General features: G+C 41.7%; 3 protein-coding genes, 1 long non-coding RNA gene and 1 pseudogene across 4 annotated transcripts; 1 reads left to right on the forward strand and 4 right to left on the reverse strand.

The window, feature by feature from the left end:
- Window positions 1-391: 391 nt before the first annotated feature.
- LOC119790492 (galactose-specific lectin nattectin-like) lies at window positions 392-9,037 on the reverse strand. The gene is made up of 8 exons (XM_038296036.1): window positions 8,928-9,037; window positions 8,760-8,816; window positions 6,419-6,541; window positions 6,217-6,291; window positions 4,070-4,126; window positions 859-1,010; window positions 645-766; window positions 392-575 (listed from the first exon to the last, which is right to left on the reverse strand). Exons 2-8 carry the CDS (start codon window positions 8,785-8,787, stop codon window positions 392-394), a joined length of 741 nt encoding a protein of 246 aa, XP_038151964.1. The 5' UTR covers window positions 8,788-8,816; window positions 8,928-9,037.
- Window positions 8,357-8,458, forward strand: LOC119790513 (annotated as a pseudogene).
- Window positions 9,038-28,310: 19,273 nt separating the features above from the next.
- LOC119790493 (C-type lectin domain family 4 member E-like) lies at window positions 28,311-29,175 on the reverse strand. Its single transcript, XM_038296037.1, has 4 exons — window positions 29,154-29,175; window positions 28,820-28,971; window positions 28,581-28,705; window positions 28,311-28,482 (listed from the first exon to the last, which is right to left on the reverse strand). Exons 1-4 carry the CDS (start codon window positions 29,173-29,175, stop codon window positions 28,311-28,313), a joined length of 471 nt encoding a protein of 156 aa, XP_038151965.1.
- Window positions 29,176-31,582: 2,407 nt separating this feature from the next.
- On the reverse strand, window positions 31,583-39,518 carry LOC119790482. Its single transcript, XR_005281723.1, has 4 exons — window positions 39,430-39,518; window positions 35,441-35,504; window positions 35,284-35,346; window positions 31,583-31,684 (listed from the first exon to the last, which is right to left on the reverse strand). It is a non-coding gene; the product is annotated as an uncharacterized LOC119790482 (long non-coding RNA).
- Window positions 39,519-41,228: 1,710 nt separating this feature from the next.
- On the reverse strand, window positions 41,229-50,329 carry LOC119790494 (CD209 antigen-like protein D). Its single transcript, XM_038296038.1, has 7 exons — window positions 50,293-50,329; window positions 46,223-46,753; window positions 43,753-43,875; window positions 43,513-43,590; window positions 42,158-42,309; window positions 41,949-42,073; window positions 41,229-41,867 (listed from the first exon to the last, which is right to left on the reverse strand). The coding sequence occupies exons 1-7, from the start codon at window positions 50,327-50,329 to the stop codon at window positions 41,654-41,656; spliced, it is 1,260 nt and encodes a 419-aa protein (XP_038151966.1). The 3' UTR covers window positions 41,229-41,653.
- Window positions 50,330-69,409: the final 19,080 nt, after the last annotated feature.

Here is a 69,409-nt window from a genome sequence, read left to right on the forward strand (position 1 = left end):
TGTGTACTGAAATGTAAATATTTTGGGACAATTTCGTAGTTAAAAAAAATGCTCTGAAGTGAAGTAATTGGATGAGACAGAATTTTATGTGAGTTCAAACAAACTTGTGAGAAATAATGTGGACAGTGGCTTAAAGACGTGACCCTGAAAGGCCTGTTTTGGAAGGACAGACGCTGAACTGACTGAAATATTTAAAAAGGGCCTTAGTTAGCCCTCTCAGTAGGACACAAGGGTGTTTCCTTTTATTTATAATTTGTAGGTCGATGTGTATAGTTGTAAAAAATGACACTGAAATATGGTTTCCAAATAAAAATAAAATTATGAAAAAAAGAACCAGTATTTCTAAGGCTTCTGAAGTGGACCGAGACCATTTTCTAAACCGGAATGAACTTCACTCATTCACAAACATGTGTTTAGTTTTAGCTGCTTTCTCACAGATACTCTTCTGAGGATGTTTACAGGATGTAAAAAACCAGGACATCAGATCACCAGATCCTCCTTTCTCCCCCATCCTCACACAGTCTTCACCAACGCTACATTTGTTGCGCATGCTATCCGACCAAAATGTAAGAGATCTGTAGAAAGAGAAAACCAAATTAACACCAAAGTAGTTTTGTTCTACCAGCCTTTTTAATCAGTCAAACCTTTCATTTAATGTAGATCCATCCACCCAGAACCATGTGTGTTTTTCAGCTTTTGTCAGTCCAATCCAGAACTTGTCTGATTCATCCACAATCAAGTTGTTCAGTCTTCCTATCAGAAACATCTGAACAAGTGAAGATTTGAAAAAGATGATGACATGTGATGGTGATGATGATCAAATCTGTGAGAACATGAACCTGCAGCAGTGTTTCATACCTGCTCCTCTCTGCTGTCGATCTTCACTAGGTCTCCCCCCTGACCTCTGCAGGAATCTCTGCTCTCAGTCCAGGAGGACTTATAGTTGGAGAAATAATAACAGTTTCCTCCATGTAGCTCCCAGCCTGCTTCACACTCAGGAGGTCTCAGCACTTCAAACAGATCAGAACAAAGACTTCACTTAGTCAGGAGGAATATGTCTGTAGATGTTTGTGTGATTTGGGGGCAGCAGGAGGCCTCCAGTTACGATCTAACTTCCTGTATCTGTCGGTCTATTAGTATGTATAGCATGGCTGGACTTTGAGATTTTTTCAGGCTGAGATCACTGATTTCTTAGGTAGTAAAATAAAATAAGGCTGGGATCTGTTTTGCTTTCTGATGACCCAACTGATGAATTAAACAAGCTTTTATCAACCAAAAAGTAGTTTTTTATCAAATGTTTGAGTTCACCTTCAGCTACGACACTGAGTTATCGGAGCTCATCAAAGCGGCTCAGGTGTTTTAAAACTAATTAAGTCAGCCTGACTATAATTTATAGTATATATAAATCTGACTGCATTTTGTTCCCAATTCATCAAGTTTAAATGAGATTATAAGGTAGTTAATCAGAGGAGCTGCAGATATACAAATACAGGTTCATAAAAGGATTTTATTCTGTATTTATTTAGATTTCTTACTAACTTCAAGGCAATATACTTATCTTTTTTTTTTTTTTTTTGTTTAAGATGAAAAATATAAATGTATAAAATTTAATTCTCAAATTAAAAATTAAGTAAAATGTTCTTTATTTTAGTTATTATACATCCACACTTCTGGACAATCATCCATACTTTTGACTTAAGGGTGATTTATACTTCGAAACCAGGTCGTCTGCGTAGATGTCGCGGGGAACAGAGAGATGCCCCCATCCTCTCAGCAGACAGTCTGCTGCACCTCCCATCATTGTAGGTGACAGCAGACAGTGTCGCAGACAGGCGGCCTCTGATTTGTCAAATCTACATCCGCTCTATGCGTATTTTATATTGTTTAGTATCTTACCGGCTTGTTTTGTTTGTATGACCACCATTGTGGATAACGACTCGTGAAGTTGGAGCAGCTAGAAGAGCGAGATGCGTGAGAACGCTGGGTCCCTTTTTCCACCTGGATCCCTGCTCTTTTTTGCCCTCATGTCCATCCATTTCCTCACCGCCTCGGCCGTATTTAGATCAAGAGCTAGTTTCCCCTTTTGCGTTGTGGCGTGGAATAAACATTGCGCAGGCCACGCTTCAATATTGAGTACAAATCAGAAATGTCTGCGTCATACCTGCAACAAGCTCACTGCGACACTGCTGCGGGAACCTGCCCTTGAGAGGGGGGCTCATGGTACGAAAAATTGCCCAAAGCGGAACACAAGTAAAAAATGGTTGGGAAACACGGATGTATTGTTATGGTGCTCCCCTTTTGGGACTTTTAGTTTTCATTTATTAGTTATTTGGTTTTGTTCTTTGGTTTATTTTTCCATTATCTTCAAGCAGTCTTTAGTTACTCCCTGTTGCCCCCTTGTGCTTGTTTTCTTTCCCCTTGGCTTCCTTCCAGTGAGTTCCACTCACACATATATACACTGTTAGGATTATTCAATGATGAATAATCCTAACAGTATTATATGTGTGTGCATATGAAACATTGAAGTCCTGCTTCCAGCCAGTTAGACATTACACAGTCATTTCACTTTATGACCTGCCTTCAGCCAGTTGGTCATAAAGCAGGGTCATGCTGTTTTATGGCCTGCATCCAGCTAGATAATCATTGCAGGGTCTTCTGGCCTAAGACCCACCCATTTGCCTGTGTTCTGTTAACAAAAGACTCTGCTGTTTTGGTGGGGGGCAGAAAGGTGCTGAAATGTCAGCAGGCAGCCTTTCTCCTCCTGCAGGAAGCTGTGTTTGAAAATCCCTTTGTGTGTCAGATTCATTTTTGTCCTACATGAACTCACAATTTACAAATCTAACATACACCACCTTGAAATCACTCACTGCTGGTTCCTTGTTGATTGTTAGTTGCTTCCTCATCTCTGGCTTTTTTTTTTGTTCCCAGTATTTTTGTGTTTTGGATGTTTGCCTCAGTTTGCATTAAATCTAAGGCCCCGTCCACACGAAGCCGAACCCTGGCCTAAACGCACACATTTTTCACCAAACCAGCCTCTCATCCATACGAAGCCGGCGTTTCGGGGGTCTGTAAACGATCTTTTTTTTATTCAGCCTTCAGAGTGGGAAGATTTTGAAACGCCGTTTTCGCGTTTCCATCTTTAAGCTCTAACCGCATTTTTTTTTTTTACACGCATGCGTCATAGCGTCGCCTCTAAACACGCATGCGCGACACAGTATCACAACAATAATGGCGCCGTACTGTGTTGAATGGTTGCTGCTCATGCTACTCACCCTGCTGTCGGGCTTACAACAGAATCTTCTTCTTCTGGAATATCTCCAGGAAGAACAGAGCAATATCGACCACATAGTTCAGCACCTGAATTTGACTGAACCACGAAAATGGACCCGCAGGGCAACCATGTATAAATATTAGTGCGCATGCCCAACATTTCGTCGCCTATTTTTGCTTTGGCACGACAGCGCCACTTACAGGCCTGGCATACATTTTGCAGCGTTTTCATGCATTCGTGTGGACGATCACATTTATTTTACGTCTCCGTCTTTACGACAAACGTTCTGGAAAATATTAGCATTTCGTGTTCGTTTTGACTTTGTGTGGACGGGGCCTAAAACTCATCTCTGCCTCACTGCAACCTCACCCACCCTTGTTGACATCTATAGGACCTACTCTAATTGATAATGTTGGAATATACTGTAACTTTACTGCTGCAATTGCGATAGTACTAAGATAATAACGATTTTACATAATAATTAGTACCAAGGCTAGAGCTATACATAGTCATATCATGTCATATCATGCCTCAATGGCCAGTCATCATACCGGGGATAGGAGTAATGAACCCCTGCAGTAAATCCAAAGTTGGAATACACAAACTTTCATGTTTGATCTGGGATATGTAACTGCAAATCAGCAGCTGACAGAACAATTTCACAACACAATCACTTAATAGAATAATGCTGTAGTGCCAGTATTACAGCTGAGAGCCATTTATGTAAAATGGTAGTGTTTGGTGGTGTTTATGTCACTTAATGCATCTTGTTGCTCTACTGTATAAATGGTTCCATACCTTCTTCCAGATTCTCTCCTTCTCCTGAAGCACCAGCAAGACTGATGTCATCACCACCTTTGAATAGCAAACATATGATAACAGTGTTCTTCCAGTTTTAAATTTAAACACAAATAAAACGTGGTGCGTGATATTTTTTTTATAATTTACTCCTCACTTGCACCACTGGCTAGCAACACACATCACAGCAGCCGGCACCAGACATACAACACACACCCCTTCCTCCACACGTTGCTGTCTGTGTGGTTGATACGGACTGTTGGGGCGGGTGTCAGTTGAAATAAACCAATCGTCTCTCCCACCTCACATGCTACAGGCCTAAATGGCCTGGCCTGTCTATCTCCAGTGTTGCCAGATACGGTCGAGGTTTTCCAGCCCGAACAGCTGTTAAAAACCACATCGCACATCCACCTGACCAAATAATATATTGTTATATTTACTGTTTCAACATGAACACCCTTCAGTACAACTTAATTAAACACCACATGTCAAAATGCTACAACATCCAGCAAAATCTGCCCAGAGTAGTTCTCCATAAACAACTCTGACCCATCCACCACAGCGATGTCAGATCCTGTAAGTGTCATGTGACAAATCACATACAGGTGTCAGGAATCCATTCTTTGTGGGTTGTTTCTGTTTTTCCTTTTTTCCTCCACCAGGTGGTGCCCCATCCTCATTGGGCCTCCCTGCACACCTGCAGCTCGTTGCCTCATTACCTGTGGAGTGCTCTTAAGCTGCTGTCTGCCACTACCTCATCGCCAGCGTGTTTGCCAGTTTGGGGAAGTCATCCTGCAAACTGGACGTTTCGGCCCTTCTCTCCCTGGAAGGATCGACTGATCCTCAAACTGAGCTGGGGATTCAAACTGGAGGTGTGGATCCACTTTCCTCCAAGGTATCGTTTGAGCTTCACACTGAGCAAGGGATTCATCTGCACCACAGTCCGTTCAAGTACCGCGGGAAATCTGAGTGGCAGTCAGTTTCTCCGTTCTTCTACAAACAACCGCATTCTGGGTAAACCCTGTCTGCCCTCCACCGAATGAGACAAACACTGGAACACCCCACACCGACTGGAGTCAAAGAGTCAACCACTTTTCTGGAAACTTCCAGTTGAGCAGTGTTCAGAGCAAAACTGGAATTTCCAAAAGCTTCTCAATAAACCTGTTAAACTTTTTCCCTGGTCTGTCTGTATTGGTTTCTCTGCATTTGGGTCTGATCTTTAGTTAAATCATGACAACAGGTATTAATGGGTTTGCAGATGGATTCATAACCACGTAGACTACTCCTCTAATTACATTTAGAAGACAAACTATGATCACTGCGCACACACAAATGTGCTACGCTTATTTTTACATAACAAATAATTGCAGTTATTCTGGTTGATTTTGAATTCTTATCTTTAATGCTTATTAGATTGTTGGCTGGAATGTTGAACATCTGAACCCTGAATTTTTACTCCAATGAACTATAATACAATCCATTGTGATTTATGATCAGTACATGGTTGAATGAAATCTCCCTAATAACTGTCTTGGAGGACGGAATGTTGCTGATGTCCATCCATTCTGTGTTAGTCCAGTTCGCACATCCATCAAACTTGACAGGAACGGCAGGCCCTTGCAATTTCTGGATTCATCTTTAAGCAGAGCAACTTGTGAAAAAGCTACTACTCTAGTTCTCTGTTGTAAACACCCTGGCAGATGACATTAGCCAATCAGTGATGGAGAAAGGTCAGGAAGGCTTTGCTATGAACCAGTAATGATGAATGATTAGTGGACATGTGTTTTAATGGGTTACCTCAAAAACTGCAGATCTGACTCCGAACAAGCGAAAATTATCTCCACCCGCCCAAAGAAATGTTTACCCTCAAAATCCAAATGAAAAACGCCCAATCTGGCAACATAGCACCGCTGCTATACCGGCAGACTTAAAAAAAAAAAGAGAGACAGAGAGACGCAGGCCAACAGCCCAATCCCAGGCTGGCGCTTCAGAAATACTCCCGGGTCTCCCTGTGGTCTGTCCGGGAATGACTACCAGAATGAAAGCAGTAATAGTACAATTAAAATCCTGAGGTTACTCTCTGAATATATGAAATATAAAGTTGATAACCTTTTCTGGGTGCGGCTTTCAAACCCTCCCAATCTCACCTGAGAAAAAAGTGCTCAGATCTTCATTCTCCTCTTTCAGGGTCTGAACATCTCGATTGCTCATCCAAACAACAGCTGATTCCAGAAAGACAAAGGTAATTTTATTTTCACTTAAATTGAACCCTGGTTTGCCATCACAAAATATGAACTTTACATTTGAGAAACTTGATTTGAAAGAGAGATGAAACCGATCTAAACTCACAGAGTCTGTAGATGATGATGAGAGCAGCAGCCAGCAGAGAGCCCAGAACCAGCAGGACGACTCTCACTGATGGCAGCCTGGAGGTTCTGGTTGGGTTTTCATGTTGAGAGGCAGGAGCTTCAGCTGAGGAGCATTTAGAGGAGAACCAAATCAGAACCTGGAGACAGACTCACAGCAAACAACCAACATCTGGGACCTCACGTATAAACCATGAATACACACAAAGACCCTTGTGATGCAGAGATCATACACAATTCGGGATTTAAAGAAGGAAGATATTTAAAGCTTGCAATAATCCAAGAAACCTTTATCCTTGTCATGAAAATGTGCAGCCACCTTCCCAACAAAAAACTAAACTAATGTCATGACTCAGAACAGAGGGGCTCAATATTCAGGGCAAGACAAAACATGGGATAACTCAAAAAGCGTTTATTTAAAACCAGCGGATTGGAGTTGCAGCAGCTAGGACATCTAAGGCAGGAATCTCTGCAGGAGAGAAACACAGGTTAGTGACCATGATAATCTGACCGGCATGATTATCCATGTGAGTCACTAACCTGGTTTACAAGTTCAGTCTATGCCCAGAGAATGAGGTAGGATCTAGCCGGTGGGCTGCCAACAAGATGTGGATGCCGCCCAGAGTGTCCCAGATGTTGCAGCCCCAGATAACATGCAGGAGACCAAAGCCAGGTCAGGCAAACAGATCAGAATAGGAACACGCAAGCTAAGAGCTCCAGGGGTCCGAAGCCAGGTCAGGCAAACAGATCAGATAGGAATAGGCAGGCTTAGTGTTCAGAGGCAGAACAGGTCAGGATCAGGTAATCAGAAACACACAGGTAAGCTAAAAACACTCACATCACTGAGATCAGACAGGAAAAGGCAAGCTAAGTGGTTTAGAGGCAAAACAGGTCAGGATCAGTACAACACTAATTTACGCTAAAAACAGCCTCACCACTGGCACAAGAGAACAAAATAATCTGATAACTGGATGCACATGTAGAATAAAATGTACTTTGGGTCTAAGGAGGATAAATATAGATTCAGTCTGTGTAACGATATCATATATTTCTGCTAAATATTTTTGTTTTAACCAAAGATATGAAATCAGCTTCTGCTTTGGTGAAAATAGTTTCATATATCTGTCTTTTATCGTGTGCCGCCACTAAATGTTAGTAAGAAACAAACACTCTCTTATGTATGAAGTACCTAATCTGATATCTACTCTCAGTCAAACACACTGAACAGCTTCCTCACTGATGTGTTTTTATGTAGTATCCTCTTTATGAACAGGAAATCACTTCATGCTTTATGATCATGTTGTGTTTCCATGGTGACCTGCTCAGCTTGTTTCTGTTTTACCCTCAACATTACTAAAGGTTGTTTTATTTTATTTTTTAACTGTTTTTATATGCCTGTCATCATAAAGATTTGGAGCCCAGCTAATTTTAATCTGGAAGACTCAAGTCTTAACTGCACATCCTGATTGCCAAATCAATCACTCTGATCCACCTCTGCCAGTCTTTTCTTTTTCTACAAGCTTCCTTAACAACAGATGGCATCATAGACTCCTTTATAAACTTCCTCATTAGGGTTAAGTTCCTGCCTGCAACCAGCTGCAATCCACATCTGCCCCCTTCACCGCTCTGGTTTACCTTCTACTCAGTTCACTTCCATACATCCTCCAGTATATCAGCAGGTAGGACATTTCCATTCACATTACATGTACCCATAGTATGATAGTAAAGCAATGCACAGCTGATTTGAGGGCCAAAATATCATAAGAATTGATTTCAAAATCTTTAATTGCCTGCCTTTAGTTTGAAATGTATTTCTCACTTGTTGTAAACAGCTTCCTCATTATTTTCTGCAGTGACATAGTTTTATCTTATTGCTAAATATGAATGTTTATAGATCATAAACTGTCATTCAAATGTCAGGTTACCTTCTCAGGCTTTCTGCTAAGATCATGTGGTATATCTATTCCTATCAGTTTAACCTCTGATACTTCCTGTATATGAGGACTGCCTTGGAGGAAGTATTCAGTTCAAATCGCACAGTTTGCCACTGTGGGTTCCTGAGAAAGACCCTTAGCCCAAAATAGATCCTCAGGCACTTCAACCTACCCACTGCTCCCTAAGAGATCAGTTAAATGCAGGGGTAAAATGACATTGTAATGTCACCAATAAAATGTTTTATCCTTAGAAAAACATTGAGTTTCCATCCAAGCATATCTGATCTAATCTATAAATAAAGCATTACATTTCAGTCCGGTTTGTCTGATGACTACAACTCAGCCTCTGACTGCTTTTTCTTGATGTTACCTAATCTATATGTTTCTTACCTTCCTCACAGCCCTCCGGATGTCTCATGATGAGGACACTTTCCACAGATGACAATTCTATGTCAAAGAAAGAGACGTCTTAGATTTTCTGCTGAAGCTAAACAACAATTAAACTTTAAGAATTAAATCTTCTTGTCTGAAAGCGGACATTATAATCAAAGTTTTCACCTGGTGTAATATTAAAGGCGTTAGATTGTCTTTTAGTATTTTTTAGCCAAAAATATATGTTGAGCTCTCCTTTATTGCGTCCGTTTATAAAGATGATCTTCGCCTTGTCTCTTCACAGCGTTTTCTTAAAAAGACTTCCCGTTTAAGGCTTAGGCTACTCTTTTCCTTCCCCTTTCCTCTTTCATTTAAATGTCTTAAGCATTTTGCTCTTAGTTTTTTTTTTACAAATACAAATTTAATATAATTCTAGTAATAGTGAAGCTAGTTTCTTCCCAAAGTTCCCAAAGTAAAATTTCCATCATGTCACAGACTTGTAGCATTTGCTCCACAAGGATGAATATCTAGCAAAGGCAAACAGCTGTATGCATTCTTATAATGACAACGGAAAGAAAAACTCCCCAGCAACATTTTCAAACATCCAGCAGAACCAAATCCTGGCACAGCGAACAATCTTCTGTTACAATAGGTTGCTTTGAAAAGACCCAGCAGACAAAAACTAACACAGCAGCAATGATCCAGGAGTACTTCCTACTTATTTAAGATAAACTAGTGAGTTAATGGCAGTATTAGCTTCTATAGAAGCTTGGTGGAGAAACCTAAATAAATAGATAAAGTAAAAGTCAGTTTATAGTTTATATAATAAAGTTGGTGAGTAGAGTTATTAGCTGCAGCAGCTCCGCAAATGCCTCCCATTGGAGGTAGACTAGGTTAAACAGATGAAGAAGAGGTCAAATGTGCTGCAGCATTAGCTCAGCGTTGTGTCAGAAAGTCGACCCTAATCCATACATAGAGCACTATATAGCGGTTACACCATTTTAAATCAGTGTCCGAACGCCTAGTGGATTAAAAACAGTGATGGGACTAACGGCTTTGAAAGTAATGGCGTTACTAACACCGTTTCCTTGTTTTAGTAACGAGTAATCTAACTAATTACTTTGACTGTAACTATAACGCAGTTACCATTGCAGACACCCCATTACTGCGCGTTACTCAGGTCGCACAATGAACCTTTTTTCATGATAGGACTCGTGCACAGCTGCGTGAAGCTGACACCCCACCCACGTCAAAAAACTCTGCAAATAGACTGAATGGGTAGTGCAACGTTAGTGCAGATTTGTGCAGAAAAAAAATATTGTTTGTGCTACTTTTGTTTAAGAGATATTAAAGATTATTTTTTAGGTCATCCAGAGGTGCGCATCTTGTCATGAGAGAGGGGAGGATGAGAATGGCTAATGTATAGTGAGATTCCGTCTGTCAGTTGGGTAGGTGGGTGTTTCTGCTGGTGGGTGTTAACGTACAGCACACACAGAGAGATGGAGAGTGAGGAGGATCCAGCAACAAAACAGCGTTTTCCTGATGGAAATACCGGTGTTACCTCGAGCTGCGTTTCCCCATCACATACAGTTTCCTCTGCATCTCCGCACAGCGCAGGCGGCAAGAGTCACCGCGCAAGCGACAGGAAACGCGCATGCTCGCTAAAGGCGCGCAACAGTCGCCCTGTGCTCGCGCCACAGGAGAACGATGGAGAGCGTGAACGATTAAATGAAAGGGAGAAATCTGGATGGATGGATAGATGGATGGATGGATACTCTGCCTTTTCTACCTACTGTATTTTTTATTTTAAACATTATTTGATGGCCTTTGTGGCAGGAATGGAGATCCATATTTTATGTCACACGCAGAGTATACATCTAGATAGATAGATGGATAGATAGATGTTGCAGTATCTATAACAACCCAAACACACAGGATTTCAGAATTAGACATCCCCAGTTATTAATTTCATATACTCACCGGATCTGAATGTCCTGTTAAAAACCTTCCCATGGCGTTCCCCCCTGATGTCATTTACGTTGAGTTGCAATAAATGCTAAACTCTCTGCAGGTTCTTGTCTTTGTCGTCCGCTCTATTCAGCTGGCTTTGGAAACACACCGCGAGAAGGTGGGGGCTGGGTGGTGAGGTTTACGGGGCGAGAAACGCAAAAGTAACGCAATTGTTACTTTTACTAGTAACTAGTTACTTTTATTGTGGAGTAACTCAGTTAGTAACTCAGTTACTTTTTGGGAGAAGTAACTAGTAACTATAACTAATTACTTTTTCAAAGTAACGTGCCCAACACTGATTAAAAAGTAATGGACTTGAAATTTTGCACGTGTTGACCATCCATGGTCAAAACTTATTATTAAGTGTTGTAAATAACATAATGATCAACTGCAACAGTAGGATACATGCAAGCTGGCAGTTTATGACTGTGTTCAACTTTTGATTAGTAACTAGAAACAATTCCTCAATTGGCAGCAATGGCAGCTGAGAGGACAGATGATCTGCAAACCCAAAACCAGAAAAGTTGTCACGTTATGTAAATCGCAAATAAAAACAATACAAGGACTTGCAAATCTTTTTCAACCCATATTCAGCTGAATACAATGCAAAGACAATATATTTAATGTTTGAACTGAGAAACTTAATTTTGTTTTGCAAATAACCATTAACTGTCACGGTTTGTTTGGAGGTTTTTATGAGGACCCAAATGCAGAGGCTGACAGGCAGGGGTGAGTTCTTAAAAGGTTTAATGGAGATCAGGAAGTAAAAACAGGAATTCAAAAATTCAACTTAAGGTAGGACTAATGAGCTGATAAGGAGCAGGTGTGAGCAGAACTGGTGAGGAAGCCAAGGGAAAAGAACACAAGGGGGCAACAGAGGACAGACAAAAAAACCTAAGCAACTTAAATGAATCCAGACACCAATAAAGCAAGAAAACAAGGAAAAACCTGGATGAACTTGAAACTGAAAACTTAGAGAAAAACAACAGAACCAAGATCGTTACATTAACTCAGAATTTAATGGCAGCAACACATCACAAAAAAGTTGGCACTGGGGCATTTTTACCACTGTGTTACATCGCCTTTCCTTTGAACAACACTCAGTAAACGGTTGGGAACTGAGGAGACCAATTTTTGAAGCTTTTAAGGTGGAATTATTCCCCATTGTTGCTTGATGTACAGCATAAGTTGTTCAACAGTCCGCGGTCTCCATTGTCATATTTTACGTTTCATAATGCGCCACACATTTTCAATGGGGGACAGGTCTGGACTGCGGGCAGGCCAGGGGAGTATCCACACTCTTTTGCTATGAAGCCACCCGGCAGTATCACGTGCAGAATGTGGCAAAGCTTTGTCTTGCTGAAATAAGCTGGGAGGTCCATGAAAAAGACGTCGCTTGGATGGCAGCATATGTTGCTCCAAAACCTGTATGTACCTTTCAGTATTAATGGTGCCTTTACAGATGTGTAAGTTACCCATGCCTTGGGCACTAATGCACCCCCATACCATCACAGATGCTGGGTTTGAACGTTGCGCCTATAACAGTCCGGATGGTTCTTGTCCTCTTTGGTACGGAGGACAAGACGTCCACAGTTTCCAAAAACAATTTGAAATGTGGACTCATCAGACCACAGAATACTTTTCCACTTTGCATCAGTCCATCTTAGATGAGCTCGGACCCAGAGTAAAAGTTTAACAGGTTTATTGAAATAATCAATAAGGTTAATCCAGGGTAACTCAGAGAGCTGGAGAACCAGAACTGGAAGTGAGAAGGGAAGTTCAGAGGTTAATTCAGGGTCTGTGGGAACTTTGAACAACGTCTTGCAAACTCAGAGATGAATGGGACTCACGTTAGCAGAAAAAGGTTCTCTTCCCAGAAGAGGGTGGGTTTATCCAGAGATTGGGGGGCTCGTTGGAGGGCGGACAGGTTTTTGGTTTGGTTGGTTCCTTGAGGAGCAATGGGGCGGACTGCCACTTAGATTTCCAGGAAAACTTGAACGGGTCGTGTGGAGATTAATCCCCTGCTCAGTGTGAAGCTCAAAACAATCCTTCCAGGGGGAGAAGGCCAAAAATCAAGTTTGCAGGATGACTTCCTGCCGAAAAGGCAAAGACAAAAACAAGGTTAGAACTCAGAGAGACAAAAACTCAGTTTGACTCAGCTAAACTCAGCTTGGCTAGAGTACCCAAAACTGGCAATCGCTCTGGCAACGAGGTAGTGGCAGTCCACCACTTAAAAGTATAGTACACCCAAAACATGATTAGCCTTCATTTTCTACTCACCCCATGCTGAACAACACCCTGGAGATCTGGGAGGCTTCTTGCTGTCTGCTGACATTCAAATAATGGAGGTCTATGGCGCCCGAGGCAGAAAGGTCCATAAAAGTCCACAAAAAACGTTTCAATATTCCTCCATACTGCTCGTCCAATGTATTCCAAGTGTCCTGAGTGGGTAGCATCCAGAATTTACTCGAAACAAAGTCATTTAGAATGTTTTTAGAGCATAAACAGTAGTGTATAGGATTTCCTGAAAGCGCGTTCACGACGCTACGGAAACCGCGGCAGACCAAACCAGATGAAAGTGCGCATTCAGCTCGGCAAAGAACTCATGCTCTTCCTCAACACTGAAGTCCTCAGACATTTTTCTTTCGTTGTTTCTTTCTCTGCACAGGTAAACAACACATTTCTTCTTCTACGCTTGCATTATTGGCAGAGCAGACGCTGAATGCGCACTTTCATCTGGTTTGGTCTGCCGGCTTCCGTAGCATCGTGAACGCGCAGGTGCGCGCTTTCAGGAAATCCTATACACTACTGTTTATGCTCTAAAAACATTCTATATGACTTAGTTTCGAGTAAATTATGGACGCTACCCACTCAGGACACTTGGAATACATTGGACGAGCAGTATGGAGGAATATTGACACGTTTTTTGTGGACTTTTATGGACCTTTCTGCCTCGGGCGCCGTAGACCTCCATTATTTGAATGTCAGCAGACAGCAAGAAGCCTCCCAGATCTCCAGATGCATTTGAGATATCAAAAAAGTACTCCAGAGTGTTGTTCAGCATGGGGGTGAGTAGAAAATGAAGGCTAATCATGTTTTGGGTGTACTATTCCTTTAAGAGTCCTCAGTAATGAGCACAACCAGCCGCAGGTGTGTGGGAGGACCAACGAGAACAGGGCGCCACGTGGTGGTGGAGGGAGAAAACACAAAAAAAAAACACAACCCACACACACTGGATTCCTAACATTAAGTATGTTGTCTTTGCAGTGTATTCAGTTGAATATAGGTTAAAAATTATTTGTGAGTCATTGTATTCTGTTTTTATTTACGATTTACACAACGTGCCAACTTTTCTGAGGGGAAGGACAAGCTGCAGGTGATGACTTCAGTGCTTGAACTGAACCTGTGCTTCCATGACATCACTGTTCAGCAGGCTGATTGTGGCCACATTTCCTCCTACCTATACACACTATACAACTTCCGTGACTTCTTTAAAGGCTTGTGAACTAACCATATAAGGAGTTATGGTGTTCACTGGACACCATAGGTTTCTAAAAAACCTATAGAACTGTAGATGAGCAAGGTGTCCATTATCTCATCTGTGTTCTCCTGTCTAAAATTATTCCGCCTTAAATCCACATTTAAATACTTAGCTTCATCTCAGCTTATATTTTTTTTTGCATCACTGAGTTATAGCAGCAGACTATAAATATAATTCAGGACTTCCTGGTTTTTTTTGCCCCCTCTGCCATCAGGAAGCTTTAAATTAGACTGCAACATCAGAGTCTTGTAAACTTTTGTTTCAGTCTCAGCAGGAGGATGGCAGAAGGTCAGGTAACGTACGCTGTAGTGAAGTTTAAAAGACATGAAGCCAGAGGTAACTATCTGTCTGTCCATCCATCGATCTGTCTGCCTGTCTGTCTATTTATCTAATATACTTCTTTAATATTTTTTCTGTCGTGCAGGTGATGCTACATCAAATGATGAGACCTATTCTACAGTCAGTGACTCACAAATGAAGAAACCAGGTGGGTAAAAAAAAGGCAACTGTTAGTATTATTATTATCATCATTAGACATACAAACATACTCTTCCGACTCCACATCTTAACTTTTTTTTATGTTTTCCCTGTGATTTTGTTAAATGTTTGTAAGCTACATGCTGCTTCAGAACCATTGACAGCTGCCAAGCAGGCGTATTAAGGCATTTGGAAACACACATCAAACATATTTTAAAAAAGCCTGTATTTCAAAATAGTATAATAGAAAATTCAATGTTAAACATATAAAAAAACAGCATAACACCCTGACTGCTCCTAAGCTGGTTCTGTGCTGTTGTGTTTTTCTTAGACCGTAGGCTCAGGTCAATGCAGAGTTCAGCTGTGTCTTCCCCCTCTTTGCTGGGGTGTAGCATGTCCCTATGGTCCCAGACAGCACCCGTTCATTTCCATGGTACCTGTACATCTGTCCTTCTTGTCTCGCGCTTGCAGAGGGGTCTGTCTTCGGCCTGGAAGACAGAGATGAGTCGTGTTGAGATAAAACCAACCCTATTAGGAGTTAAGCCTGGTTTCTGCTCAGAAACCAGGTCATCTGCGTGTGTGTCGCAGTTAACGCAGATATGCCCCATCCCCCCACAGACACGCTGGTGCACCACCCAAAAAAATTTGTTGGTGACCGCAGACAGTGCCACAGATAGCGTTGCAGGGAGGAGAGAGAGATCTGCTCTAAACTATACGTATTTCGTGTTTGGTACCTAATGGGAGAAACTCTGGCTGCAGTGCCATCCACAATGCCTGGCACACCTCGGACCCTATCCAAGACACCGTACAGGACGCTAATTTTTCAGCTCTGTGTGACGATCTGTTGGTTTGCACCCAAAGCCAAAACACGCTGCACTACGCCCAGTCTTTCGGCAACACTCACGGATGAACTCTGTGTTGTCCAGCGTTGAATGAGGGGTTATAGATGGCGAACAAGCTCGTCAAACCGACACATGGACACCCAACATCCTAGCTAGTTCGGTATTATCCCTCTTGGCATGGAATAATATAGCACAGACCACGCTTCAAACTTGGGCATAAATCAAAACATCTGCATCATACCTAACAGACAATCTAACTGCGACACACTGCTGCGGGAGTATACACAGCCTCAAGGAGGAGGGTTGTGTAGTCTTGCATGGTGCAGACATATACAATTGCGTGCTCGTGTAGCACACAATCAAAAGGTCCTATCATGCCTCCATACCTGGGTTTTGATATGTAAGGAGTGAGGCTACAACCTCTGCAATGACAGATTGCATTCTGTCAATCTGTTAGTGTTCTGCCAACGTTATGTACTATCACTGTCTTTCAAAACTCTCACTGGGTCTTATGAATTTGACATTGAAACATAAGGGGGTGGCGGGCTTTACGCCAGTCTTTTGCAATCTGTAGAATACTTCCTCTTGCTGTTATCTGATACCAGTGTTAGTGAAGAGTAGCCCTGTTAAGCGTAGGAGTACACTCGTATTGAAATGGCATCTTATAATTGAGGTAGTGGGGGCACATCCTTGTGAGGCATTGTCGTTATGAGGGGTGGTGTCTGAATAGTTGGTTGTCAGATTTAAGATATGTCAGAATCAGGCTTGAAACCTGTTAAAGGATGAGAAGCCATTTCCTACATTAATATCAGGTTAAAACATCTGACCTGATTAATGAGTTAACTGATTTTCAATTAATAGAATTTATCTGTTTCTAATCTCAGTCTTTGCCAGGAATCCAGTGGAAGTTCAACAAACTGGACAGAGCAGGAGGTCAAAGGTCACCTCCAAGCGAATTGTTCTGCTGGTCCTCCTTGCTGTCTTGGCCGCTACAGTTATTTTCCTTGCAGTCAGTAAGTTTATGTAGTTTTTCTTTTTAACATTTTTATTCATCCATATTTCTTTCGAGGAAGTGGCGGCCTATTGGTTAGGGAGTAGAGCTTGGAATCCAGAGGTTCTGAGTTTGAGCCCCACTCCCACAGCGTGTCACTCTGGGTCCCTGAGTAAAGACCCTTAACCCCACACTGCTCTTCGGGCACCACACAATGGCAGCCCACTGTTCCCCAAGAGGATGGGTTAAATCAATCAATTTCTTTATTGTCAACTACAATTCACATTTTGATCGAGATTTCAGTTTCAGTACAAACCATTCATCACATACATCACATACATTAGGGTGGGAGGGGCTGAGAGGGAGAAAAATTTATGCCTGCTGCAGAAAGCTGCCTTTGGCGAGTTCTTATGGCTGCCAAGGACCCCAACTCAGAGGCAGATAAAGGCAGTTCCCTATAGAACTGCCTTTATCTATCTGGAAAAATAAGGGCCACATTGGGGAGGGATAGGGGAAAAAGCATATTTCACACTTTATCTTTGACAGGATACAGTTTGAGATATCAAAAAACCTCAGCACAAGAAAAGCACATGTAACACGAGACAAACATTTCAGCAGAAGGAAAACATGGGAGGCTGGAGCCACATGAAAGTCAATCTGACATTTGAGACAATTGATGTGCATGGATAATGAGTGCGTTCAAATTGTCCATGATCGCTGTCCACAGGCCATTGTCCTTGATAAGATGGAAGTTTATCAACCGGCACTACAGTTCTGGGTGCATCCTCTGGTGTTCTCAGCTGGGGGAGGGGGGAGCAGTTCTTCTGTGCCCTTTCGCCATAACATCCAGGAGAGATTTTGATAAGGGGGAGGCCGAATCCAATAACACTCATTGTTTTGAGAGCAGGCTGTACAGGAATTTTCCATCAGCCTTGGAGTCTTTTCTTGCTGGCTCTACGTGGCGAATCCAATATTCCAAATTTGTTGGACTTTTTCGCCTTAAAGCCTGCGTGCACATCCAAGATATTATACCATCCCACCTTTGAGTTCAACCACCGCAAACAGCCTGCGTTCAGTCACACCCAGCATACGGCTCAGTTCCTGGTAGAGACTGACACGGGAGTGGATTTTCACTCATGTCCTTTCCCACTCCCACAGAAAAAAAATGGTGTCCCGTCCCGATCCCGGGCCAGAGTAGAAATCTAAATCCTGTCCCGTCCCACTCCTGGTGAAATTACTCCCACTCCCATCCCGCTCCCATTCAGAATGACTCCTGCTTCACTCCCATTCTTGTCGTTTTTGAGCGCGGGTGAAAAACTCAGAGCGGAAGCACTGTTGGTTTTTGGGTCGTGTAGTTTTTTTGACTCGCATTATAGTGTAGGCTTCAAGGAAAAAAACTACAAAATGGCCGTGCCAGTACTGGATTTTTTTTCTTTCTATTTTATTTTATTTTTTGGCATCAATCCTAGTTTTTTTTAGTTACTATTGGTTTGCTCCCACTCCCGTCTGCTCCCGTTAATGTTTAATCCTGTACCGTCCCAATCACGTGATCGTTACTAATACCGACTCCCATCCCACGGGAATCCCACGGGAATCCCGTGACCCGTGGGATTCCCGAAAAAATGTCATTCTCTAGTTCCTGGTCTTGCTCATTGACAGCCTTGTGAGGGCTTTAACCGCTGACGGCAGCCTGATCAATGCCCCGACATTCTCTGTAATTGTAGATACATCAGGTATCCTGTAAAAGTTGAGAACTATCTGAGTTTTATTTAATATTGCAAAATAGAGGATAAATGTTTGAATCTGGCAGATTTACTTTTTTCTGTTTAAACTGACCCATGCTGCTGATAATTCAATCAGCTGTTGCTGATGCTTTAAAGTTGCCAACCTGAGAATGACATAGATAAGAAAATCCCAACGCTCTAAGGTTTAAAGTTAGTTTTAGAATTGATCTTCTTTCAGGTCTGTCCTCTAAAAATAATTAAGAGTCATCAATGGACTGGCTGATACAGTATGTTAGACCGTAACTGCAGGACAGACGATGCCTCTACAGTTGAAGAAAAGAAAATGCAGCCAAAATAAAGACTGCGTAACAATTTATAACTTTATAGCTTAACTTTATAGCTTTTCTTTTGCAACTCGCTTTCACGGTGTTGCTTTTCATTATGCTCCCCTTGCATCAAATCAAAAAATAACCGAAATTCATCAAAATCTATCTGAGAATCACCTGTCACTGACCTTACCTGGATATAAACTCTTTTGCAGTCTTTGCTTTCGCTGTTTTTACTCTTCTTCCGCCATATTTTGTATTAAAATCCTGCATCCTGCATTGATTGGCCATTACTGTGACAATCAATGCAGCTCTACTTTCTTTGTATCTAGGAATACTGCCTATGAATCGGTGGAAACAGCTGAAGAATAAGAATTTATTTGGAAAATTTGTTTCTGATTCCAGTTTAGGGCCTTTGCACTTTTGAGAAAAAAAATATCACACCGACACAATCATTTTTACAAAATCTACTAAGCTGATTCAAATTTTGCTATTTCCATCGAGTTTTTATATGTTGTGATACCTGAATAAAAAATGTTAAAAATGCTAAAATTATAAAAAAAAAAAAAAAAACTAAAGTTTAAAAAAGATGCAAATAAGCACAGAAAAATGGAAATGCTCCAGACCACTAGAGGGAGGCGATCATCATGTTATATAAAACAAAACCTTAATATTCAAACACATTTTATTTTCTCTATTCTATCAGGAAATAAACACATTGGAATTTGGAATCTATTTTAAAAAGATTTCCTGGCCAAGATGGGAAAACAAGACATTATTTATATCAAAGCGTAGCATAAGCATAATAGTAAAATAATAAAAAAGTATTAAAAATGAGACTTAAAAAACAATAAAAACGTAAACATAGAATTTGATTAAATGTTAAAGGAGCAACATGTGACAGTTTTTTATTAAAACTAGATAAAAGAATAAAAGAATCCAACCTCGGCTTGAGCTGCAGATAAATTGGATACTTAAGTCATTTAAAAGAATATTAATAGAAGAGCATTCTTTTTCTTTCTTCCCTCTAACTTGCAAATATTTTCTTTGTCTCATTTTTTTATTGAGATTGTCCCACCCAAAAGAATACTAATTCTAAAGACACACTGTTGATTTTCTTTGTTTGTTTGTTTTTATAGAAATTAAGCCCTGGAAAATAGATACTGCAACTTCTGAATCAAAGAGTAGGTACGTGATTTCATCTCTTTCTCATGTTCATGCTCTGATGATGTTATAGTGACACTGATGGACTGTCAGGTACAGGACGTTCGATTGTAGCTGTGGGACAGAAGACGCCTCCTGCTGCCTCCAAATCTCACAAACATCTACAGAGATTTCTTCCTCCTGACTCACTGAGGTCTTTGTTCTGATCTGTTCACAGATGAAACATGTTTGAAGTGTGAAGCAGGCTGGGAGCTACATGGAAGAAACTGTTATGATTTCTCTAACACAACTTCCACCTGGACTGAGAGCAGAGATTCCTGCAAAGATGTGGAAGGAGACCTAGTGAAAATAGACAGCAGAGATGAGCAGGTATGAAACACTGCTGCAGGTTCATGTTCGATCAGATTTGATCATCATCATGTTTCTTCATTTCAGCACAGAAAAGTCTCACAGGTATCTCTACCATCTTCTACTCAGATGTTCCTGCAGAGGAAAGTGAAAGAGAAAATCAGAAATGATGAGGATTCATTCTGGATCGGACTGACGGACGCAAAGGAAGAAGGCAGCTGGGTTTGGGTGGACGGATCTCCACTAAACAAAAGGTCTGATTGTTATGAGAACAATTTCTTCATTTGAAGAGTTTAAGTAACTAAAATTAACAAACTTAATAAACTCTGTCTTTGTGTTCTTCATCTCTTAGTTTGAGGTTTTGGGGAAAAAACAAGCCTGATGGTAAGGGTGGAGGACCAGAATCAGAGATGGACTGTGTGAGGATAAAGAAGAAACAAAACTCTGTCAAGTGGTTTCATACATATTGTAATGAAGCTCTAAGAAGTATTTGTGAGAAAGCAGCAGAAAATCAGTTGTGTTGATGAAGTTACCTTCAGTCTAGAAATCAGCCTCAGATCTCTGTAAAAACACATATTTTATAAAGATGAAGTTAAAACAGTGAATGAACAAACGCATTAACAGAAATATACTCTGATTTTAACAGATCACTGCCTAATTTTTTTTAGATCTCCTGTCAAAGTTGTAAACGTCAATAAAGTTTTTTAGCATTTATAAATTTGCTGTTTTAATTTTCATGATTAAATGTGATGCTCATGAGTTTATATCTATAACTTTCTCATCTCATAGCTTCTCATGTGCTTTGAATCAGCCGAGGAGCCGCTTTGATGTCTTGCAATTTGGGACATTTTCTACTGAATTGATCTGAAAATCAGCCAACTTATCATTTTATCTTATCTTTACGTAGGTAAATATATGATTTATTGGTTTTAAAATTACATATTTTGTAACAATAAATGTATTATTTAAAAAGAAAATGCAGCGAGTTTTACAGATTATATGGATACTGCAATGTAAGCAGAACAGGAAAGGAGCTTCATATTAACTTCTTGATAAGATGCTTGACTCAAAAATAAAGTCCATAAAATATTTACTAGGCAATGATTTGCTACTAATTAAAGTAGATATTTGTAAGCTGTGACTTCACAGGGTTTAGTGTTTATTCGGAACCAACACAGTGAATTTTTTCTCTAGTTTTGCAGTGAAGAACCGTTGCCCTTTAGGTTTTGTTTAAGGAAAAGTTACTTTAAAGCTGAAAAAACAGCACTAGTTCTACTCTTTTCCTAAACGTTGAGCCTTGTTTTGATCAATCTGCTCTAAATTTGGGAATTAGTTTAGAAACCGCCTTAAAATGTCATTGGCAAATTAATTCTGCTGTAAATAAAAGTAACTTTTTCAGTTTAGGTTTTTCAGGTTTTACAGATATCTGAACTTAAGTCAGAGCTAACCACACCTAAATTGGAGAAACTAGTCCATGCCTTTATCAGAACCTATTGATTATAGTAGTCACCATGCCGAGGTTTCCATAGCTTTTACACTGATCAAGTTCTTTTTTCTTTACTTGTTTTGTCTGCAAATCCTCCTCCGACAGTAGATTTCATACTGATTAATCGCATCAATGCCTGAGTTAACTCGCGATTAATCGCATTTTAATAGCAAATTTTTTTTATGATTGAAAATCATTTAAATACTCTCGATGACATACAAAAAATACATACAGGCTAGGTTTGTGCCAATGTTCTTTTTTTAAAATGAAAACAGGTCACAGACACTGATTTATGCCATAGAAACATATGGCAAGAAGATGGGGAGGCATGTAGCAAAAAATAACAAATATGTAGCCAAAAAAAAGGCCCTGAAAACAGGCTGATGTAAAAGACAGTCTTTACAGTTAAATAAAGTCTTTTGAACAAAGACACGCATCTTACCCTACTGCTATAAAATGCAGCAGAGTTAACATTAGATGTTAATTAACCAAGATAATAATGAACAATTTTCAATCAATACATCAAAATCAATAGACTGACATCACTAGATGGAGGTAGTCTATGCTCTAGAAAGTTACTTTTCAGCCTCTTAACAAAAATGAGAACACACACACACCCACCCACCCACACACAGACACACCCACCCACCCACACACACACACACGCGATACCGACCTGTGGCGTACACAGACAGCAAGAGTGCCGTAGCAGATTCCATTTCACCTCTATAATCTGTTTTCTCAGCGTATTTCAGGTTGCTATTAGTTACCAGACACTCAACTTGTTTGTTGGTGGTGGGGGCTTAAAGAAAAGGCACTAGCGCTACCCAGTGTATGAGCGTCTTTTTCCCTTGAGGAGCTCCGCTCTTGAAGCCTATGGAAAATGCATAGACTGGGGGAAAATAGCCCCGCCTTTCCGCAGGCTGCAGCGGGATGTACTTGGAAAATTGTACCATAAAACCACATAGCGTTAATCTCACGTTAAAAAAATTATCGCCGTTAAAATGGCCTCGCGTTAACGCGATAATAACGCGATAATTTTGACAGCACTAATATATATATATATATAGATTCATAGGCTTGACCATAGTTCAAGACAAAGTTAAAAACTTCTGCTTTTGACACAAAATGCCTTAATGGACCTGCACCCCTATATCTCTCTGACCTACATTAGCATTGTTCCTTCTCCGGCTCTAAGGTCATCAGATCAGCTGTTTTCGATTCCTCCTAAAACTAGGATAAAACATAAAGATGACCAGACTCCAAACTAAAATAGTATACCTTCCAATATTAGACAGGCTTCTTTAATTTCAAGTAATGCTTTGTTTTTTCATTTTATTTTTAGGTTGCTGAGCACCTTGGTAATATCATGTTTTTAACTGTGCTTCATGAAAAGGAAAAAAAAAGGTGTTGGTCATGGCTCTGACAGAAGCATTTAGGATAATGATTTGCTTCTTGTGTCTCTTTTTGCAGAGACCAGCATGAATAATATTAATACAAAAATCCATTTTGGTTCTAAGTGATCTCAGAGAAAAGGGGGAGAGGTGGCCTAGTAGCCTGACGTAGTCCGACTCAATTCTAGTCAGAATATGAGTCTGATGCTGCTCCATAGAGCTGTGATTATGGGGCGTGTTTTGAACGAACCAGGGAAAAAAATGCCTCTGCACTCAATTGGATAGACCTACAACCAATAAGAGCAACGGAGTGCGTGACGTATGTTAAGCAAGGCATAGTTGTTGTCCACAAAAATCAAAGCGTGCAGTTGCACGCCTAGAATAAGAAGATGAGCCTTGATCGCGTTTCTCTGTTCCTCTTTTAAAATTAATTTGCTGTCGATATCTTCTAGAACAGACCTAATAGCAGAATCTACACACCTCACCTCTCCAGCGGCAGCCATTATTGTTGTCACCCAAGCGCGCATTGGTCACGTGGTTGATTACGTTACTGTTGATCATCTGTCCATCATCGTATAAAGCCCGCCCTGACAATTTGATTGGATCGCCTGACAGTGGGCGATAATACTCGCGCTACTATGGAGCAGAGCCAGACCGAACTTCCCGACCTCAAACTTTGTGGGCGGGACTAAGTTCGAAATGGCACCCAGGCTAGTGGCCTAGTGGTTAGAGCATAGAGCTTGGAATCCTAAGGTTGTGTGTTCGAAAACCACTCCCACAGACTGCCCCTCTTTAATTTAAAGGTGAAAAAAATAATATCAACATTTATATACTGAAGTTTTGCAGAAAAAGACAACAGATTTGAAACCTATCTGTGGAAAAAACACTATATATATTTAACTGGCACAGAAATCTCTCTGTGTAGTTTAGATACTATTTACATCTCCTCTTTTTTAAAGGTTTTTGACAGAATATCCTGTGGACTCACCGCTAAGGTGTCCTCTCTGCTCTGCTGACTTCTTAGACTGCAAGAAAATCTGTTCGACCCATCGCTGTCTCACAGTTTTGACGCAAACTAAATGTTAACAATAAGACTAAAATAGGAGTACCCTTCATTTTCAGCATAGCCTATTTCCTTCCTTTTTTTTACTTACCAGAAACACTTGGTGTTTCTGGTAAGTAACACTCACCAAGTGAGTATGTAAGAAATGTTTAGGAACCTATTTCTTGTATTTGGTTAAAAGTTTCTTTCTAACAGGTTCTTGATCCCCAAAAGTTTTCAAGATCAATCGAACATGATTATTTTTTTTTATTTTTTTTTTTTTATCAAATACAAACCTTAAAGGAATAGTACACCCAAAACATGATTAGCCTTCATTTTCTACTCACCCCCATGCTGAACAACACTCTGGAGTACTTTTTTGATATCTCAAATGCATCTGGAGATCTGGGAGGCTTATTGCTGTCTGCTGACATTCAAATAATGGAGGTCCATGGTGCCCGAGGCAGAAAGGTCCATAAAAGTCCACAAAAAACGTGTCAATATTCCTCCATTTTCTTTCGTTGTTTCTTTCTTTGCACAGGTAAACAGCACATTTCTTCTTCTACGCTTGCATTATCGGCAGAGTAGACGCTGAATGCGCACTTTCATCTGGTTTGGTCTGCCGCGGTTTCCGTAGACTCGTGAACGCGCTTTCAGGAAATCCTATACACTACTGTTTATGCTCTAAAAACATTCTAAATGACTTCGTTTCGAGTAAATTATGGACGCTAGCCACTCAGGACACTTGGAATACATTGGACGAGCAGTATGGAGGAATATTGACACATTTTTTGTGGACTTTTATGGACCTTTCTGTCTCTGGCGCCATAGACCTCCATTATTTGAATGTCAGCAGACAGCAAGAAGCCTCCCAGATCTCCAGATGCATTTGAGATATCAAAAAAGTACTCCAGAGTGTTGTTCAGCATGGGGGTGAGTAGAAAATGAAGGCTAATCATGTTTTGGGTGTACTATTCCTTTAAGTCTTGCAGCTACCATCTTACAGCCTGTATCTGCCGGTCTATTGATGTCTCTAAAAAAATAAAAAACATTAAAGGACAAAAATCAGAAAAAGATCAAAACCTGGACTTATTTTTATTTTAGGAGGAGGATGACATATGGAAGCAGTATTTATATTACCTTATGTTTAGAATGCTGGAGGGCACAGGGACAACATTAGCATGAAGGGTCTTGCCTAAGGACGCACACTTTTAGCTCATTCCCCCCAGCTGGGATATGAAACCAGGCTTCCTGTTGCAGGACGGGTGATGTACCACTTGAGCTGGCCAGCTGCTAAGAAATTAACTCTCTGCATTTAACTCGTCCCCTTTAGGGAGCAGTGGCCCCTGTGCAGTGCCTGGGGGGGCAATCAGAGGTTAAGGGCCTTTCCCAGTTTATTGGGAGTGGATTTCAAACTCACAACTTCAGGATTCCAAGCCCTATACTGTGAAGTCCATTTGAAATTGGAGACCGAGACGTAGCAGACTGCAAAGAACAAAGCAACCTTACTTACAGGGACAACCTTTCATCATTCTGCTTCATTTTATCTCTGTTCTTCAATTCTGCAGTTTTAAGATAAATAATAAGTTAATTGAACTTTATTGATCTCAACCTATAGAAATTAACTCTCTGCATTTAACCCATCCCCTTGGGGAGCAGTGGGCTGCCATTGTGTTGCTCCCGGGGAGCAGTGTGGGGATAAGGGTCTTGCTCAGGGACTCAGAGTGGAGGCTGAGGGGACCGAGCCGGATACTTGCAACCTTCTTAGAGCACAACCGCACTGCTCTAACCACTAGGCCAACATTCCCCGTAGAAAAGAAAAGTATTTAATTTCCCTTTTGGATTAATAAGGTATTTTTGAATTGAATTGAAATTAATTGAAATTGTTGAGTTCCTCTTGAAACTTTATTTTCTCTCTTCTTTTTCTCATCATAGTAGCTTCATCTGGTCTGTTCCTGTTTGGCTGTGATTCCATCCTGGAGAGAAATATCAGCTGTTCTGCTGCCATCAACACCTTTGTTTATAGATGTTGGAGCTGGGCCTGTTTTTCAGTGTAGTCCTGTTTCTCTGACTGTGAATATCTGGATGTGCTCTCTTGCATCCTCTGACATGGGAGCCGGCTTGGAGCTCATCTGCCTGCCTGTGTGTTTCTTGGAGAGGGCCGCCTGTATAGCTTGTTAACAGTAAATTTGTCTGCTTCTTACTGTATGTCTGCTTCTGTCTTCTTGAACCCCAGTCAGCCTCGGCAGATGGCAGCTGACACTAAGCCTGGTGCTGCTGGAGGTTCTTTTCTTTTAAAAGAAAGCTTTTCCTCTCAACTGTGGCTATATGCATGCTTGGTGCAAGGTAAGAGTCAACAACGAAATGCAAGTGAAATTTTCTCATGTCTTGCAAGTCAATGACTGGATGCAATAGGCTGGTTCGGCTTAAGAAAAACCTGTAACCAGTCTGACTGTATTATCTCTGTAAAGGCGCCTTGAGATGACATCTATTCTGAATCGGCTGACATGATCTACTCCACGAGACTTTAGTTTTATGTTTTACTTTTTCCCATTTGGTGGTTTATGTTATTATATGTCTGCTGTTACAAATTATGTTGTCTGGAATTACTTATTAGTTTAACTTTTTCTTGGTGATTCTCCAGTTATCTTTTATTTTATTAATTTCATCTTAATTCTAGTTCATTGTTGGTCTCATTGTCCCTAGTGTCACTTTTCCCCTCAGTTTCCTTCTAATCCCTTCTCTGCACATCTGGTCTTAGTGTACTCCGGTCATTGTTTCAGCATTCTGCTTTTAACTGAAATAACGTTTGACGTGGAATTGAATAATTTTTGTTAATAAAGTATTTTTCTAAAGGCCGTTGGGATAAATTTATTCCAAATATGTGCAGAGTCATCTGTTTCACAATGATTTAAGCTCCCTTAATGCTTTAATTTATTTTCCTAAGACACAGCCAGCTGGTCATGTTCACAGAACAATATATAACAGTCCAAATATCATATAACATTTGATATTTGATGAGATCTGGTGCTTTATTTTAATAAAAAAAAATGCAGCTCATCATCTACAGGCTTTACTGTCACTGTCCTTGGTGCTGAACTGTCAGTTTCACCTATTTATGAGTTAACATAATTATTTTAAGCTTTTAAATGAGTCATTTAAAAAATGTTTATTCTTTCAAAAAAAGTTACACAGAAATGACCAGTATTGGGAAAAAAAATCACAGAAAAGAAGACAACTGTATTTATGTTTTTTCCAGTTGCAGACTAACTATACACCCCATCTATAAATAGATCTGCATCCTTCATCTTAAGTCGCACCCTCTCTCCAGCTCCTTCCTGTTCCCATACCAGGCCGTGACTGTCTAACGCCCACATAAAGCAGATCTTTGCAGCAGACTCCAGCCTGTACTGCTTTAGCTTTTTGTTAGCATTAGCTTTTTGTTTGGTTGGCCGTGTTGTTCCAGCTGTGCTGTGTTCACTTTTCTTTTCACTTGTTCATGTGCTTTCTCCCTTAATCTTAAAGTAATCTATGTTCAAATCGTAGTTTTGTTATTAACCTGTCATCTTTTCTGCTCCTTCCTCAAGGTTTCTTTTCTCCAGTTGCCTTTTTGAAGCTAAAAAACTATTTCCCTTTGTTTCTTATCCCCCCTTTTCTGCCATTCATTCTTCAGTTTTGATAAAACCCCTGCTTTCTGATTTACTGATATGTTTTATAAAGTAAGTCTGGTGAATTTCAACCCTTTGTGTAAAATGGGGCAAACTGGTGCTGTCCCAGAAGAAATTAAAAAAACAAGTGCAGACAGTGGCCAGCTTGTAATCTGTACACAGACATAGTCATTCCTGTTTATTTCAAATTTATAGAATCCAGTTTGGTCTGTTTCTGCATCAAACCCTGTATAAGCTAATAAACTATGATGTTCGGACATCACAGTTTTTTAACTTATTTACATCAGAGGGTCTGTTTGGTTTCTAATATATTTAATCTCATGAACAGTTGAATTGAATAAATATATGTGAACAGAGACAGTTAAAAACTTAGCTGCTTATTTAGAAGGACAGTTGATGCAGTTAGAGCTCCAAGAGCTTCACAATTTCTAACATTTAAAGTTTATGTAGCAAGGTTTCAATATTTTATACTTTTTTTTTGTAAAATCTTCTTAATCCTGAACTCAGATTGTTTTACAGACTGAAATGAACTTCAGACTCAAACACAGTGAGTCTATCAAGTTTTTTCTGTTTTCTCACAGATGCTTTTCTGATGAAGGTCACAGGACGTATCGAACCAGGACTTTAATTCATCAGCTCCTCCTATCTGTCCCATCCTCACACAGTCAGCTTGTTTCAGGATGTTCTTACTCCAGTTGTCTGGTTGGCCATCAGTCCAGAAGCTCAAACTAAGTAAGGAGGAACAGAATCACAACGTTAAAGCAATTATTTTTAGTCCAAAATTTCTAAAGATTAATCAAGCATTATTTTTTTATCCAAAACAAACCTCGTGTTCAGTGGAGATCCATCCACCCACAACCATCTGCCTTCTTCCTCTAAGTCTGTCAGTCCGATCCAGAACTTGTCCTCATCGTTCTTCATCATATGTACCAGTTTTTCTTTAATGAACATCTGAACAAGAAAAGGTGTTAGAAATCACTTATTGAGACTTTAATGTACCAAGATTAAGAAACAGGATGAATTTATCAAATCTTTCTTGAACCTGAACCTGCAGCAGTGTCATACCTGCTCATCTCTGCTGTCTATCTTCACCAGGTCTCCTCCCAGATCTTTGCACAAACGTCTGCCCTCCTTCCAGGAGGATTCATTAGTGGAGAAATAATAACAGTTTCCTCCATGTTGCTCCCAGCCTGCTTCACACTTCCAACATATTTCATCTGTAAACAGATCAGAACAAAGATCTCAAGATACACAGAGTGTAAACAAAAACGAAATTTCGTTTTGTACAGCTGTCATGACATTTCCATTCCTAAAGTGCAGCAGTGATCAAATGTAAACATTGTGGACTAAAAAAAAAATATGGTGCAAAAGAAACGCATTGATATTGTCACGGTCTTACTTTCTGTATAACTTTGCTCCATGTGTTTCATTGGTTTATTTCCTACTTTGTGTTTCTAGATATATTTTAGTTCTCAGGTTTTTCTTTGTTGTCCTCTGTTGCCTCTTGTGCATGTTCCTTTTCCTTTGGCTTCCTCGTTATCTCCACTCCCACCTGCTCCTTATCAGCACTTTAGCCCTGCCTTTGTTCCGTCAGCCATATATACTCTCCCTCTGCTTTCACTCTTTGCTGGTTCCTTGTCATCGCTGGTTCCTCGTCGCTGTTGTCTTCTTTCCTCTCCTCTCCCTGGCTCCTTGTGCTCGTTTTCCCCTGATGTCTCCATGGTTTTTGGTTTGTTAAAATTTTTAGTTGGATTTTTGGAATTGCTGCCTCTGTTACCTGTGTTTTTCAATTAAACTGCAAGAAATCACCTCAGCCTCTTTTTTCCTGTTTCTGCATTTGGGTCCTTAAACCTCAACCAAATCCTGACAGTTATGGTCAGCTTGATGTGGAGTCTGTGACATGATTTAGAGTTTATTTCAACAGTTCAGCTCTCTCATAGCAGCGGGGAAGAAACTTTTGCAGAACCTGCTGGTCCTGCATTGAATGCTGTGAAGCCTATTCCCGGAGGGAGAACAGTCCATGGTGGGGGGTCATTTATAATGTAACGTGCCCGGGACATGCAGCGCTGGGATGAAATGTCTTCCAGTCTGAGGCGCTGCAGCCTCCACACCACACAGGGAGACAGCTGGTCGGAACGCTTTCTATGCTGCTTTAGTAGAAGGAGGTGTGTTTGTGTGATTTGAAGGCGTCTTGTATCCAGCAGTTAAAATCTAACTTCTGTATCTGGCGGTCCTTTAACATCTCTTTAATGTCTCATGTGACAGAAATGAGACGAAATCCTTGGATTAACGTTGACTTTATGATGTGGAGGACATCCAGGTTTCTTTATGTTAACTTCTGTTTTAAAGACCATAAGGCTAAGCCTTGCTTCTTATTTTAAAACCTAACACCTTTAAGATTGAAGATATACAAGAGAAGAAATTGCTGGGATAAAAATTAAAGGTATACTATGCAACCGGTGTTGATTTTCCAGCGAGGCTCCTCCCAGAGGGCGAAAGTAAAAGTGCACTGTCGTAAATATGCTCAGCTGTTCTCCTGGTTTCTCCGTCAAGCCAGACGCGGTTGTTTTGAGCTTAGCAGAGAGGCGAACGCAACGAATCACCTTGTCTAGTGCGCTAAGTGACTATTTTGTTCCAATTTTCGAGTTTGAAAATTTAGCATGTTTCCGACATGGGCTTTCGCTGTTTTCTCGTTGGTTACGCCATGATAACTGCACAAATATCGCCACTGCACTAGCAACGAGCAAGCCTTTTACTGGGGAAGTGTAGCAGTTCTCCCCGTAAAGCAAAACCGACTCTCGCGATGCACAAGACTTCTGAGCCTGTGGGTGCGGGCCGAGGGCTCCTGCAATTGCAAGTATGGTATTTCCCCAACAGACCACCAGGGCGGCCGAGAAAACCTTTGTTCGACCTGAAATGACTCATTTAATCATCCAAAAAGTTATGGAACACATTCATTAACTGAAAAATGTTGCATAGTATGCCTTTAACAAGGGAAAAATATTGGTTGTCCATCAGTGTCAGATTGACGCTTTTGGACACCGTCACAGTCTGACCATCTCACCTGAGGAATTTTTTCTCAGAGCTTCATTCTCCTCTTGCTCAGTTTGTTGGGTTTTGTTGGTGTTTAAAATTATGACAACTAATTAGAAAAACACAGCAGGAGGCTCAGGTTAGTTCAATTCAAAGTGATGAATATTACATAATAATTTAACCACAACAGACCAGAAGTCAGCCAAGATTTGTAATTTTCTTTACAAATATTTCAGACTTTGTAATTTAAACTCTAAATGAATGTTGATTCAGAAAAATATCTAAAATAAGATGAACCCCAGAGAGCCTCAGAAACACTAATTTCTCCAGCAAAGATTAGAATTTTTTTTTTGACACTGTTGGTTTCAAAGAAAATAATTTTTCTTAAATAAAACAGTAAAATAAACGATTCAACAAAAAAATTGTAGAATTAATGTTAAGCTGATTTCCATACTTCAGATGGCTGAAACAGGGTTTATTTATTTCCTTGATTTTATTGGATTAAATCTCCTTTTTAATTTTATTCCTCCATTTTTTTCTTGGTGTATTTTCCTAAAGTGTTTCCGCTCATGATTTTAAAAGAATCCACTTCCTGTTTCAAGTCTCTAAATCAATCAGCCTGCAATTATTTTTTAATTACTTTGCCTTTTCTCTGTTTTTTCTTTTGTTCAGATTCAAGTCTTTGCAGCAGTTTTTGTCTGAATGAGGCTTCATTGTCCAGATTGTATTTTCAGTCCTTCTGTCTTAGATACATCATATCAAGATTTCCACATAACAACTAAAACTTACTGATTCCAAGGGCAATGACAGTGACCGCACAGAGAAGGACAGGAACCAGGACAACCAGTCGCTTCAAGGTGGAGTTTGACCTCTTGATTAGTTTGTCTTGTTGAATGTCTGTGATCAGAAGATACAGAGATGATGAAGAAAAGCCTAAGTCTCAGTTCAGTGTTTCTACAGTTCATTTGTTGATTTATTACCTCTGCAGTTATGTTTTATTTAAAAGAAGTTAGCAAACCAAAATTTAGCTGTTAAGTTTTCTCAAGATTGTATTGTTAACGTCATTTTTTAACGTATTGGTCTGCTAATGAACCAGCTTCCTTCTTTTTTACCATGTTCATTTTACCTTTTAGCTTTGTCAGCCATTGTTACCAAAGTTAAGTTACTTAAACCCAATCAGCCCATTGTTGAATATTGACCAGGATCCGAGAGGATTTTTATAAAGTAAGATTTAACTTTGGAAATAAATTAAGACGGTGAAGCAGAGGAAAATGTTGGCTATTGAGCACTTCTCCTTTTGGATAAACTTTACATGCACAAGTGCACTGTCAGAAACAACTATAGGTGCTTGGTTCCAGGTACTTAGAGATTCACTTCCATACAGAAAGCCCATATTCTTATCTTCAGGTAACATAGAATACATGTCAGAATAAATAATACTACTTATACTTCAACGACAGTATCAAGGTGTTACTTTATTGTATCTCTTATACTGTATCTGTTGGTTGTGCTGCTATTTTTACATCTCTTTGCAGGTGATGAAGCAGACTGAAGACGTCTTATCATTACTCCCTTTAATCTCCTGCATGACTTATAATAAAGCTATTTATTGGCTATTATCATGTACATCGGTCGTGTCAGCCGGGCCTCAATCTGGTCTGGACTTGAAAATTAAGGTGGGTCAAGCAGCCCAAACAGGGACAAGGTCGATTACGCCCAACGTAGATAGACGGTGTTAAATGTGGAAGTTATGTCCCCCTGAAGGCAGCTGCGCCTCGGAACTTCCCTACCGGTTCTTTTCCTGGGAGGTTATTTCCTGAGGGGTTATTTACTACTCTTAACTGAAACTGGGTAAAACCATGTAAAAAAGGAGTATAAAAAACTAAAAACGGGATAGAAGTGATCACAGGGAGAAGGACATAAAGAGGAACATGGCGAAGGCTGAGAACAAGGAAGAATGGCGTAAAGCATTGGAGACCCACAAAACTGAACGGAGTGGAAGATTACATCAAAGACGAGGTTAGGACTAATGACGTCTTTTTCCCTATAACTTATTTGTCAGACACTTTCCAGCAACCCTCAGTAGAAATTGAATCCATCCATCCATTATCTGACATGCTTGTCCCAATTGGGGTCGCTGGTGCCTGGTTGCCAGTCCATCGCAGAGAAATTTAATCATAAAATGTTCTCGCTGTAAAACTTTAAAAGTTGTTTTAAATAGAAGCAACATGGCGTCTGATCTGAGAACCGGAAATTGTAGCTCCTACCACCAGTTCTTAGCTTCTATCCCTTCGCCTTCTTAAATTCTCACCAGAGTAGAACTCTTTCCATGATAGGAAGGGAGCTTCAGACTGCTGTGCTGAATCCAGATAGCCTTCAGCCTTACGTACATCATTACGCGAAGGAAACGCAGATCAATGATGCTAGTCCAATTAAGACTACAGCCTTCCAGAAATAAAGATTAGATTAAATAAAGATTATATACATGTAATAAAAACTACATTAAGTGAATGTATGAAGCTCTCCCTTATAAGACCCAAAACATCTGAATGTGACATTAGCATATGTCAGTCTGAGTACATGTTATAAATTAATGTCTGTTGAACTCTTTGAGGTAGTCTATTCCTATACGTCTTATGGACATTATGGGCAACTGTATAGCAACTAGCAGCTTCTAGGGACATCAGAAGTGTCCTTATTGATTTCAGGTGTTGGGATCAAGGCAAGGTTAGCTGCACTTCCTGTAGGTGGTCAGCAGGGTAACGTCTAGTGTTGCGCCGATGCCATTTTTTGGCCCCGATACTGATACCTGGTTGTGCAGTATTGGCCGATACTGATACCATCTGTTTGAAATTGATGTGTGTATATCTGAATAACTGCATACTACTTGGATGTAAAATAATTGCCATCATGGCTTTGTCAAGCTGCTGCCTACCTTTGTGAAGCAGGAAAAAGACTAAAACAAAGTGAAGAACTTTTTATTGCCTACCTGGAATGGGTGACAATAATTGAAGAAACTTTTGGCTCTCAAAATGGTATCGGTGCCCTATTTGTTGGTACTCGCCGATACCGATACCATAATTTTAGTGCAGTATTGTGGCCTCATCTGATACTGGGGACTGACATTTGACAATACTGTTTACTACAAAGTTTGGCAGCATACATCCTGCTATAAATAAAGACGCTTCTGAATTGGCAGCTTAAATAAGAAGCCAGTTTTTGCTTCCTCAAAGTAATAAAGGCCTAAGTGAAGAAAAAGATGAGCCACTACCTAGACACATATACCATTTGGGCTGCATTATATCTGCAGTGGGCTGCTCAGTGATACAGTGGGTAGCACTGATGCCTTGCAGCAAGAAGGTTATGGGTTTGATTCCTGGTTTGCCAACATTCAAACTTTCTGCATGGAGATCTAAAATAAGTGAATGTATGAAGCTCTCCCTAATAAGACCCAAAGTTTGCAAGTTCTCCTTGAGCATCTCTGGGTACTCCGGCTTCCTCCCACAGTCCAAAAACATGACTGTTAGGTTAATAGGCTTCTCTAGATTCTCCTTAGGTGTGAGTCTGTGCGTGAATGGTTGTATGTCCTGTTTGTCTCTGTGTTGCCCTGCGATGGACAGGCCGCCTGTCTAGGGTGTACCCCGCCTCTTGCCCATTGACAGCTGGAGATATGCACCTGTCAGATAATGGATGGATGGATATATCTGCAGTTAATAACATAACCCCCACAAACTGGGGTGTAGTAATGAATTTAGACAAGAACCATAAAAGGTACAAAAGACAGCAACAACTCCTGCCTTGTATGACCTCTGACCATTCCAGGATTAAGGGACTAATATCTCAGCAGCACCTCAAAACAATGCATTTGTTTCTCTTTAGTGGAATGAATTAGTGAAGCATCATCTTCACAGGTCTGCCTAAAAAGGTTGATCAGAACCCTGCAATGGCTCCAGAATGCTGCTGCCCACGTCCTCACTAAAACTCAAGAAGTGGAAAATAGCCCACTAATGTCCTTCCACTGATCCCCCCACATCCCCTGATTTTTATGATGCCACTGCAAAGTACTTTTCTCTGTGCTTATGTTATGTTCATGTTCAACTCTTTAAGTAAACGTCTTGCTGAAATGTAGTATAAAAAATAAACTGTCTTTCTTGTAAGTTACTTCCTCTAAGTCACTTTTCTCGCTCAGTGTATGACTCAGACCCATCCTGTCAAGTCAGGTCTATGTTTATCTCAGAAGCAGAACTCTTTCTCGTCTCTACTCTGATCAGTATCAGCTTTACATTAATGTTGAACTTTAAACAGAGTGGAATATATTTGACATATGTAGATAATATAAAAAAAAAAGTAGATTGCATATTTAAATATTGTGCCTATTTACAAAAAAGTAGAAAGATCCTTTTGGCAGATGTATAAAAATAATTGTGTGAGTTTTGGCACCATGGTGGTTGAAAATGAAGTGCTTATAGTTTTGTTGTTGTTAAAGTGTAACGTACCTGATCCCTTTTGCAAGATCACCGGTTTAGAATAAATACACTCAGCTGGTAAAGCAGCCTGATCTGCATAAACACACACAGAGGACAACATCATTTCAAAGTACAGTTTGCTGCAGCTCTCTAAAAAAGTGAAAAGATCTGAAAGAGTTAATCTCACCCTCAGTGTGAGGAGCTCTGAAGTTTACATCAGTGTAAATAACATCAGCTTCAGCCATGCTCCCCTGGTGAGTATGAAACAGGACCAGAGTTTAAAAATGACTCACACCTATGTTGAACTTCCTGAAGACACACATTACAATGCAAAGACTATACATTCTGTCTAGTTTCATGTCAAGCAGTATCCTAGTACATTCATACATTGATGAATGATCACTGTTTATTAAGTGCTGGTGTTTACTGCAGAAAAAAATCTGTGCTAATATTTTCAAGCTCCAACATATTCAAAATAACCTCATTCCCTTCTAAACGCAGTCAGTGAGTTGTTACAGCCTGGCTTGGATCGGATCAGACTGTGGTTCTAAAGAGGTTCTGTGCAAAGGAAGCCATGGTTGCTTTGATAGTAGCCTTTTACAGTTTCTCTATGTGCTCCATAGATTATAATCCACAGATCCTCTGCTTTTAAAACAGGAACAGTAAAAGCATAAATTCAATTCAGTTTATTTCTATAGCGTCAATTCACAACACATGTCATCTCAAGACACTTTACAGTTCAACCAGATCATCCAGTCAAATTGATTCAGAGGTTTCTGTCTAAGGAAAACCAGTTGATTGCATCGACTCATTGACTCGAATGCAATCCTTCACACTAAGCGTGCTTGTAGGGGGAGTAGAGAGGAAAAATTTCCTTTTAACAGGAAGGAACCTCCAGCAGAACCAGGCTCAGTGTGAGCGGCCATCTGCTGAGGCCCACTGGGGTTCAAGGAGACAGAAGCAGAGATACAAAAAGCAGCTGCAAAAGCCCAGTCCAGGAAAAACAAAGCCAGGCAGACGAGCTCCGAGCCAGCTCCTATGTCAGAGGATGAAGAGAGCACATCCAGTTAGTCACAGTCAGAGAAACAGGACTACACTGGAAAAACAGGCCAAGCTCCAACATCTAGAAACAAAGGTGTTGATGGCAGCAGCACAGCTGATACTTCTTTCAAGGATGGAGTCACAGATGAAGCTACTATGAGAAAAAGCAGAGAGAGCAGAACGTTAGAGATTGAACTAACAGATTCTGCAGAGTGGGAGAATAGAGATAGAATGAAACAGAGTGATAAAATGGGGGTTTATGTCCTCCAGCAGTCTAAGCCTATAGCAGCATAACTATACAGATAGCGCACGATAACCTGAGCCATTCTAACTATAAGCTTTATCAAAAAGGAAAGTTTTAAGCCCAGCCTTAAAAGTAGACAGGGTGTCTGCCTCACGGACTGAAACTGGTAGTTGGTTCCACAGGAGAGGAGCCTGATAACTAAAAGATCTGCCTCCCATTTTAGTTTTAGAAATTCTAGGAACCACTAGTAAACCTGCAGATTAAGAGCGAAGTGCTCTGTTAGGAACATAATGTTGGGATCCTCAGGCTTGCCCACCAGAGGGCGCCGAGGATCCTCTTCTGTTCTATGTTATTGTCTTTTAGGACTGGAGTTACTGTTGGGATCTGGAGATTACCCTCTGTCTCCAGCAGAGTGCGCCGTGGGTCTCCTAGGGCTGGAGTCTTCCAGCACACCTGTTATGCATCTACTCATCAGGAGACCTCCCCTTTATAAGCTCCTGCCAGGCCTTGCTTCCACGCCGCAGTGTTGATCTTAGTTTGGTTAGCTACCTGAGCCTCTGTTAATGATTTATCTTAGTTGTCTCTAGTGTGAGATCAGATTCTAAACTCTCCTTTGTCTGTGCCTCACAGGAAACCTGTCACTAGTCTGAAGCTCTGGATGAGCTGCCTCACAGGAAACCTGTCTCTAGCCTGAAGCTCTAGGTGAGCCTAACCTGCTAATCTGCCCTGGTGAGCCAACCTGAAGATTCCTATGTGGATTTAACCTGAAGACTTCTATGTGGAGTTTACCTGAAGATTCCTATGTGGAATCACCCTGAAGAATCCTATGTGGATTTTCCCTGTTGTTCTCTGCAGTGAGCTGGAAGCTCAGCCTGAAGAATCCTATGTGGATATTCCCTGTTGTTCTCTGCAGTGAGCTGGAAGCTCAGCCTGAAGAATCCTATGTGGATATTCCCTGTTGTTCTCTGCAGTGAACTGGAAGCTCAGATCAAGGTCTGCCATGCTAAGCCTGAAGCTAGACGCTTAGCTTCTCATGAACTCTGCTAACCAACAGTCTCCGGTCCCAGTCAAGACTTCAGTGAACCAGTCTCAGAACTTGTTTATGATCTCGTGTTCAGAACTTTTAATAAACATTTGAACTTTTTCCCTGCCTCCTCTGTGTGTGTTCTGCATATGGGCTTGCTCCTTTGATCCATCATGACACATAAGGACCAATCAGATCTCTGATATCAGATGGAGCTTGGCCATTTAAGGCTTTATATGTGAGAAGGAGGGTTTTAAAATCTGTTCTGGATTTAACAGGAAGCCAATGAAGAGAAGCCAGGATAGGAGAGAATTGGTCCTAGCACTGATCCCTGTGGTACTCCACAGGTAACTTTTGAGAATGAGGAAGATTTGTCATTAATGTGAACAAACTGAAATCAATCAGATAAGATTTAAAGCAGTCTAGCGCTGTTCCTTTAATTCCAACAAAATATTAATGTCTTTCTAAAAGAATATTATGATCAACTGGATCAAATGCAGCACTGAGATCCAACAGGACGAGCACAGTTACAAGTCCATTATCTGAAGCCATGAAAATATCATTAGCAACCTTCACCAGAGCTGTTTCAGTGCTATGATGAGCTCTACTGTCAGACTGAAACTCTTCAAAAAGTTCATAATGGTGTAAGTGATCGCACACTTGTTTGGCAACTACTTTCTCAAGAATTTTAGATTAGAAAGGAAGATTGGATATAGGTCTATAATTGACCAAGTCATCTAGGTCAAGAGACATTTTCTTAAGACAAGGTTTAATTACAGCTACCTTAAATCAATGGACCAACTTTGATCCTGCTGGAATATGAAATCACTATGTGGTAATTAATGTTGTTTTTCTTTATCTTCTCCATGTCTCAGAGTCATGGAACAACATTTTCAGCATGGCTGAGTTATTCATTAGACTCACCTTAGCCATTTTTACTTTAACTATGATTTATACTTCATGTAGAGAGCTCCAATTTTGAAACAAAATGCTGCAGAGCAAGAGCAATATAAAATAAATAAACATGAAAAGCATCCCAAAGGTCATACATAAGAAACAATAGTTCAACAAAAGAGAAGACAGCAAAAAGAAATAGACTTACACAAACTTTGTCATTTTCTATGCACCAGTTGTATACAAAACCAAACTGCATTGCATGAAGCTTACCGCAGTGAAATGATATTGAAGTTGGATTTATATAAACCTTACCATTATAAAGCGCAGCTATGATCAGAATGTAAACAATGTAGGAGAAATGTGCTACAAAGCACATTAATGAGATGGCAGTACCATCTTACACAAATAGCTGAGATCAAGCTTTGCCTAATTAGATAGCCATAGAGAAAGTTACACAGAATGTTATAAGAACCTAAAAAGCAAGAAGTTATAAAAACAAATTATGATAATAACTACTGAGTTTGTGAATGAAATCTTCCTGCATCCTGACAGTGAATCATATTGGTTCTTTTCTACCCATGTAAAAGGAGTGTTGCTGAAAGGAGGGAACTTTGCTATTTTACTACACAGGACAAGAATCAGGGAAAACTCCCAGGAAATGTCTCACTACAGAAAAAACTGAAGTGCAGACCTGGAAAGTCCTTATAGGTCCCCCCCTACTGCATCATCTGTGTGTAACCATTGCATGAAATTACACCACTGATTTGCATCTCAAATACTTTAAGAACAACTTGCTAGAACCTCCACTGAGGGCAGCCATGAAAGACTTACAGCAGCCCCTTTAGCCCTAAAAATAACAACAAGCAAAACCAAACACCAAACCGGACTACAATTTATGAATCTACAGCTAAAATTAAAACGAGAGAGCTATAACATCTTCTGTATACAGAAAAATAAGGTGTGCCATTACCTGTTTGGGTCCAGAATACAATGACTCAGATCTCAAACCTTATCCTTCTTATAACTTTCACTCTCTGACAGTAAAAGGGAACTCTCTTGACTTCCTGGACTTTATAGATTCTCTGTAGCTCTTCCTTATTACTGTTTCCTCTTACTCTTCTGGCTTATTTTTGTCATTTGTTGCTCATCTGATAACAGGCTTTTCTGATTCATTTATTGTTGTAAAAATGACAGTAAATATTATCCTGCATTGATTTAATTCAGCAGTTAATGCATCATTTATGCTGGTTCTCAGTCATCCAGGTCATAGTCATTCCTGAGTTCGAGGTTTTATGCAGTATATCCCAACAAAGCCTTGTTTTGTTTTGAAAGCTTGCAAATAAGAACAGACGAAGGGGTCCACCCATTTCCAATGTGGGTTGCTTGGCTTCTTTTGTTAGACTGCAATACCCCATACCCATCTAAAGGTTTGGTTATACGCCACGCAGCAGTGTGTCACAGTGAGCTTGACGGAGACGTTTTTGATTTATGCTCAAGAGAATCAGGAACTACCTGATAGATATGGCTGAGGTGGTGAGGAAGTGGGAGCAAGTTTGTCTGACAACGGAGGGACATGAGGTGGAAAAAGGTTCCCAGGGTTTTCACGCACCTCGCTCTTCTAGCTGGTCAAATTTCAGTTGAAGTTTGAGTTGTTTTCCACAATTGCAGTCATACAAACAAATCAAGCTGGCCTCCCGTCTTCGGCATTTTCTGCGGTGACCTACAATTTGTAAGAGGTGCAGCAGAGTGTCTGCGGAGGGGGCGGGGACGTCTTTTTGTTCAATAAATTATAAATTAGCCTTAAGTCTGAAAGGTCGGTGGTTAAATCGGATTGTTGGCCTCGCTGAATAGACGAGGTCCTCCACTTTCCTCTACAGGGGTGGGGCTGCAATGATGTGGATGATGTGGATTTGTGGAACTAAAAACATTGTGGTATTTGCATTATGTTTGTGTATGTACAGAAATTTAAGATTTCCTACAATTGTGTGTACTACTCCCTTCAGCGAACAGCACAAACAGGTTCTAACGAGAGTAGAAAAAGAAGTGGGAGGCCGCGTTGCACCACATAGCAAGAAGATAAGTACATTAGAGTCTCTAGTTTGAGAAACAGACGCCTCACAGGTCCCCAACTGGCATCTTCATAGATAGTACCCACAGCAGCCTGTTTGTGCTGTCCTCTGAAGGAAGTAGTACACACTGTTGTAGGACATCTTCAATTTCTTAGCAATTTCTCGCATGGAATAGCCTTCATTTGTAAGAACAATAGACTGTTGAGTTTCAGATAAAAGTTATCTTTTTCTGGCCATTTTGAGCGTTTAATTGACCTCATAAATGTGATGCTCCAGAAACTCAATCTGCTCAAAGGAAGGTCAGTTTTGTAGCTTCTGTAAGGAGCTAAACTGTTTTCAGATGTGTGAACATTATTGCACATTGTTTTCTAATCATCAGTTAGCCTTCTGAGCCAATAAGCAAACACATTGTACCAATAGAACACTGGAGAGATAGTTGCTGGAAATGGGCCTCTATACACCTATGTAGATATTGCACCAAAAACCAGACATTTGCAGCTAGAATAGTCATTTACCACATTAGCAATGTATAGAGTGTATTTCTTTAAAGTTACGACTAGTTTAAAGTTATCTTCATTGAAAATGACAGCGCTTTTCCTTCAAAAATAAGGACATTTCAATGTGACCCCAAAACTTTTGAACGGTAGTGTATGTGTGATGAACCATTGCAGATCTAATCTACCTACAGTTATAAATTAAATTAACCTGAACCCTAAACAAGAATGTTTAACAGCGGGCGTGAAGAGACACAGACCTGACCCACAAGGACCTGATGTAGAGATGGTTGAAATTATTGCCAGCTGTGATTGGGCTTCAGTCTATCAGAAAGATATGTGACATGAATACGGTAATAAAGAGGTTCTTCTCGACTAATTTTATCTTAAGGTTTGGGTTTATTGTGTTTTATGCAAAATAAACAAAACAAACAAACAGTGGGACTGAAGAAGCTGAGAACCAGACTAAATGACAAGGAGCTAAGAAACTCACAGGTATTAAGTCGAAAAAACATTAATATTTAATTGTGGAACCAGCTGCTGATGCAGGTCCCTTGAACAAGTTTTATCACGTATCTATCCTGATATAACCAGCAGCTCTGGAGCTTCTGGATCCTGGACTTAGTGTGTTTTATAGGAAAACCTGAACTTCACTTAAAACACATGAACTCTGTCCAGCTTTTGCTGTTTTCTCACAGATACTTTTCTGGGTCTGATTACAAGATATATCAAACCAGGTCCTCAGATCAGCAACCTTCTTTTGCAACCCCATCCTCACACAGTCAGCATCTTTAACGTGTCCATAGCTTAGGTCGTCTGGTTGTTCACTCCCCCAAAAAGTCAAACTAAGTCATGAATAACAGAAAAACAGAGATAAGTAGGCTTAACAGTCCCCAATAAAATACATACTTTCAACTGCAACAAACCTTTCATTCAGACATGATCCATCCACCCAAAACCATCTGCCTTCTATCTCTGAGTCCGTCAGTCCGATCCAGAACATATCCTCATCTCTCTTCATCAAGTCTCTCACTCTGATGAACAGGAACATCTGAATAGCAGAAGATTATGATGATAACTTTGTTAGACTTTTCTCAGCTGAGTTAGAACATGAAGCTGCAGCAGTGATTCATACCTGCTCCTCTCTGCTGTCGATCTTCACCAGGTCTCCTCCCAGATCTCTGCAGGAATCTCTGCTCTTATTCCAGTTGGATGTATTGCTCGAGAAATAATAACAGTTTCCTCCATGTAGCTCCCAGCCTGCTTCAAATTTCCAAAATTTCTCGCCTATAAAAACATCAGAAAAAAACCTCACTGAGTCAAGAGGAAAAAATAGATGTTTGTGAGATTTGGAGGCAGCAGGAGGCGACACAGGAATTTAGATTCCTGTGTCTGTCAGCCCATCAGTGTCTCTGGTCTGAGTATTTCAGAAACTGCTGATCTACTGGGATTTTCACGCACAACCATCTCTAGGGTTTACAGAGAATGGTCCGAAAAAGAAAAAAACATCAAGTGAGCGGCAGTTCTGTATGCGGAAATGCCTTGTTGATGCCAGAGGTCAGAGGAGAATGGCCAGACTGGTTGGAGCTGATAGAAGGGCAACAGTTACTCAAATAACCACCCGTTACAACCAAGGTGGGCAGAAGAGCATCTCTGAACGCACAGTACGTCGAACTTTGAGGCAGATGGGCTACAGCAGCAGAAGACCACACCGGGTGCCACTCCTTTCAGCTAAGAACAGGAAACTGAGGCTACGATTTGCACAAGCTCATCGAAATTGGACAATAGAAGATTGGAAAAACGTTGCCTGGTCTGATGAGTCTCGATTTCTGCTGCAACATTCGGATGGTAGGGTCAGAATTTGCCGTCTACAACATGAAAGCATGGATCCATCCTGCCTTGTATCAACGGTTCAGGCTGGTGGTGGTGGTGTCATGGTGTGGGGAATATTTTCTTGGCACTCTTTGGGCCCCTTGGTACCAATTGAGCATCGTTGCAACGCCACAGCCTACCTGAGTATTGTTGCTGACCATGTCCATCCCTTTATGACCACAATGTACCCAACTTCTGATGGCTACTTTCAGCAGGATAATGCGCCATGTCATAAAGCTGGAATCATCTCAGACTGGTTTCTTGAACTTGACAATGAGTTCACTGTACTCAAATGGCCTCCACAGTCACCAGATCTCAATCCAATAGAGCATCTTTGGGATGTGGTGGAACGGGAGATTCGCATCATGGATGTGCAGCCGACAAATCTGCGGCAACTGTGTGATGCCATCATGTCAATATGGACCAAACTCCCTGAGGAATGCTTCCAGCACCTTGTTGAATCTATGCCACGAAGAATTGAGGCAGTTCTGAAGGCAAAAGGGGGTCCAACCCGTTACTAGCATGGGGTACCTAATAAAGTGGCCGGTGAGTGTATAGTTATACAAAAAATAACAAATAAAATAACGTGATCAATCCTTCAATCTCTGACCGACTCACCTGATAATTTTTCTCTCAGAGCTTCATTCTCTTCTTGCAGGGTTTGGACTTTTTCACTGGTCCGCCAAGCCACATAAACTGATGCCAAAAAAAAGTTATAAGTTTTCACAAAAACCGAAACCTGATGTTTACACTTTAAAAATATAAACTTTACATTTCAGAAACACAAATTAAAGATTCACCCAAAAGAAAAAAGGGAAAAATAGGGAAAAAAAATAAGAAAATCATTTAAAAACTCACCCAGTCTGTAGATGATGATGAGAGCAGCAGCCAGCAGAGAGCCCAGAACCAGCAGGACGACTCTCACTGATGGCAGCTTGGAGGTTCTGGTTGGGTTTTCATGTTGGGAGGAGGCAGCTTTAGCTGAGGAGCATTTAGAGGAGAACCAGATCAGAACCTGGAGACAGACTCACAGCAAACAACCAACATCTGAAACTGACATCAACACTAAAACCTATTTTTATCATAGATCATCATCTCTTTTTCTGCTGATGCTTTACTTAAGCCTGTTTGTAGCAGATGCTTTATATGGTAAAGTCTCAAATGATTTGTCTTATTTTTAGACATTTTTCCTTTTGAATACAGGAAATGACTTTATAGTTGTCGATGATGCTGTGCTTCCATAGTGGCATTTACCTTCCTCTAAACTATGCCCTAGTCACATTCTCTCCTGTTGCTAAATGTTGCTTTAAGACTCATACGGATTTAGTAAAAAACTCATAAGCTTTTATTAAAGAGGCCTTTTATAGATCAGAACCTTTTTTATGCAGCTAACTTTAAAAATACAACTAACATCCACCAACAAACATAGTGTATGTTTGACTGTGTTTCACTTCCTGTGTTCTGCACTAATTCTAAACACTTGACAATGACGTCACTACCTATTATTTATTCTTTATACTATACTCCACTTAAAAAAAAGAACAGCCAAATCTAATTTTTTCCGTTTTCTAACATTTGAGCATCTTGTATTCCCCTGATTTATGACTGAATATGTCCTCAGTTTCAGATAAAACTCTTCTCAGTTCAGATTTTAAAATCGTGTCTAAAGAAAGTTTTTCGGTTCAGCCTTGTTCTTGTTTATATGATGATGATCATTCAGCTCTCTGTATCTTCTCCTTATTCACCTCCACATTCATTTCCTTACCTCCTTCACAGTTCTGAGGACGCCTCATCATGGAGACGCTTCACACAGGACGACTATCTGACAAAGAAATAGTTTATTTTAAATAATTTCCTTTAAATTGTTGACCAGAGAACCCAGAATAATAAACCTAAAATATATAAAATTATAAGAAATTATCAATCATCCTAAGTTTGAAGACTCATAAATGTGTGCTTATTAATTTTAAAATTATAAATGTCCAAATTTATAAAAGAAAAGATTTTAAAATCAGTTCAAAAAGAGATAGGAGAAATTTAAATGGCTTAACAGTTTAACTTTGAAGTCCAGATCATTGTAGCATCTCCTCTGATGTTCTTTAAGTATAAATGAGAAAGAATTAGAAATAAAAATCATTTGTACACACCACTAACTTGTCCTCTTCCCTCTGCAGACTTCTTAGACTGAACATGTGTGCCACTCTTTCTTGATTGACAACTTCAGATTAAAAAAAGAACTTCCTGTCTTTAAGCCAATGAAGAGGTGTTATTAACAGTCAACTTCCCTTTTTTTTCAATGTTTAAAACACTGAATCTCTTAGTTTTAACCCATACGTTATCTTGAACAGTATTTTAACATTTCCCAAATCACATGTATTAAGATTAAGATTAAAATTTAATGCTAATAAAAAATGAACAATAATATCATTACCGTTTTCTGCTGTCTGTCTGCTTATTTTTTTTACCAGTGCCCGTACCTGTGAAATAGTAGTTTTATTTTCCATTCATCGAGGAACCTTGACACAGACCCTTTAGTAGCAAACAGAGTACAAGCATGACATCATATATAGAAATCTATGTATATCTAGAGGCTTTGTGGGATTTCCTGTCTTACCTCTGAATGTTCTGGTTGAAAATGGCTTGTGTGTGATGATGCACCGGTTGTGTTACTAGACAACAGATCATATGACCAAAAATCTTCAATACCCATTTTTTTTATTATGTGGGGTGTTTCTGAAGCTTTGAAAATCACCTGATAATCTTGAAATCATTTGAATTTAGCAGCTGTGTCCTCCAAAGGCCAGATTTGTCGGCCGATGATGTCATAGCACAGTGAGGCCTGTTCGGATTAGAAGACTACTCATTATGCGGCTGATATGGATGGAAATCGAAAACTGGTTCCTGTTCAGAACTGGTTCTGTGTGTTCCAATTCCATGGCACCATTTGGCAGCTCGCTTAACGGTTCTCTCAACGATTCCAGGCAGCACCATAGCCTAGCGCTGGGCCAGCATGACTTACGTCGCGTTGTTTACGCAAGTTAGGCACATGGCATTCAGTAAGCAAGTGTCACGAACTGTTTGGAGGTTTTTGTGAGTACCCAAACGCAGAGGCTGGCAGGCAGGGGTGAGTTCTTTAAGTATTTAATGAAATATCAGGCAGCAAAAACAGGAATCCAAAAAATCCAACTTAAAAATGCTGAACAAAAACAGGTATCCAAAAATCCAACATAAAGATAAAACACAAACCAGAACCATGGAGACATCAGGGGAAAACCATAGAGGAGCCAGGAGCTCTGACGCCGACTCCAAGGGGGCCGCCGTCTCTGACGCTGCAGCAGCTGACTCCGAGGGGGCCGCCGACTGCAGCTCAGGAACAACCTCTGAGGGAGCCGCCGGCTGCAGCTCAGGAACAACCACTGAAGGGGCGAGGAGCTCCCGCTGAGGGCTCTTGGAGGCTTGGAGCTCCCGCTGAGGGCTCTTGGAGGCTTGGAGCACCTGCTGAGGGCTCTTGGAGGCTTGGAGCGCCCGCCGAGGGCTCTTGGACGACACAGAGCGGGCTCAGGGGTCGCTAGACGGCTAATGGGCTCTGGTTTAAGCCCGCTAATGGGTTCTGGAGCTCCACTAGCTGGCACGGTAGTGGGTTCCGGAGTTACGCTAGCTGGCCCGCTAGTGGGTTCCGGCACTACGCTAGCTGGCCCGCTAATGGGCCCTGGCTTGGGTTCTGGCCCGCTAAAGGGCCCTGGCTCTGGCAGTACAGGCTGGTAGGGAGATGATGGAGGTGGAAGGAAAAGGCATAAATCCTCCCTCTCCCCGTAAAAGAAGTTCCATAAGTGCGACTCCTCAATATATGGAGCTCTGACTGTGAGGGGTGTAAAAATGGAAGCTGTACTAAACCTACCAATCCGAGAAGCTAGCTGTTGGTCATGGAGGTGACGACTGAAGCCATAGGGGAAACTGAGCAGGTTATGAGTGGGACTGAAACAGGAGTCAAACTGACCCTCCGGAGAGGGAGTGGAGGCGTCAGGCTGACCCTCCGGAGAGGGAGTGGAGGCGTCAGGCTGACCCGCCGGAGAGAGAGTGGAGGCGTCAGGCTGACCCGCCGGAGAGGGAGTGGAGGCGTCAGGCTGACCCTCCGGAGAGGGAGTGGAGGCGTCAGGCTGACCCGCCGGGGAAGGAGTGGAGGCGTCAGGCTGACCCTCCGGAGAGGGAGTGGAGGCGTCAGGCTGACCCTCCGGAGAAGGAGTGGAGGCGTCAGGCTGACCCTCCGGAGAGGGAGTGGAGGCGTCAGGCTGACCCTCCGGAGAAGGAGTGGAGGCGTCAGGCTGACCCTCCGGAGAAGGAGTGGAGGCGTCAGGCTGACCCGCCGGAGAGGGAGTGGAGGCGTCAGGCTGACCCTCCGTAGAGGGAGTGGAGGCGTCAGGCTGACCCTCCGGAGAGGGAGTGGAGGCGTCAGGCTGACCCGCCGGAGAGGGAGTGGAGGCGTCAGGCTGACCCGCCGGAGAGGGAGTGGAGGCGTCAGTGATGAAGAAAATTAATCTGCACTCATGATTATGATTAAAATATATTTCACATATTGAATGGATGTTTTTAAAATGCATTTATGTTAGAAAAGTTAAGATGACCTGAGAGTCCAGCATGGAGAGATAGAGAAGCAGCATGTGTAAGCTCTGAGCACACTGCAGGTGTTGTTTTGAGAATGGAGCCAAGTGCGGAGGATCAGCAGACAATGCTGAGTACAGGGCTATGGAAGGTCTTTGATGCCACAAGGAGCAGAAATGAGTGAGGCCTGTTTGGGGAATGGGGTTCTCAGGAGCTGCACAGTTTAGCTGAGAACTAATTGTGATAAATGGAGTTGTCATCTTCAAAAGCACACAGTGCAGTACTAGTCACAGAAAAAGTAATGTTTTGCTGGGATATGTCATGCTGACCTTGTTTGAAGTAAAGATATGAGCTTAGATCACACTGGATGAAAGACTTTGTTTTGACATATTATTGATTAAAACTGTGATATGTTTTGATTTAAGTGCACCAGATGTCATTATGATCTATGAGAAATGTCACCGTGACCTGTAACAAAGGCTTTTGATTAAATATATAAAAAATATGCTTTGAAGGGGGTTTTCCACTGATAAGATAAAAATAATTGGTTTTACCCGAAGAAAAACACCTGGAATGATGTAAACAAAGGAGGGGCTTGGGGGAGGAGCCCCCAAGCCCAATGAAATGTATAAAAGAAGGCTGTTTTCACCATTTGTTCAGCTGATGCTCACCGGTGACCAGCTCCGTGTGGATGTGTTGTGTTTTGCAAAAAACACCCTGGACGTGGACTCGGCTGCCTCTGCCTGATTTTTGGATCTTTGTTTGAGACTTTTTCTGCTTTTTAAGAACTTTTAATTTTTATAAAACCTAGCTTCAATTTTAAGTCGTTAAGAAGAGATAAAAGACGACAAATTGGCGAGCCAGCCAGGAGAAAAGCAAAAAGGGGACGTCGGACGATCTGCAGGCACCAGCTGGAAGGCGTGGAACCCCAAGCGCCCATAATTCACCATTGAAGGTGAGTCAATTCGTTATAATTTTCTAAATTAGCGGGGAACCAGCCTCCGGCTGCTGCTTGTGGGAGTCAGGCGTCACAAAGCCTTCTAAAAGAACCTAGTTTTCCAAATTTAATAAAGTAATTTCCAAGTTTGATAAGAATTTATATAAGAATATACAACAGGCAGACTAAGCTGAGGAAGGGTCCAGGTACGTATGAATGTATGTGAATGCATGGTTTAAGTGTTAATTAATGTTTGTGTTATTCTGTATTTGAACTGTTCTGTGTTTAAATTATTTTGTAAATAAGTTAAGCTTAGCACGTGATGTTCTGAGGGGATGATTGGTAAAGGGACAGATTGGTCAAAGCATTTGACATAGTCTGTGGAAGCCATAAATCCGGAACCAATAGTGTACGCGTGTTACGTGAGGGTATCGTGACTAAGGTAGTCAGCATGCTCCACGAGACGGCTTAAGTAGTATTAGGTATTGGAATAAAGGTATTGAGAGGCTAAGCGATAGCCAGGCTAAGGGATAGCCAGAATATTACCGAATATTACCGATTAAGCGATAATCGGAGAATAGTACCGCTCGACCATCCGGAGGACGTCTATGCATTTCCAGTTATCTGGGTGCATCCGGGGCAGCAGGGAAAAACGTATATGCCACTGTAGGGAGCAGTGAGGAAAAGTGCACTGTAAATATATAATCATATATAATAATCATATACAATATATAATAATGTCTTGTGTGTCTTTGTCAGTGTGTCTGTCGAGTGAAAGAGTTAAGTAACTAAGGGGAAGTAAGGGGTGGATGATATTAATAAAAAATTATAATATTGATAAAGCTTAAAGATATAATAATAAATTAATAGAAGTAATTATTACAGAATATAGTTAAAAAGAATAACCTGAAAAATAATAAGGATTGGAAAACAGAATTGGTAACTGAAAAACACAGAGTTATGAGAATGAAAATAAATTAACAAAGTTCCTAAATAAGATTGGAAAAAGTTGTAAGCATTATAAGATAAAGATATTATAAGCATATATTATTACAAACTATAGTCTACATAAGATAAAATATATAAGGTATAAAAAGTAGTGAAAGTGCAAAATAACATTACAAAATTGTGTTATTAAAGATTTTATCTCAAAAATTGAAGAGATCTACAATTGGAAAGTAAATTAACTAGAAAAAGAGACTAAAAGAAAAGTAAACACGATCTGTATTGAAGAGAGCTGAACCAGTTAAGATAAAAATTAACTAAGGATTACAAAGGCTGGTGAATAAGCACAGGACCTGACGGTTGAGTGACTGCTGGTAGCCATGGGAACCAATATGAGCAAACAGTCTGACGGGCTGACGCCAGCCAAATTGGTAATAATGACACACCCATCCAATAAACGCAAAATTCAAAAATGCATGACCGAATAGCATAAGATGACATCTGGGAAAAATCGTTGGCCTAAAGGAGGCAGCTTTGATCCTTCATGCTGTGATGAAGTTGAAGAAAGATTGAGAAATAAAGAGAAGAAGCGAGACCGAATGCTTTTGCATAAAAAACAGAGACATGCTGAACAGAGAGACATTCTGCAATATTTTAAAGTAGAACACCAAAAGAGCCCAACAGCCCCTGATTACACTGACCATAAGCCACCACCTTATCACCCTAGCGCAGCAGGTCAGTACCCAGTTGTGATAGAGTCAGGTAGCAAGGGAAAGATTACAGGACAACTTAAATTAGTTTTAGAAGAAGAAGAGGAAGAAACAGAAAAAGAAATGTAACACACAGCAGGGAGAGTATGATTACAGCGGAGACTATGACGGATGGGATAAAACCCCAGAAGTAAGGAGAAAATCTACCCTTAGCCGTTCCCTTCCCCCAGTACGTCGCAGACATTCACCATATCCAAAAGGCCCCAAATGCCGCTCAGAGCCCAGGACCAAGTCAACATATAAAAGCCACTCAGATCCCAGGACCGAGTTATGTTTGGATGAAACCGAATCACTGGCAGAAAAGATAGAAAAGGACTTGGCAGAACTGACGGAAACATTTGTACAACACGTCAACAGGGAGAAAGAGTTGGAAGAGAAAGCACAAAAGAGACAACTAAAGAATTTGAAAGAGACAATTGAAAAACAAAAGGAGAAGAAAAGACGAGATGAAGATTTGGAAAAATTGAAGAGAATGGAAGCGGAGCAGCTTATATTAGAGGCGAAAACTAATTGCCCAGACCTGCCAAGCCCACGGACTTTGTCCCTGATCGGAGAGGCAGGAAGGAGAGGGGGAGAAGTCACGGAATATGAGGAGGAAGGAGGTGATGTGTCTGAATGGGAGGACATTGAAGGCTCAGACATACAGCCGACTACAAACCCATTCCATGAGGGGTTCAAGGAGGAAAGCAGGCTAGCAGCAAAAGAACGGAAGCCACTCACAGCTGAGTGTGATGTGGGGCTACAAATAGTAAAAAGCGGCCCAATGATGACCAGGGCTAAAACGCGAGAGCAGAAGAAAGGTCAAGGAGGGGTCTATATGGCTCCCTTGCTGTCTAAAGGACCTCATGAAGACAGATACGTGCCATGGTCATTTATGGACATGATAACACTGGCTGGAAGGCTGACCCCATTGGCAGATGGCGCTGACAGATGGATAGAAAAGCTGGAAGAAATCACTGGAGGCATCAATCTGGCAGCTGGAGATATCAAGGCGCTGCTAATCAAGACAGCAGGACACTCAGCAGCCAGAGAAGTGTTTGACGAAGCCCAGCTTCCAAGGGTCATGACCTCACACCAGTATGACAAGATACCATTCAACCAAATAAGACCCAAGGTGTGGGCAGCCTTAAGGAACAAATACCCCACCTGCAGTGATCCAACTAAGCTGAGACAGGAATGCCTAAAGGATGATGAAAGCCCCGCCCATTTTCTGCACAGGTTCCAACAGAGATGGAAAACAGAGACTGGAAGTGATGGGAATGAACTGAAAACATCTGGCCCTCTATTCAGAACATACATCAGAGAGGCCATGCCCAAAGAAGTGCAAGCCAAACTGGACGGAGTCGTGGGGCTCATGAAGATGGACTGGCCTCTGTTCTCTGAGCATGTTATACACTATGTAAACATGCATCGGGCCGAGAAACGGGCCTTTGAGGACCAAAGCAAGATGCTGGCCACCAAGTTAACCCAGCTGCAGATTGGGGAACTGTCCAAGGCAAAGAAAGAGAAAGAGAAGCCCAAGCATCAAGCTGCACTGACTGTGGCTGCCACACCCCCAACTGAGGGAGCACCCACAGGGGAGACAGTTGTACAAGCACCAGTAGTGTCTCCTGTTATTCCTCCGCCCACACAGCAGATGCAGTATCCAGCAGCGCCACCTGTGGGAGGAGCCTTGCCACAGCAGACCCAACCTCAACCAGTCCCTCCTATTCATGTGCATCTGAACCAAGGAGGAGGTCCCCAACAAGCAACGTTCGGAAGGGGACGAGGGGGGCCACCCATGCGGGGAAGATGGAGGGGACCACAAGGAGCCCCAAGAAGGCCCCCTCAAGGCCAATACCAGCAGATGCCACAGGCAGGTCCAGACATGGGACAACAGCATGTGAGAATGCAATGCTGGGGATGTGGACAAGTTGGACACATGCAAAGAGACTGCCCCACTAACCCATGGATGGGACCTCAGCCCCCTACTGCTGGACCAGCCACCTATGGAACGGGACAAGACACGTACTGGCTATAGGGGTGCCCAGAGAAACCTGATGGAGAGGCCATTCTACCTGTATTAACCCAACGTCCACAAACAGAACCCACCATTGATGTCACAATATATGATAGCCATCATCGCTTCATTATTGATACAGGAGCGGCCTACTCCTGTATAGGAAAAAGTGGAATTGGCCTGCCTCTCTCAGCATCAAAGATTCGAACAGTAGGTTTCTCTGGGAAGACCCAAATAATACCCATGACTGAGCCAGTTCCCATGATCATAGGGGAAAAGACTGTGTATGCACCACTACTTTACTCAGAAAATACGCCCATAATTCTGCTGGGTAGAGATGTGCTGTGCCAGCTCAATGCAAAAATTTAATGTACCCCTAATGGAATTTCTTTTGAAGCAACAGACAAGAATGAAGCCTACATGATGCCAATGGGCCTGCAAATGACCCCCCAGATAACAAGTCATGAGCCAGAAGACCAAGTATTTTGGCTGAAACTCACATCACCAACCTCCTTCCTCCAACTGGAGTGGGAAACATGGAGACCCCTGATAATGAATCACTACGAGAAATCTAAAGAACCTTTTCTTCCTCTCCATTGTACCATGTTTTATGACAAAGACAAAACACATGAAGACTACGAGAAAAGCTGGGATGAAGACATAAACAACAAAACAACTGTCATCCAATACGCTGACATAGTGGTTGGACCACAAGGAGCTGCAGCTGTTGTCACATTTCCTGATAAAGATGTAGCAGAATGGTTCCAGGTTACCAACTCAGCACCATATGTCACATTACTGATTGCAGACGAGTATGAATCACATGACCTAGGACCCATGGTTCAAGAAGCCAAGCAAGTCACTGAATGGATTGCTACAGCATGGGACTGCATTAGCATGTCAAAAGATGGACTGTTTTTTAAGATTTCATATTCACAAGCTGATGAAGTAATTGCAGAACACATTAAAGTTCCTGGGAAAAGACAAATGGCAGTGGCTGCAGAACATGAATCCCTATTAGAACAAGTCCCAGAGCAGGTATGGTCTAAAAGTAAGACAGATGTAGGATTAGTAAAATCAGCAGACCCCATCAAATTCACCATTAAACCAAATGCTAAGTTGCCCTTCCAAAGACAGTACCCACTTAAACGAGAGGCAGTAGAAGGAATACAGCCTATCATTACAGGATTAGAAACAGCAGGAGTTCTTAAACCAACAGTAAGCCCCTGTAACACCCCAATTTTTCCCATTAGAAAATCCAACAGTAATGACTATAGATTAGTCCATGATCTAAGATTGATTAATGCTATTGTAGCAGAAGAGATACCAGTAGTACCCGACCCACACACACTACTGAGTAATATACCCCCAGGTACCAAATGGTTTACTGTGATTGATCTGTGTTCAGCATTTTTCAGTGTACCGGTCCATCCAGATTCCCAGTATTTGTTTGCATTTACGTACAAAGGCCAACAATATACTTATTCGCGATTACCACAGGGTTTTGCACACTCACCATCAATTTTCAATCGTGTACTGGCGAATGATTTAAATCACCTTGACATACCATCTACAATGTTGATGTATGTTGATGATATTCTGATTTGTTCTGCTTCTAAAGAGCAGTGTGAGAGAGACTCCATTACAGTGTTGACTGCTTTTGCAGAAGGAGGACACAAAGTGAGTAAACAAAAATTGCAATTCTGCCAGCAAACAGTGGAGTATCTCGGTAGGCAACTCAGTGGGGACAAAAGTCTAGAAGCCATAACCCAAATGCCCAAACCTCAGACTGTTGGTCACATGTTGTCTTTCCTTGGCATGGCAGGTTACAGCAGACCGTGGGTGTGTGATTATGCCATCAAAACGGCTCCACTGAGAGCACTGATCAAAGCCGCAGGTCAAGGACATCAGTCAGCTCAATTACAATGGACAGATGAGGCAGAGGGTGCGTTCCAGCTGCTGAAACAAGATCTCCAAACTGCTCCTGCTCTGGCCAATCCAGATTATGGCAAACCATTCCATCTCTATGTGGCTGAGCGACAAGGGTATGCATGTGCAGTATTGATGCAAGACACCCCCACAGGTAAACAGCCAATTTCTTATTACAGCACAAAATTAGACGGTGTCGAGGAAGGTCTGCCTCCCTGCTACCAGGGTTTGGCAGCAGCAGCCTTCGCCTACAAAAGGCCTCAGTTATTACTATGGGCCAGCCTGTTATTCTGTACACATCGCATCAACTGCATGCACTACTCACCAGTCCACGCTTTGTGATAACCCAAGCTCGTCGAACAGGTTATGAAGTTCTACTTTCAGGACCTGATTTAACAATACAACGTTGTACCACCATTAATCCAGCCACAAGAATGGTATTGCCCACTGAAGGTGAGCCCCATGATTGTCTCCAGGAGACTTACACCTTCATGAAGGTAAGGGAGGACTTATACAATAATCCAATCCCATCTGATCTGACGCTGTTCGTAGACGGATCATGCATCAGAGGTGAAACAGGGAATAGAGCTGGATATGGAATAGTCCAACTTAACCCCGATGGGACCTTTACCAAGGTACAATCATTGAGTCTAGATCAACCTTGCTCTGCCCAGTTGGCAGAGATAAAAGCATTAACAGCTGCATGTAAATTGGCTACTGGTAAAAGAGTGACAATCTATACTGACAGTGCATATGGATATGGGGTGTGCCATATAAACGCTAGCATCTGGAAACAACGAGGGTTTGTTAGAACAGATGGCACCCCAGTGACACATGGGCAAGCAGTAGTAGAGTTAATAAAAGCTATGCAACTTCCATCTGCGTTAGCTATTGTAAAATGTGCAGCTCATCAAACAGCAAAAACACCTATTGCCATTGGTAATAACTTAGCAGATGAGGCAGCTAAAGAAAACAACAGGTTCAGCAGTGCAGGGACCAATGGTCCACGTAGCTGAGTGCGAACCCATTACTAATTTGGCCTCCTTAATAGAAGCCCAAAATAACATATCTGAAGCAGAGAAACGCCTATGGGTACAAAGGGGGGCGGCTCGGTTAACACACCCCCACGCTGGGTTGTGGCGTAGTTCTCGAGGACATTTTGTACTACCGTTGTCCTTATTACCGACAGCCATTAAAATAATGCATGGACCTGATCATTGCTCACGAGCCCAAGTTGTTCAAAAGTTACAGGCAGTCTGGTGGTCACCTTATATGACACCTATGGTAGACAGAGAACTGGCCTTATGCCCACATTGCCCTAAGTACAATGTGCGTAAAATGTTCACTCAGCCCTTAGCACATATCCCTATGCCAGACGGTCCGTTCCGCCATCTGATGATGGATTACGTTGACATGATAACTCGGGTTCAGGGAAAGAGGTATATGTTGGTGGTTGTTTGTAGGTTTAGCAGATGGGTGGAAGCATGTCCCACTGCTAATAATGACCACAAAGCAGCACGGTTTTTGTGTAAAGAAGTTTTTCCCAGATTTGGCATGCCTGACACAATATCATCTGATAACGGAAAACATTTTGTTGCACAGGTGATCCAGCAAATGTTCAAACTGTTGTGCATAAAACAGAAGTTTGGTTGTGTGTATCATCCCCAGTCACAGGGATCCGTGGAACGAGCTAACGGCATCCTGAAATCGAAGATTGCTAAGATAATAGCTGACAGCAACAACCGTTTGACTTGGGTGGATGCCTTGCCTGTTGCATTAATGGCAATGCGTTCTCAAACTAACCGCATAACCCATCTTACTCCTCATGAAATGCTTACAGGTCGACCAATGCCTCTTCCACAGGTTCGAGGACCCCAGCTGGAGGAGATCTCCCTAGCACAGCTTGAGCGTGAAATGGGGGACTACCTCAGGTCCTTAACCCGCATTCACAGGCTTATATTTCAACAGGTGAAAGCAGCTCACAGCCGTGACGAGACACACATTCCAGTGGACGTCAGGGACGTTCAAGTGGGTGACAGTGTGTTCATACGAGTCTTTAGACGTCAGTGGAACGAGCCTCGTAGGAAAGGCCCCTTTAAAGTTGTGCTTACCACTCCCACTGCCCTGAAAGTTGAAGGTAAGCCCTTCTGGTTTCACAAAAACCAATGCACCAGGCATCGGCCTCCAGACCCACCTGGACTTGATCCAGGACCGACGGGCTCTGCGCATGCTGACAGGGCAGCAACAAGTCTCCCTCCGCAACACCCCTCCACTAGTTCACAAACTTTAGATGTTGCACCGGTGTCGGGCACTGATGCGTCCCCACTCCCCTCAACGTCCGGCGTCCAAAGACGTTCGGCACGCCTGGCGGTCCGCCAATCACCAAGGTCAGGGGACTCTGAGGATGACAGTGTTCATTCTTATGCTTCCCATATACCTTCTGATTCTGGTGGCAATGATGATGATCCTTCTGCCACTGAGACTTCTTCTGGGTCTGACCCGGATCCATCCGTCGTTCGGGCACTGGACGAACTTCTTTTTTCTGACCCACCAGATGCTGGCGGAGTCCTGTCCCCTTCACATCCCTCACCTGCACCTTCCCCTCTCATCCCCTCCCTTTCTGCTTCCTCCTCCGAAGCGAGTGGGCCGCTGATCCACTCGGTCCCGCTCACCCCATCGCCGTCTGGGCATCTCCCGTATGCGCCTTCTCCGGGCTTTGACTAACTTTCTTGTTGTGTTAACCCTTTGTGGGTTAACAAGGGGGGATCTTATTCAAATTAATACTAACTCTGCACAAACACATTTACTGCGTCACACACAAACATGTGCACTAGCAATGGTAACACTAGCTACTAACCAAGGGGTAATCAGCAATAATGATGGAGAGAATATATCACTAATGCATGTACAAATCAAAGGATATGATTATGTAATGTCTGAAGAAATTTTAGGGAAGTCAATGGGGAAACATTGGCTTGGAATTCCACGAAGCATGGACTGCCGTGGGGATGGGATGGTGATCATTGAGGTAAGATGCAAAATGAACATATGCCAAAACACACTCACAGAACAGGTAATGACAGTAGGAAGAGCGCATAGAGTGGTAAGATTGGTAAACAGAAGGCAGAAAAGAGATCTAGTCAAAATAAAAACTGCACACTGGGAGACCAATATGTTCCAACAATGGATTCAGTACTCTGTCCAGGCAATGTTCATAGCCAAAAAGCGCCCTAGGGATGATTGTATAGCTTGTTATAATGCCAAGAAATTACCAACCCTTCGAATTCTACCAGGAAGTAAAATAGGTGACTGCCAATTAGTTGGAATAATGTGTTTTGCTCACTGTGCCATGCACATGGCAGCAGGTGGAACCACATGGTCAACAGAGGAGAAACGATGCCCCAGAGCATTGAACTCCTCAATCAATGATGTAATGAGTACGTACTCTCTCCCACCGGTAGTACAGAAACCAGCTAATCTGATTTTTCCGTTTTGTATAGCACGAGGGAAAGAATTAGAAGAGGTGACCAATAGAGCCTCTAGACAAATGTGGACAGCAGATAGACTGGTGACATGTAGTAATAGAACATGGTACCCACCGACAAAGGATGGGAACACCACCCGCCACATTAAGTTTTGTAAAACTAGTCTTAAGGCTACCATACGCTGTGAGCAAGTAATACCAGATGGGGGACATGTCATCTATGAATTCCAACCTTCAAGTGTAGCTCAATATTACATACCGAGCCTGGCAAACGGATCTGCCCCTTTAGGTGAAATTTTTTGGATGTGTCACAATAAGTCACAAATGTTGACCACACTACCCCCTCAGTTGGAAGGCATCTGTGCACCAGTAATGCTGACAGGACAGCTGAAGTTGATAGTAAATAACCCAATAGGCATTAACGAAACATCTAATGAGATACCCAACCGTGTTAAAAGAAGTACTCCCACTAAACATGAATGGAAAACATCAGATGAGGTATATATATTTCTTGGGATCAGATCCCATATGGAGTACCTGAAGAACAGATTGCCATAGGGAGTGATTGGATAGAAAGCGGAAGAGTGGCTGGTGCGGTACCAATTTGGGGAACTATTATCAATGCACAGTACACAGCTCGAAATAGCAGATGGGTGAATCTCCTATGGTATAATCAACAAAGATTTATCAACTTCACAATAAAGGGCCTGGATTTGGTAAAGGAACAATTGCATGCAACTTCACTAATGGTTCTACAACATAGGTTCGTGCTAGAATCCCGCATGGCTGGAGACCAAGGAATATGTGATTATATAGGGGAAGATTGTTGTACTTTAATTCCCATGCACACAGATGTAAATGGTAGCCTCACAGGAGTCCTACAGGAAATGAAACGAATGAGGGATGAACATGTGCTGCAGTCTAATTGGAACACTCAGCTGAAGGGATTCTGGGATTGGTTTAACAAGCTTGGATGGGGAAAATATCTTAAGGCAGCAGGAATGATTCTAGGGGCAGTAATATTGATTATATTGATAGTTATTTGTTGCATCATACCCCTTGTTCGGGGACTGGTTTAAAGACTTGTTGTAAGTGTAACTGGTCAGTTCCCGATTGTAGAGATACAATTGGACCAAGTAATGTAGGGCACAGCCATGATCACATCCCACCCTCACCAGGTACGTGCATAACACAATTGTATATATGTATATTAATTTGTATAACATAGACTCATATACTTACTCATGTAGACATAGCAACTTGCATGCTGAATAATCCATAGATATAGGAGATAATATGCCTTCAGATGATGCCTAAATTTGCCATACTATGTCCCCACAGGTAGATTATTGAACATGGCAGAGGCTAGGTATGATGACTATGAAGAAAACCAAACGAATTTACGAGCTGCATTGGTGTTGTTAGGCCCATCACTAGGGGTAGGATGCCCATATCTTCCTCCCAGGCACCTACTAGATCCTGCAGAGGGGCCGAGCGGTGCACCTTCGGAGTGGAACAGACCCCCAATGACACCCAGAAGGCAGCCAGATGATCAACCACCATCACCTACAGGGGAGCCACTGTCCAACCGGCAATCGCCAGGGGCCCTGCAGATCGACACCAGCCCAAGCTACAACCTCACCGACCTCTCCAAACGGGTTGTGCATGAAGAAATCGTTGACCGGCCCCAGGAGATGCCAGGCACATTAGGCATGCAGCTGAAGCCCAACGAGACTAGGCCTCCCCCTCCGTGCTCATGGAAGTACAACCTCTTCGCGGGGATATCTTTCAGCGAGGAGGAATATCAGCACCTTGCAGGGTTTTTTGCTCACCCAATGCATACCTATCGCTCCGCTTTCGATCTGGCACCTGAGGTCAAATCCATGACCACAGCGGTGTATTCAAAGATGATGAAAGGTCTGAAGTATTACACCTCACGCCGACCCATAGAAGCTATTCGCCGCAGCACATACAAAGCCAAGGAAAAAGGGAAGATGCAGCGTTTGACCCGAGAAAATCAGGCACTGAAAAATGAACTGGAGGAGGCACGAAACTCCATCATCGCCCTGCAAGGAAGGCTGCTGCAGACGAGCGATCATGGACGCATGGCTACTGCCACCACATTGCTGCAGCTGTCGGGGCCACGTTATTAATAGTCTCAACACCATCGCCGTATTGGATATAACGGACAATACTGATTAATGATGATTATCAATACCTATGTTAAAAATAATCTACAAGTTAATTGTGTATAATACATGTGACAGTACAAGTACTGTGCAGGAGAGTGCCACATGGTTACTCCTATGTTGGTTGTAATGACGGTCCATTGACCATTGGATGATGTGTTTGCCTGGCATAGTCAGGGCCTGATGAAGCTTTTTGTTTGTTTGTTTATTTATGGGTGTGAAAGACCACCTATGCAGGGGATAAATGCAGTGACCTCGTAACACAAGATGCTCCTTGGGCATTGGTATTTGCCTCTGCTGAAGAAAACAGAATTAGAAAACCTTTTTACAAAAAAAGTAAGCAACGGGGACGGATCCTCTTAAGGGAGCCAAGAGGGGGATCCCTCTTTGTTTTTGTATATTCTGTTTTCCGCATTTTATCAGTTTAACATTTACTCAGACTCCACCAACTCTTGTATTACTCACTGCATCTATATGGTATGTATTTAGTCTCACGTGTGGTTTGGTGTGCACATTATATAAACATTTGTCACTTGTGTGAGTTCACATTTAAGGTATTTTAGGTTAGTCCTCACCTGCACAATCACTAAGTTGATCCTTTTAGGATCAAAGGGGGGAAATGATGAAGAAAATTAATCTGCACTCATGATTATGATTAAAATATATTTCACATATTGAATAGATGTTTTTAAAATGCATTTATGTTAGAAAAGTCAAGATGACCTGAGAGTCCAGCATGGAGAGATAGAGAAGCAGCATGTGTAAGCTCTGAGCACACTGCAGGTGTTGTTTTGAGAATGGAGCCAAGTGCGGAGGATCAGCAGACAATGCTGAGTACAGGGCTATGGAAGGCCTTTGATGCCACAAGGAGCAGAAATGAGTGAGATCTGTTTGGGGAATGGGGTTCTCAGGAGCTGCACAGTTTAGCTGAAAACTAATTGTGATAAATGGAGTTGTCATCTTCAAAAGCACACAGTGCAGTACTAGTCACAGAAAAAGTAATGTTTTGCTGGGATATGTCATGCTGACCTTGTTTGAAGTAAAGATATGAGCTTAGATCACACTGGATGAAAGACTTTGTTTTGACATATTATTGATTAAAACTGTGATATGTTTTGATTTAAGTGCACCAGATGTCATTATGATCTATGAGAAATGTCACCGTGACCTGTAACAAAGGCTTTTGATTAAATATATAAAAAATATGCTTTGAAGGGGGTTTTCCACTGATAAGATAAAAATAATTGGTTTTACCCAAAGAAAAACACCTGGAATGATGCAAACAGAGGAGGGGCTTGGGGGAGGAGCCCCCAAGCCCAATGAAATGTATAAAAGAAGGCTGTTTTCACCATTTGTTCAGCTGATGCTCACCGGTGACCAGCTCCGTGTGGATGTGTTGTGTTTTGCAATAAACACCCTGGACGTGGACTCAGCTGCCTCTGCCTGATTTTTGGATCTTTGTTTGAGACTTTTTCTGCTTTTTAAGAACTTTGAATTTTTATAAAACCTAGCTTCAATTTTAAGTCGTTAAGAAGAGATAAAAGACGACATCAGGCTGACCCTCCGGAGAGGGAGTGGAGGCGTCAGGCTGACCCACCAGAGAGGGAGTGGAGGCGTCAGGCTGACCCTCCAGAGAGGGAGTGGAGGCGTCAGGCTGACCCTCCGGAGAGGGAGTGGAGGCGTCAGGCTGACCCTCCGGAGAGGGAGTGGAGGCGTCAGGCTGACCCACCAGAGAGGGAGTGGAGGCGTCAGGCTGACCCTCCGCAGAGGAAGTGGAGGCGTCAGGCTGACATTCCGGAGAGGGAGTGGAGGCGTCAGGCTGACCCACCGGAGAGGTAGTTGCCTTCCTTTAGTGATAATGGGATGTGTAATAAGTGTAGTATTTTTGTAGCTTTGGAGGCGAGGGTGCAGAGTTAGAATCCAGGCTTCAGGCTGTTGAACATCCAGGAGTTAAAGTAGGCCCCCCACGTAGCTGTCCTCCAAAAGTGCCTGAGCAGCCAGGCGATTGGGTAACTGTACGCAGAAAGCGTAGTCGTGGATCTCTGCCCACTGGTCACCACCAACCCGTTCACGTTTCTAACCGGTTTTCCCCACTCAGTGACACACCCACTGAGAAGCCCACTCTGGTGATTGGCAGCTCCATAGTCAGAAACGTGGCATTAGAGACACCAGGGACCATAGTCAAATGTTTGCCTGGGGCCAGAACGGGCGACATCAAATCCTACCTGAAACTACTGGCTAAGGATAAGGTTAAATACAGTAAGATTGTTATTCACACTGGTGGTAATGACACCCGGTTACGCCGATCGGAGGTCACTAAAATTAGTGTTGCTTCGGTGTGTAAGTTTGCCAAAAAAATGTCGGACTCCGTAATTTTCTCTGGTCCCCTCCCTGATCTGACCAGTGATGACATGTTTAGCCGCATGTCGTCATTCAACCGCTGGTTGTCTAGGTGGTGTCCTGAAAACAACGTGGGCTACATTAATAATTGGCAATCCTTTTGGGGAAAGCCTGGTCTGATTCGGAGAGACGGCATCCATCCCACTTTGGATGGTGCAGCTCTTCTTTCAAGGAATCTGGCCACATTTATTAGTCCTCCAAAACCCTGACCACCCAGGGTGCAGACCAGGAAGCAGAGTTGTAGTTTAACACACATCTCTGCAGCTTCTCTACTGTTACCCACTCTTTACTCCATCCAGACATCCAGTCTTGCCCACGACCAAAATCTAATAAATTAGCAAAGATTCCCAAAGGAGTAAATCATGATAATCTAATTAAAATCAAAATAACTCCAATTGGGGAAAAAGTTAAAACAATTAAATGCGGTCTGTTTAACATAAGATCGCTTTCCTCTAAAAGTCTACTAGTTAATGACTTGATTTGTGATAATCACATTGACTTGTTTTGCCTTACAGAAACCTGGCTGCAGCAAGAGGATTATGTGAGCATAAATGAGGCAACTCCTTCAAGCTATTTAAATTTTCACATCCCCAGAAGTTCTGGGCGAGGAGGAGGAGTAGCAACAATCTTCCAGTCTGACTTACTGATTACTCCAAAAACAATTAATACCTACAACTCTTTTGAACATTTAATCCTTAATTTCCCTGATCCAAATTTCAAGGCAAGAAAACCTCTTCTTTTTGTAACTTTGTATCGTCCACCAGGTCCTTACTCTGAATTTTTAGATGAGTTTTCAGAGTTCCTTTCTGATTTGGTATTAAATACTGACAGGGTCATCATAGTGGGAGATTTTAACATCCATGCTGACATTGAAGGCGATAGCTTAAGAGCAGCCTTTAATGCTATCTTAGACACTATTGGCTTTGTTCAAAATGTGAATAGTCCCACGCATTCTCATCTTCATACTTTGGATCTTGTGCTGACATACGGCATAGAATGTGAAGAAATAACAGTATTTCCTCACAACCCTGTCCTCTCTGACCACTTTCTAATAACCTTCAGGATTACTTTAACAGAGTTCTCCTCCCCCAAAAGAAGGTTCAATTTTAGTAGATCTTTATCAGATAGTGCAGTTATAAATTTTAAAGAATCTGCTTCACTTTCTCTCTCCTCTGTGTCACTGAGCAGTGCTGCAGAGTGCAAAAGCTTAGCTTATTCCCCTTCACAGGTTGATGATTTTGTTGATGGGGTTGCTAGTTCTCTGCGTATTGCCTTAGACAACGCAGCTCCTTTGAAAATGAAAACCGTTAAAAATAGAAAGCTTGCTCCTTGGTTTAATGCAGAGCTGCGTACTTTGAAGCAAAATGCTAGGAAACTGGAGAGAAAATATCGCTCCACAGGCCTGCGAGAGTCCTTCCTAGTCTGGAAAAATGGTTTACTGCTGTATAAGAGGACTCTTTGTAAAGCAAGAGCAGCATACTTCTCCTCATTAATAGAGGAGAATAAGAATAATCCTAGATTTCTTTTTAATACAGTTGCCAAACTCACCCAGAGCCATAGCTCTGTTGAACCGTCCATTCCACCTGCTCTTAGCAGCAATGATTTTATGGGATTCTTTATAAATAAGATTGATCTTATTAAAAATAAGATCATAAGCACTCCTCTATCCGCGATTGTACCTGAGGTAGTCATGGAATCTGAACCGGGTTTAGACTGCTTTGATCCAGTTGAACTCTCTGAATTAGCAAAATTATTGTCTTCATCTAAGCCTTCAACTTGTATGTTAGATCCAGTTCCAACCAGGTTATTTAAGGAGGTATTCCCTTTGATCTCCTCCTCCATTTTAGATGTGATTAATCTATCTCTGTTACAGGGATATGTACCTAAAGCTTTTAAGGTTGCTGTAATTAAACCTCTGCTTAAGAAACCGTCTCTTGACCCAGATGACTTGGTTAATTATAGACCTATATCCAATCTTCCTTTCTTATCCAAAATTCTTGAGAAAGTAGTTGCCAAACAAGTTTGCGATCACTTCCACCATAATGAACTTTTTGAAGAGTTTCAGTCTGGCTTTAGAGCTCATCATAGCACTGAAACAGCTCTGGTGAAAGTCACTAATGATATTCTCATGGCCTCAGATAATGGACTTGTATCTGTGCTCGTCCTGTTGGATCTTAGTGCTGCATTTGATACAGTTGACCATAATATTCTTTTAGAAAGACTTGAATATTTTGTTGGAATTAAAGGAACAGCACTAGACTGGTTTAAATCTTATCTATCTGATCGAATTCAGTTTGTTCATGTTAATGATAGATCTTCAACACGCTCAAAGGTTACCTGTGGAGTACCACAGGGATCAGTGCTAGGACCAATTCTCTTTACTTTATACATGCTCCCAATTGGTAGAATTATTAGACAGCATGGGATTAATTTCCACTGTTACGCTGATGATACCCAGCTATATCTGTCTATAAATCCAGATGAAGCTAACCCATTACATAGATTACAGGCATGTCTTGAAGACATAAAAACCTGGATGACTCTTAACTTTCTGCTCCTGAATGCAGACAAAACAGAAGTTATAGTCTTTGGACCAGAGTCTCTGAAAAAGAAACTGATTAGCCAGTCACTTCATTTGGATGGGATTAAACTGATTTCAGATAATAAAGTAAAAAATCTTGGTGTTATTTTTGATCAGGACCTGTCATTTAAATCCCATATCAAAGAGGTTTCTAGAATATCCTTCTTTCATCTGAGGAACATTACAAAAATTAGAAATATCCTGTCCAGGGGTGATGCTGAGAAACTAGTCCATGCATTTGTTACTTCAAGGCTGGACTATTGTAATTCTTTACTATCAGGAAGTCCACAAACTGTAGTTAAAAGCCTTCAGCTGATCCAAAATGCTGCAGCCAGAGTTCTAATGAAAATTAAAAAGAGAGATCATATCTCGCCTATCCTGGCTTCTCTTCATTGGCTTCCTGTTAAATCAAGAATAGAATTTAAAATCCTCCTTCTCACATATAAAGCCTTAAATGGCCAAGCTCCATCTTATATCAGAGATCTGATTGTTCCTTATGTTCCTAACAGAGCACTTCGCTCTCAATCTGCAGGTTTACTAATGGTTCCTAGAATTTCTAAAAGTAGAATGGGAGGCAGATCTTTTAGTTATCAGGCTCCTCTCCTGTGGAACCAACTACCAGTTTTAGTCCGTGAGGCAGACACCCTGTCTACTTTTAAGGCTAGGCTTAAAACTTTCCTTTTTGATAAAGCTTATAGTTAGGGTGGCTCAGGTTATCCTGAGGCTATCTCTATAGTTATGCTGCTATAGGCTTAGACTTTTGGAGGACATAGGGACCCCCATTTCATCATTCTGCTTCATTCTCTCTCTGTTCTCCTATTCTGCAGAATCTGTTAGTTCAATCTCTAACCTTCTGCTCTCTCTGCTTTTCCTCAGAGTAGCTTTGCCTCGTCTGTTCCTGTTTGGCTGTGACGTCATCCTGGAAAGAAACATCAGCTGTGCTGCTTCTATCAACACCCTTGTTTATAGATGTTGGAGATCGGCCTGTTTTCCAGTGTGGTCCTGTTTCTCTGACCGTGACTGAGTGGATGTGCTCTCTTCGTCCTCTGGCATGGGAGCTGCCTTGGAGCTCGTCTGCCTGGCTGCGTGTTTCCTGGACGGGGCCGCCTTTTACAGCTGCTTTTTGTATCTCTGCTTCTGTCTCCTTGAACCCCAGTCGGCCTCGGCAGATGGCCGCTCACACTGAGCCTGGTTCTGCTGGAGGTTTCTTCCTGTTAAAAGGGAGTTTTTCCTCTCCACTGTCGCTACAAGCATGCTTAGTGTGGGGGATTGTATTTGAGTCAATGAGTCAATGCAATCAACTGGTTTTCCTTAGATAGAAAACTTTGTATCAATTTGACTGTATGATCTGGTTGAACTGTAAAGTGCCTTGAGATGACATGTGTTGTGAATTTGGCGCTATATAAATAAACTGAATTGAATTGAATTAACGAGCTGATAAGGAGCAGGTGTGAGCAGAGCTGGTGAGGAAGCCAAGGGAAAAGAACACAAGGGGGCAACAGAGGACAGACAAAAAAACCTAAGCAACTTAAATGAATCCAGACACCAATAAAGCTAGAAAACAAGGAAAAACCTGGCTAAACTTGAAACTGAAAACTTAGAGAAAAACAACAGAACCAAGATCGTTACATTAACTCAGAATTTAATGGCAGCAACACATCACAAAAAAGTTGGCACAGGGGCATTTTTACCACTGTGTCACGTCGCCTTTCCTTTGAACAACACTCAGTAAACGTTTGGGAACTGAGGAGACCATTTTTTGAAGCTTTTAAGGTGGAATTATTCCCCATTCTTGCTTGATGTATAGCATAAGTTGTTCAACAGTCCGCGGTCTCCGTTGTCATATTTTACGTTTCATAATGCGCCACACATTTTCAATGGGGGACAGGTCTGGACTGCGGGCAGGCCAGGGGAGTACCAGCACTCTTTTGCTATGAAGCCACACTGTTGTATCACGTGCAGAATGTGGCTTGGCATTGTCTTGCTGAAATAAGCTGGGGCGTCCATGAAAAAGACGTTGCTTGGATGGCAGCATATGTTTCTCCAAAACCTGTTTGTAACTTTCAGCATTAATGGTGCCTTTACAGATGTGTAATTTACCCATGTCTTGGGCACTAATGCACCCCCATACCATCACAGATGCTGGCTTTTGAACGTTGTGCCTATAACAGTCCGGATAGTTTTTGTCCTCTTTGGTCCGGAGGACAAGACGTCCACAGTTTCCAAAAATAATTTGAAATGTGGACTCATCAGACCACAGAATACTTTTCCACTTTGCATCAGTACATCTTAGATGACCTCGGACCCAGCAAAGCCGGCGGCGTTTCTGGATCTTGTTGATAAATGGCCTTTGCCTTTGAATATTAAAGCTTTAACATGTACTTACAGATGTAGTGACAAACTGTAGTTAGTGACAGTGGTTATCTGAAATATTCCTGAGCCCATGTGGTGATATCCTTTACACACCGATGTCAGTTGTTGATGCAGTACCTCAGGGATCGAAGGTCAAGGGCATTCAATGTTGGCTTTTAGCCTTGCCCCTCACGTGTAGTGATTTCTCCAGATTCTCTGAACCTCTTGATGATATTATGGACCGTAGACGGTGAAATTCCAAAATTCCTTGCAATAGCTTGTTGAGAAATGTTGTTCTTGAACTGTTCGACAATTTGCATACGCATTTGTTCACAAAGTGGTGACCCTCGCCCCATCCTTGTTTGTGAATGACCGAGCATTTCAAGGAAGCTGCTTTTATACCCAATCATGGCACCCACCTGTTCATAATTTGCATGTTCACCTGTGGGATATTCCAAATAAGTGTTTGATGAGCGCCTTCTTTGTCACTTGTGCCAGCTTTTTGAAACATGTTGCAGGCATCAAATTCGAAATGAGCTAATACTTGCAAAAAATAACAAAGTTTACCAGTTCGAACTTTAAGTGTCATGATGTTTTTAAGAGATCTGACCCACATTCAGGAAACCACTCAGAGAACCAGAGCAAAAGTTTAACAGGTTTATTGAAATAATAAGGTTGATCCAGGGTAACTCAGAGAGCTGGAAAACCAGAACTGGAAGTGAGAAGGGAAGTTCAGAGGTTAGTTCAGGGTCCGTGGGAACTTTGAACAATGTCTTGCAAACTCAGAGATGAATGGGACTCACGTTAGCACAGTGGTTCTCAAACTTTTTCTGTCATTCCCCACTTTGGACAAGGGGGAATTTTCAAGCCCCACCTGTCCCCATCGCCCCAACACAATGTAATGAATTATATGCAACAATCTTTAAGTGTGTGTCAGATTTTATTCAAGACATAGCAGTATCTGTAAATACAAAACTATCTCTCATCAAAAAGACAGTCGCAAGCTCATAGAATTAAAAGTAAATTATAAAAATGCAGCTGTTTTTTTGTCATGTAATTTGTATCAGCTTCGTGAAAGAGAAGAAAAGTAATTCAAGTTCCACTCTGCAATGTCTGTTAATAAAAGAAAAGAATGTGAAATCCTCATCTGTGCAGAGAATAAGTGTTATTTATCCCTTTTGCATTATTGTGCTGCATGAGCTTGTTTTGCATGGCCGTGTTCTCAAAACGGTTGGTTGAAGGCTTGGATACTGTGCCCACTTTCTCAAGTTCTATGCTCAGATGTTTCATCTGAGATCTCGCAATTTTTGTTTTCAGTGAGGAAGCAAACCTGTTGTTGAAAAGCTGTCATCTCACAGAGGATATGATGTGGCAGATAGGTGAAGAAGAATGCAAACAGCGCTCTGCCGATGAGTTTGGAAGAACTTCCCTCTCACTCTTAAACGCAGAAAGTTCACTATGAGTTTTGAGCATTGTAGACCTGTCCTCAGGGTGGTAGTCGGGAAGGACGTCATTACAAGTAAAACTTTTGTTCGTGCTATTTATTTTAATGTGAATAAATATATTTCAAGAATTCAGTTATTTATGATCAACTGCGCCGTCAATCCCGTCGTGCGACTTGTTGCGCTTTATGTTTGCTAGTCTGGACTGAGTAATGGAGAGATTATTTGTGCCAATGTCGGATTTGATATATTTGCGCGCAGGATACAATCGGTGAGGCGCGCAGTGAGTATAACACGCGCTTCTTTTTTTTTTTTTTTCTTGTAGCGTGAGTGCGCGCCGCTCTCAAAACGGGTTGTAGCGCTACGCTCACGTCTGAAAAACCCTGCTCACACTGTTCTTGTGCCGCTCAGTTTCATCTTCTGCGGTGTGCTCGAAATCCGTTCTGCTTCAGCGCTTTCGCTCGACTTCTGCTTGCTCTAACTCCGCGTCAAACACCAGCTGTTGAGCTAGGTCTGTTTCTCGCTGTGCTCGCGCGCTCGACATCTCGTGGGCTCGCAACTTCATCGCAGCAATGTATGTAAATGAATGTCATACCATCAGCCAATGTCGTCCGACACTCCAGCTTCTTTTAATCAATGAAAAGCATTCCGTGTCCTTTCTGTGTTGCTTTCTTTTCTATAATGGCGGATGCGCAAGCAACTTTAAGGTGCATACCGCCACCTACTGTCATGTGTGTGTAGCAACATTGTTTTACATCATTAAATTCTATTTTTTTATTTGTGTTATTCTTGCAGTATAACTAAATAATGCTTGTCCTTAAATCTATAAGAAAACATAATCTTATATATTTCCTTTTGATTCCAAAGAGATCCTTTAAGTTTTCCTAT

Source organism: Cyprinodon tularosa, unplaced genomic scaffold (assembly GCF_016077235.1).
Source record: "Cyprinodon tularosa strain WSP-4 unplaced genomic scaffold, ASM1607723v1 ctg366, whole genome shotgun sequence".
In the NCBI taxonomy this organism is placed as follows: domain Eukaryota; kingdom Metazoa; phylum Chordata; class Actinopteri; order Cyprinodontiformes; family Cyprinodontidae; genus Cyprinodon; species Cyprinodon tularosa.

Excerpts from the sequence above, each read along its gene's own strand:
- LOC119790492 (XM_038296036.1), bottom strand. The coding sequence starts at position 8,787 with ATGAGACATCCGGAGGGCTGTGAGGAAG. Across the intron at positions 6,292-6,418 it reads CATCATCATCTACAGACTCT|CTGTTGTTTGGATGAGCAAT; the intron begins GTGAGTTTAGAT and ends TTCTGGAATCAG. Across the intron at positions 576-644 it reads GGATCTACATTAAATGAAAG|ATCTCTTACATTTTGGTCGG; the intron begins GTTTGACTGATT and ends CTCTTTCTACAG.
- LOC119790493 (XM_038296037.1), bottom strand. The coding sequence starts at position 29,175 with ATGGAGCAAAGTTATACAGAAA. Across the intron at positions 28,972-29,153 it reads GGAGCAAAGTTATACAGAAA|ATGAAATATGTTGGAAGTGT; the intron begins GTAAGACCGTGA and ends ATCTGTTTACAG. Across the intron at positions 28,483-28,580 it reads GGATCTCCACTGAACACGAG|TTTGAGCTTCTGGACTGATG; the intron begins GTTTGTTTTGGA and ends CTCCTTACTTAG.
- LOC119790494 (XM_038296038.1), bottom strand. The coding sequence starts at position 50,329 with ATGTCTGCGACGTACTGGGGGAAGGGAACGGCTAAGG. Across the intron at positions 42,310-43,512 it reads TCTGAGAGAAAAATTATCAG|GCGAGAAATTTTGGAAATTT; the intron begins GTGAGTCGGTCA and ends ATGTTTTTATAG. Across the intron at positions 41,868-41,948 it reads GGATCATGTCTGAATGAAAG|TTTGACTTTTTGGGGGAGTG; the intron begins GTTTGTTGCAGT and ends TTCATGACTTAG.